Genomic DNA, 72,089 nt, shown 5'->3' on the forward strand with positions numbered 1-72,089 from the left:
AAAGAGTCATTCGACGCCCAAAAGAGTCGCCATCCACAGGTTGAAAACCACTGTCTTAGATGGTTAGAGTGCCTTCAAACAAGAAAAAGGTCCAATCAGAACAGTGGCTTCTGAGGGGATTTGCTGAGGGATTTGCTGGGTTAAATTTGCTAGTTAGTTCAGGGCTGACTGCTTCTTTGCAATTCGGTTTGGAAGGTTAAGGCAACTGTTTTTAGGATCCCAAAGAAGTCATCTGGAGAGATTTTTTTGAAGGACACAGACAATCACAGGATTTATTAAGAAGTTTAAAGAAAATAAAAAAACTGCGTTGGTAAGAAAAAGAGCAAGGAATTTGCACTGAGGAATGTTTTTCTCCCCATCATGACAAATGCACCTACTTACTCTTTATGGGTAGGAAGGGCTGTCCTAGGACTTTCACTGGGAGACCTTGTCTCATTCACACTATATCCCTAACCTTTCCCCTCAGATTTCTTTTTGTTCCCTAAAGTCCAAGAATATTTTTAAAGAATGCAATTTGAGAACCTTGAGGTCACCAAAACTACGGATGTGGAGTAAATCAAAGCTCTCAGAATCCTTCAGGGCAGGTTAAAGAGATGGAAATACTTTCAGAAGTGTACAGGGGTAGATGAGGAGCATGTTAACACAGTTGCTTCACAATCTAATATTTTTATTTAATAAAGGTTTTCATTCTTTTGTAGCAATGCTTTTTTCCTTAAGAGAGTATATGTGTGTGTCTCCTACCCTAAGCAGTGCTGGAGCCCCTGGGTGGTGCACATAATTAAATACTCAGACAACCAAAAAGTGGCCCTTTTTAGTCCACCCAGGAGCCCCTTGGAATAGAAGCCAGAAAAATAATCTAGAAAACCCTATGAGGGGACTTCCAGGAAGATGGTGACAGAGTAACACAGACCAGAGGGACTCCGCAGAAATCAGCCCAGGAGAGTTGCAGAAGGAGCATCACAAAGATAAGCAGGCACAGACCCACAAGTTTTTGAGGGGATGGGGGATTTTGGTTTACCAAAGTGGAGGCCGGCTAAGGCTTGATTTTAGCCCTGCCATTGTCTCGGGTGGGGCTGGGACCACTTGGAGCCCTCACAGGGACTTAATCTCAACACAGCCACAGGTTGCCCCAGCCTGTCTCAGGACAGAGACTAAACCCTTGCAGCCCCATGAGCTGTGATTGGGGCTCAGCTACATTGTTACTTTTATTTCCCTCTCTTCTCTCTATACCCCCACAGTCTCAGCTGGCTTACTTTTTCTTTTTTTTTCCCCTCTGCATTGTCTCTTTCCTGTTCTCTAACACTCCACTTTCTACCTCCAAACCACCCCACTTAGCCTAGGGCATTTATGTCTGCACCACACCCAGCTAGGTGAGCTCCACTCTGTGCAGAGCCGGAGGCTGAGGAAAGTCCTGCTGACCTCCACTAGGGAATAATCTGCCCAATTTCTTACTGGGGAATTACTGCATGTGTTTCTGGGGGAGTTCTTATTTTTCCTCTATTGTCCCACTGATTGATGGAACTTCCTCCTACCTACCTTAGTGCCGTACAAGGTCTAAGGCAGTTTGGCTAACACTCGCCAATGTTTCAAGCTGCTGCAGAAACCTCTGCCCAACCTCCGCAACACCAATGTAGGCAACCCACCAGCCTTCTGGGGGACTCCCTGAGAGGGAAGCCACAGGAGGATAAAGTGGTAGGTTAATTCAATAGTGAAATTAGCTGGGGGCAATTTGAAGAAGTATTCCTACCAGTCTCCCAGAGAGAGCCAGTGCTCTTCAACTCCCTGGAAAATGGCACCTGGCTCCTCTAAAACAACGCAATGCAAACAGCCAGCAGCCCCAACGACCTCAATGAAAAACAGGAAAAACAAAAGGCAATGCAGAATATGTCCTGAACATAATGAAATGCATAGAAGAAGCAGATATTGAGCTGCCAGACAAAGAAATTTTAAGAATGCTGCTTGGAGTCATACAAGATTTGAAGGAAACAATACAGAAAAAGGATGAAATGATAGAGGAGATAAAGTCCATACACCAAAGGGAAATACAAGAGCTTAGGGAGGAAATAACAAAAACCAGTTGCAGACACACAGACCTTGAGAATAGACTGGAGGAAGCAGAGAACCGCACCAGTGACTTGGAGGACAGCCAAGCAGACTTTAACAAACACGAACAAAAATCTAATAAGACCATCAGAGAAATTGAAGAAAACCTAAGAGCTATGTCTGATGCTATGAAGAGGCACAACATTAGAATTATTGGCTTACTGGAGGAAGACACAACAAAGAAGTCATCTGCAACAAAGTGAGAGAATTCATGGAGGAAAACTTTCCCAGCTTAATTAATGAAAACCAGGAAACCATTCAGGAGGCTGAAAGAACACCAGCTATACTGAATCCCAAGAAGAAGTCACCAAGGAACATAATAGTTAAACTATTCAACTTTGAGGAAAAGGAGAAAATCATGAGAGCAGCTAGGGAAAAACAAGCAGTCACATATAAAGGTTCCCAAATAAGAAAATGCTTAGACCTATCAGCAGACATTGACATGAAAATCTGAATGAACCACATGATATTATCAATAGATGCAGAAAAAGCATCCGACAACATCCAACACCAATTCTTATTTAAGACACTAGAGAAGATAGGAATAGAAGGTAAATTTCTCAAGACCACACAAGCTATATATGAAAAACCAACAGCCAACATGGTAGTCAATGGAGAAAAGACTAACACAATCCCACTGAAAAGCAGACCAGACAAGGATGCCCCTTGTCCCAAATTTTATTTAATATCCTGCTGGAGGTTTTAGCTAACAGCATAAGGGAAAGAAAAGACATCAAATGCATTCGTCTGGGGAAGGAAGAGTTGAAGCTATTGCAATTTGCAGATGATATGATTTTATATATGGAAAATCCCAAAAGTTACATAAGGGGAGTACTGGAAGCAATAGTGGAGTTTGGCAGAGTGGCAGGATTCAAGATCAACAAACAGAAGTCCATTGGACTGCTATACACATCAGATAAGACCACAGAAGAGGAGATCAAGAAGGTGGTACCCTTCACAATAGCCAAAAACTAATAGAAATATCAAGGGATATATCAGACTAAAAGAACAAAAGATCTCTATGGGGAAAACTACAGAACACTATTACAAGAAACTGAGAGCGACCTCAACAAATGGAAGAATATCTCATGCTTGTAGATTGGAAGACTCAATAAAGTAAAGATGTCAGTTCTGCCAAAAGCACTATATAAATTTAACGCAATCCCAGTACAAGTACCCTCATCTTTCTTGAAAAATATGGAAAAACTGACTACCAACTTCATATGGAGAGGGAAGAAGCGCAGAATTAGCAGAGAACTCCTCAAGAAGAAGGACACGGTGTGAGGGCTTGCTTTACCTGACTTTAGCGTGTACTATACAGTCACTGTTGTCAAAACCACATGGTATTGGTACAATGACAGACCAATGGAAAAGAACTGAAACCACAGAAATAAAATTATCAGCATACAGACAACTGATTTTTGATAAGGGCCCCAAATATATCCAATGGGAAGCAGATGCCCTCTTAACAAGTGGTGCTGGAAAAAATATGTATCTACCTGCAGAAAAATGAAGTAAGACTCTTATCTAACTCCAGGCACAAGAATAAACTCCAGGTGGATCACAGACCTTGAAGTTAAACCCCAAAATATTAGGGACATCAATGAGGGAATTGGGACCAACTTGAGAATTTTGACACAGGGAATACACAGGCTATAAGAAATAGGGAAAGTCACAAACACAGGGGAGGTACAAATTGTCAAATGGAATATACTGAAGATAAAACACCTGTGTACATCGAAGGAATTTACCAAGAGGAGTAATAAGAGAATCCACAGACTGGGAAAACATCTTTAGCAAGGACACATCAGACCAAGGCCTTATTACTAAAATTCATAATACTCTGGTAGCTTCCAAAAAGAAAATAACTAATTGCCCACAGAGGAGGTGGGCAAAGGACTTGAACAGAAGTTTCACAGGGGCAGAAATAGGAATGGCCAACAAACATATGAGAAAATGTTCCCGATCTTTAGCCATAAGAGAAATGCAAATTAAAACAACAATGAGGTACCACATAACACCCTCAAAGAGCCCAATTCAAAAAATCAGAAAGCAACAAGTGTTGGATGGGCTGTGGGGCGACAGGAACTCTCATCCACTGCTGGTGGGACTGTAAGTATGTACAGCCACTATGGAAATCAATCTGGCGATACCTAAAACAGATAGAAATCTAGTTACCATACGACCCAGCAATCCCCCTATTGGGCATATACCCAGAAGAGGCAAGAAACAAACCAAGGCCAGACATCTGTGCTCCAATGTTCATTGCGGCACAGTTCACAATTGAAAGGATTTGGAAACAACACAAATTTCCATCAACTGATGACTGGATTAAAAAGCTGTGATACATACATACAATGGAGTACTACGCATCGCTAAAAGCAGTGATGAACGCATGAAGCACATCGCTACATGAGAAGAACTGGAGGAAATCATGCTAAGCCAAGTAAGCCAAGCACAAAAGGACAAGCACAACATGAGTCCACTGAGGTAAGCTTTAAAATAAATGCAAAAGGGGCACAAGGAAAAAGCTACGGTATACAAACATTCCTGGGATGAGGACCAGTAGTATGTCAGGGACCAGACCAAATCCAGGGACACATATGGTAGTCAACTAAAAAGGAGGTGGAGAAAGGAAAAATAAATAATAATAAAGAAATGGATAGCAGGGGGCACAGGGCACTAACCCACATAAGGGGAGGGTATTGTTTATATTTCCACAAGGAAATAGGGGCTAGACTTCAATCCAGTGCTCCAAGATGCGAATGCAACATACCGGCCTGGAGTAGGGAACCAGTGTAGAGTTCTGAGGGGCCAGTCCCAATCCCAATTACTAAGTGGACACCTGCCCCTCCCTCCAGAAGAATTTATTTCAAAGGATGGCACTGAATATGGAGCTCCGGGAGAGGGACGTTTTTGAGGGGAACACCTGGGAGTAGATGAGGGGGGAGGAGGAGAAAGTGGAACACATCCTGGCCCACTGAGCCTTGAGGATGATGTTCCCAATTAGAGCAGCCAGTCCACAGAGAGGACCACATGGCCGACCCCACTACGAGATATGACGTCCCTCACTGACCCATAGCCTTACAGGGGACAACATCAGAGACACAATGTGGGAATTGTGCCCAATCTGATCCTGCCACACGGAAGCAAAACAATAAGGGGGTACAACAAAACAGCAATGAAACAGAGCGGCGAGGTCCCCAGGGGATGCCAAAGGTGGGCGTTGGGGCCAGGGCATGGTGCCCCAACAGACTGAACTGGAAAACACTCCTAAAGGCAAACAAACAGTCCTCGAACTAACTACAAGCTTTTCTTTCTTGTTGTGTTGAGTTTTGTTGTTGCTTTTTGTCATTGTTTTGTTGTGTATTGTTGCTTGGTTTTGCTCTGTCTTGTTTTTGTGCATGTTATTATCTCCGCAGGTCTGTCTAAATAAGATAGGCTGGATGAACAATCTGGAGGAGAAAACAACAAGACCAACAGTTCCCGGGGGACATGGGAGAGGGGGAGGTGGGGGGAAAGGTACTGGTTTTGACAAACCCAGGGACAAGGGAACAACAAGTGATCCAAATTGGTTGTGAGGAGTATGTAGGAGGTGTGGTAGGGTGACCTCAAGGGTAATTTAACCAAGAGGAATTACTGAAACCCAAATGAAAACTGAGCATGATAGTGGGACAAGAGGAAAGTCAAAGGAAATAGAAGAAAGAGCTAGGAGGCAAAGGGCATTTATAGAGGTCTAAACAAAGGCATGTACATATGTAAATATATTTATATATGAGGATGGGGAAATAGATCTATGTGCCTTTATTTATAGGTTTAGTATTAAGGTAGCAGAGGGACATTGGGCCTCCATTCTAGTACTCCCTCAATGCAAGAATACTTTCTTCTATTAAATTGGCATTCTATGATGCTCACCTTCCTGACACAATTGCTAAAGATAAAGCAGGTGAATAAGCAAATGGGCTGAAGAAAGCTGATGGTGCCTGGCTATCAAAAGATATAGCATCTGGGGTCTTCAAGGCTTGAAGGTAAACAAGGGTACATCTAGCTCAGAAGAAACAAAGCCCACATGGAAGAAGCACACCTGCCTTTGTGATCATGAGGTGCGGAAGGGATCAGGTATCAGGCATCATCAGAACAAAAAATCATATCATTGTGAATGAGGGGGGAGTGCAGAGTGGAAACCCGAAGTCCATTTGTAGACCACTGGACAGGAGATGAGCCAGTCAAGGTGTGATATAGCAATGATGAATCATAAAACTTTTCTCTAGTTCCTAAATGCTTTCTCACCTCACCCCATCCCACCCCCACTATCATGATCCCAGTTCTACCTTACAAATCTGGCTAGACCAGAGGATGGATGTATACTGGTACATATAGGAACTGGAAACACAGGGAGTCCAGGGCAGATGATTCCTTCAGGACCAGTGGTGTCAGTGGCGATACTGTGAGGGTGGGTTGGAAAGGAGGAACCGATTACAAGGATCTACATATAACTTTCTCCCTGGGGGACGGACAACAGAAAAGCAGGTGAAAGATTACGTCGGACAGGGCAAGATATGACAAAATAATAATTTATAAATTATCAAGGGTTCATGAGGGAGGGAGCGGGATGGGAGGGGAAAAATGAAGAGCTGATGCTAGGGACTTAGGTGGAGAGCAAATGTTTTGAGAATGATGAGGACAATGACGGCACAAATGTGCTTTACACAATTGATGTATGTATATGTATGGATTGTGATAAGAGTTGTATGAGCCCCTAATAAAATGATAAAAAACAAACAAACAAACACAAAGAAACGCCTATGAGACAACAGTTCTACATGGGGTCACCAGGGTCCTAGAATGACTTAATGGTAGTTTTGTTTTAAGTACTAGTGCTACAATTATTTCTTACATGAGTTTTATTTTTCTACTTTAGCACATATGCATATGCAAAGTGCTGTAATCGTCAGGGCGGGTGCAGCCCTCCAGGTGCCTCATCTCTCAAACGTAAATAGTAGTTTGAGTAGCTTAAAGAACATAGTAAGAGGAAGACAAGTAACATTGAAATTAACTTGGAGTCTTTAGTGACCATGAAGTTTATGTAAAAAAAAAAAGAACACATATTTTGTATATTATATGTATTATATACTGCACCCATGTAAAAGTTTCATTTTTCAACAGAGATAAAAAGATATTTTTTTAAAAGTACAAAACTTTCATGACTACTGATCCAGCTGCAGAAGTGATATATATGTATTAAAGACATTTTAATAAATATACTTTAACAGTGTACTCCTTTATCTTAAAATGGTGGGTGCCTGCAGCTGCAGACCTCAACCTGTGGTGTACATCGAGCAAGGTGACGGTCGTTTCTGTGTCAGCCATGCCCTTTCTCAGCCTGTCTGGAGCGCTTCCCTCCTCACTACTAGCAGTAGGTATAGATCACAGAAGGTAATTCAAGCTTGATGGCTTTACACTGAACACAATGGCAATTATGCAAGAATCACAAAGGCTCACTCTTTATTGTGGTAGGCAATGCATTGTAATGACAAAGTGCTCATGGAGAGATGTTATAAAATCTTAGGGTAAATGGACTTTGTGTTGTTCAAGGGTCAAGCGTACTTTTCTGCTTGTTTCATTTTCCTCTCCACTCAAAACATCTAATCATACTAGACTTTTAAAAATATTATTAGTATCCTGCCTAATGGTGCTGCAGCACAAAACCAATGATACTTGTTTTAACAATTGACTTAATTGACCTAACTCCAGGCCTCTTTGTCTATAGTCCCTTACCTTCTCTCTCTATACTCAGTTGATGTAGCTTGTGGTGTTGTGAAAATGATCACCTGCTTTGAACCTTGAAGATGAAACAGTGCTCTATGGTAGGATTAAATTATGCTCATCTGCTGAAAATTCACAGAAACGTCTTGGCAGACTTTTAAAAATATGAAATTATAAGACATTCAGAACTTGGCTTGCTTCCAGTTTTGCCATTTACATGGCAGTGTGTGCTCCTGAATACAGTCCTTAAACTTGAGCCACCAGGGATTTCCACAAAGTAGAGGGAGAAATATGTTAATTTCAGGACTGTGTGAAGGCTTATGTAGCATAGTAAATGATCATTCCATATTGATACTGTAAATAGACTGTGTTGCTGCTCAGAAGTGGTTTTGGCATACACAGAACATTTAAACAAATCGAATGAATAGTAGAGGACTTAACTGAGATAAGACCTTAGTGGACGTCAGGACTAATTGCATCTTAGTACTGCAACTTATTTGCTGACATTTTCTCTGTGCTCCTGTTTGTATGGTAAATGACCCAGCAGTTAGTTTAATGCACCATACCTAAGCTTCTCATTGCTGCACACAACACACCCTGTCTTCAGTTCTACTGAGGGTGAATTGATATATGAGGGATCCCCCCCCCCAATCAGATTTTTTTCAAAGCTATGCATGTATTTAAAATTTTTTTCACACAACGAACTTATTACCTTCAAAGTCCTCTCCATTACACTGAATACATTTGTTAAATCTGTGATTCCACTCCCGGAAACATCTTTCAAACACGTCTGTTTGGATGGCTGACTGCACCTGCCTCATTTTTTTTTCTTTAACCTCTTCTATGTTGTTAAGTCACTGTCCTTTCATGTCCCTCTGTATTCACGGAAAGAAAAAGAAGTCCCAGAGAGAGAGGTCAGGTGAGAAAGGTATATGGGGCAAGAGAGACTTGCTGTTTTTTGCCAAAAAGTGTCACATTGAGATGGCTGTGTAAACAGATGTATTATTGTGGTGGCAAAACCTGTCCCCTGTCTGCCACAAATCAGGCTTTTTTTGATTACACACTGTTACACAATGTCTTCAGAACCTCTAAATAGAAAGCTTATGAACAGTCTGACCTGGTGGAAAGAACTCAGGATGCACCGTGAGTTGACACTTTCATCTTTTGGGAAGTTGATGGATGTCTAGAATGAGGTTTGTTATCAATCGACATTTCACTTTTTTGGAAAGGAGAAAACCACTCATTCACTTGAGTTTTTCCCACAGCACTGTTCTTGTAAGCTGTGTTTAATTAACATCACAACAGTTTCTGCAGCATTTTCCCTAAGCAGGCAACAAAAATTTTACAGCCACATGCTGTTCTGTTAAACTGGCCACCACAAAACCAGGTTCAAATCAAACTACCTTTACAAAAAATAATTCACTGTGACGAGAGAACATTCTCAGGTGATGCCAATGGGTACACTAACTCAGAGCTAGTTGCTTGATGCTCACCTAGCAGGAAAAATGTGTACTGTGAAAACTCTGCCCAGTAGAGCTTTCTTCAATTTTTTTTGGGGGGGGGGGGTAGGAGTACCTCCTCATATACCAGTATAATCCAGAAATTATTGCTTGTAGCATTCCAGTTCATAAGTGTGCAGATATATTTATTACAAAAAGGGCATTTAAGCATGTCTCTGTGATCAGTGGATGAGTGCAGACAATTTCTCTCGGCAATACAGTTGTCTTAGACTGTGCCTTCAAAGGAAAACCTCCAACAGGAAGTTTGCACTGAGGAATTTCCCCCCATCCCAATACTGTAACTGCGCATCATTGGAGAAGAGCAAGAACTGCCCGATGAGAATTTTGTTGGGAAAGCTTTTCTCACCCACACGACAGCCCCCGGGTGTTGCCCCTTCAAGATTTCTCTTTGCTCCCCAAGCTGCAAGGACACTTAAAAGGAATATGACTCAGGTCCTAGGGGGATTCCCAAACTATCCTTATGGTACAAATAAAAAGTGCTCAGAAATCTTTGGGAGCAAAGGTTAGAGAGAGGGAAACACTGCCTTCAGACGTTTATATATTTAAATGGAAAATTTGTAAAGAAACAATCGCCCCATATTTTGATAAATTTGTTTAATTCAGGCATCAGTGATTTTGCAGATTTTTTAAACTTATCCTCATAGATGGGACACTTTTCCTTAACAGAGGAAGAAACTCGGTTCTGCACATGCTTTCTGTCCAAGCAGAAACATTTAGAGCACACTTTTCTTGTCCTCCAAGCAGCATGGTAGCTATTTTCTGATTTAATCTGATCGATGTTTGTTGGAGTGAGGCAGGAGACTTTGGCGCTGAAGAGCACAAGGCATGATTTCCTGCTTTGCCTTCCACAGGGTAGGAGGCAGGATTGATTTTCTAATCCCACAGAGAGATATGATGGAATAAACTGAAACTTCAAGAAAGGAATTAGGTGGCTTAAAGTGTGAAATGGTCAGCACAGTACATTGGCAGCGAACTTCCAGACGTTCAGTCTGGCCTCAGAAGAGGACATGGAACAAGGGATATCGTTGCTCATGTCAGATGGATCTTGGCTCCAAGCAGAGAATACCAGAAAGATCTTTAATTGTGTTTCACTGCCTGTGCAAAGGCATCGGGCTGTGTGGACCATAACAAACTGTAGACAACCTCGAGAGGAATGGAAATTCCAGAACCTTCATTGTGTGGACATGGACTAAGAGGCAGTTGTGGGAGCAGAACAAGGGCATTCTTCATTATTTAAAGCAGCGGTTCTCAACCTGTGGGCTGAACGACCCTTTCACATGGGTTGCCCTATTCATAACAGTAGAAAAATTACAGTGATGAAGTAGCAAAGAAAACAATTTTATGGTTGAGGGGGGTCACCACACCATGAGGAACTGTATTAGAGGCTTGTGGGATTAGGCAGTTTGAGGACCACTGGTGTGTATTGGGTTGTATCCTCTCACCACACTTGGTCAATCTGTATGCTGCGCAAATTGTCAGAAGCTGGTTTATATGAAGAAGAGTGTGACATCAGGATTTATTAACAACCTGTGGAATGTTTTATACCCTAAAGGGATGGTTGGCGATGTTTTTCTTTTTTTTCTTTCGTTTTCTGTTTTTTAAAAAAATTTTGTTATTGTTGATCTTGTTGGTTCTGTTGTTTTTTTGGTCATAATATGACTGCTAAAGTAAACCAGAGTCATCCATAACCCAGAGACAAGCAGATGGATTTTGTGCTCCCATATAATTTTAGCCCTAATGTTATAAGAACAGTAAGTTATTGTAACATGTCCCTCTCGATTCTTGCCTTAATGAAGCGATCACTGAAGATAACAGTGCTACAGCAGAGTGAGGTGAGGAGAGCAAATAATGCCTGGCTACCAATTGGAATCGTGTCTGAGACTTTAAAGGCTTATATTCAAACAAGCAGTCATCTAAATGAGGCATCAACTAAGTCCACAAGGAAGAAGCACATCAGCATGTGTGATCTAAAAATGACAATAACAAAGTCCAAATACTAAGTAGGAGGTTAAATTGAGAGCACCCAATTTGCAGAAGGCTATGGAGGATGGTGGGAAACCCAAATCCATTCCTCAGAGTCTAGTTGGATTGGGCTTCTGACAGATCTTCTCTAGTCACATGTGCGGGACTTGAACAGTTTTACTATCGGGCAGAGATCACAGTAAACTTGATGGTAAATTGATCCATGGTATAAGATGATACTTGATCAGTTGACCTTTCTCTTGACCCCACCTGAATTTTCCCTGTGCTCAAATATTTCCTGACTCTTCCAAGAAAAATATTTCTTTTCTGGCTTTTTCAAATATAGTTGGTGTTTTTTCTTTCTTACTCTTTATTTTTATATTATTGTTTTCTTCTTTCTGTCTTGTTTCATTTTTTTTAATAGTTTGTGTCTGGTAGCTCTTTCAGTTTAGGAAGCACAGAAGGAGTGGATGCATAGCGACCATAACCGATGTAATACTTTATGGTGAAGTAGGAGGTGGGGTTGGGCGAGGGGAATGGGGGAATGATCAGTGGACCACTGCAGGAAGGGGAAGGGATCATCAGAGCTGATTGTGATGGTGTAGATATAATGCTTTTTAGAAGTGGTTTAACTATGGAAGTGATATGTGAATATTGTATTAAGAAAACAACTTACAAAAAGAAAAAAATATTAAACTTGACCTATGGTAAGCATGGGTGAAGGGGGAGGAGTTTTTGCATGGGGAACGTTGAGTTCATTTTAATGGAGGTGGAACAATTTGGAGAGGAATAACAATAATGGTTGTCCAACATGAAGAGTATCATCAAAGGCGCTGAATAATACATGTAGAATTTGTTGAATTAGTGAAGGTTTTGTTCTGCATATTTTTGCCACAATGGGAAAAAAAATTACATGAATACCAATGAGTACAGGGAAAAACAAACTGTTCTAAAATTGATCATGGTAAAGATTGTACAACTCTTCTTGTTGTGGTTGAACTATTGAATTATATGATATGTGGATGAAGTGACAATAAAACTGTTTGAAAAAATAAAACAAACCAACCTGCAGTATGCAGATAATAACCCTGTTGGCTTGAAGCACTTGCTGATGAAGATCAGGGATTGTAGCCTTCAGTACAGATGACAGCTCACGGTAAGGAAGGTCCAAATCCTCACAACCGAACCAACAATGGAGCAAAGGCTGAAGTTGTCAAGGATTTTATTGTCTTACTTGAATCCACAATGAGTGCTCATGGAAGCAGCAGTAAATAGATGAAAAGACGCATTGCATTAGGTAAATCTGCTGTACAAGAGCTCCTTAGAGTTTTGATGAGCAAGGATGTTACTCTGAGGACTAAGGTGCGCCTGACCCAAACCATGGAAGTCTATATCTCTTCATATGCATGTGAAAGTGGGGTATTAAATAAGGAAGACTATAGAGAAATCAGTGCATTTGAATTGTGATGCTGGAGAAGAATACCGAAAGTGCCATGGATGGCAAAAATGGTAAACCGATCTGTTTTATAAGACATAAGGCCATCTTGTTTGCCATCCTGTTTGACAAATGGAGGAGCAGCGCAAAGAGGAAGGCACTTGACAAAATTGACACAGTGGCTGCATCAATGGGCTCGGGTATAGGAATACATGTGAGGATGGTGCAGGACCGTGCAGTGCTTCGTTCTGTTGTGTTGAGGGGACTCAATGGCACCTGAAAAAAACCAAGGTGTGAAACTACAAATCAGGTCCAAGTCAGATTGGCAGTGCCCCTGGGGCATTGTGGATGAATGTTAGGCTGCCAACTGCAAGGTTGGTAAACATGCCAGCCACTCCATCAGAGAAGATGAGGCTTTCCCCTCCAGTACATATGGAGTCTCAGAAACCTAATATAGGGGACCTGTGACTCAGAATTGACTCAATCACACTAGGTTTGGTTTGGATTAGACTCAAAGTTAGGAACCACTCTTTGTATTTGAATTATAATTATGCCAGAACTATTTTGGTAATTACTTCCAGGGTGCATATTTGTATATAAGATCATAAATGAATATAAAGCTCCATAATGTGATTACTAGATAACTCTTTATCCTCTGTTCTGCACCAGTCCCTGAAGAATACACATCCCAGAATGGTGGCTAAAGAAGTCCCTTACATTAGAAAAGTAACTGCTGGCAGTTTTTACCATCTGGACTGATTGCACAGCTGGATAACGCCACCACTGATTGAAAAGGCCAGAGGGACTTGAAAAAGAACAACAAAAAAAGGCATGCATAATTATTTTAGGGGAAAGGTATCTGATAGTAATGTCGGCTGACTGGCAGGACGATTCTACATATCTGCGGCTTCAGATACAATAATTAGTCCCAGTTTAGCTTTTAAACAAGAAGTTTTAATAAACAGAGGCAAGCTTGTCTTATTGCACCATGAAGTTACAAGCTGAGGTTTTAGAAGTTCATTCAATCCATTCATTATTTATTGAGCACTGACTTTTTCCTGGCCAATACTATATCCTGGTCATGCCAAAATGGACTCACAGCTAGTCCTAGCGGCACTCACAAAGGTGGCCTGGGAAGGAGGTCAGGCAAGTACTCTGAGAGTTATGCAGATGTTACCAGAGAAGAAAGAGCAGATTATGTGTTATTTTTTTTTCTCCAGTGGCCAGAAGTGACCTCATTGTTGAAGAATTGTTTGAATTGGACTATTGGAAAGTTGAGTTGAGGTTTTTCAAAGGTAAAAGTGGGGAAGGCATTCTAGTTGGGGAAGAGATCTCTCACTGCAAAGAATTGTAAGAGATTATGTGCAGCAGACAGAAAGCAGTTAATTCTGGGCAGAATTCAGGAGCACACAGGGAGGCTGGTGAAGCTCTGAGATTTGTTCTGGAGATTTAACATCATCCAAAAATGAGTCGAGCTTTTTTCATTCCCGAAATGCAGAGTTCATTAAAAACCAACTCATGACTTGAGAATTATTTCCTAAGCAAAATAATTGGAAAGTACAGACATTATACTAATTGTGTTTTAGCTAGAAGGGAGATTTTTTTCTGCTTGTTCCTAATTCATTATAATTGAATCCAATTATAATTTTTGGTGCATCTGCAATGAATTATGAAAAATTCCTAACTGGGGAGGCAAAATAAAAAAGGAGAAAATTTTTTGATGCTCTGAATCTACTTAATCATCTAGTTGTTAGGTGCTACCAAGTTGTTTCCAACTCATGTGTAACAGAAAAAAATAGCACCTGGGTGCTCTTATGTTTGAACCCATTGTTGTCACTATGCTGTCACTCCATTCTGCTGAAGGTCTTCCTCTTTTCCACTGACCCTCTACTTGATCAGCCATGATGTTCTTCTTCCGGGACTTGTCCCTCCTGATAACACATCCAAAGTACATGAGATGAAGTCTCACCATCTTCGCTTCTAAAGGAACTTTATGGTTGTACTTCTTCCCAAACAGATTTGTTTGTCTCTGGCAGTCAGTGGTGTATGTAATGTTCTCTGCCAACAGCCTAATTAGAATATATAACTTCTTCAAACTTTCACATGCAGATGAGGTGATTGAAACTACCATGCGAGTTGCAAATACATGGGTCAGGCGGAGTGTAGAGGAATTGGTGCCTTTGAGTTAAAGTGCAGTTGAGAAGATTGAAAGCACCGAGCACTGACATAAGAACAAACTGTCGAAGGGGCCAGAAAGCTCCTTAGAAGCAAGGATGGGGAGACTTTGTCTCGTGTACTTTGGGCATATTATTTGGTGTGACCAATCTCTGGGAAAGAACATCATCATTGCTAAAGTGTAAGTCAAAATTAACTTGATGTCAGTGAGAGAAACTTCTGTGGACATTGACTATGGATCTAAGTGTAATAACACAGAAACTTCAAAGTTTATCATGGTGTTGCTTATTGATTTAGTTGTGAGGTGTGTTAGTATGGGTTGACTAGAGAAACAAATCCAGAGACACTCATATGTGTATAAAAAAGAGCTGTGATGTTCACCTTTCCTGACACGATCGCTGAAGACAAAATGGGTGCATAAGCAACTGTGGCGAAGAAAGCTGGCGGTGCCCAGCTATCAAAAGATATAGTGTCTGGAGTCTTAAAGCCTTGAAGATAAACAAGCAGCCATCTAGCTTAAAAGCAACAAAGCCCACATGATAGAAGCACCTCAGCCTATGTGATCATGAGGTGTCGATAGGATCAGGTATCAGGCATCAAAGACCCAAAACAAAACCAAAATCATATCAGTGTGAATGAGTGGGTGGGCAGAGTGGAGCTCCAAAGCCCATCAGTAGTCAATTGGACATCCCGTTACAGAAGGGCCACAAGGAAGAGATGAGCCAGTCAGGGTGCAGTATAGCATGGATGAAACACACAACTTCCTCTAGTCCATAATTCTTCCCACCTCCAACATAACCCCAATTCTACCTTCCAAATCTGACTAGACCAGAACATGTACACTGGTACGGATAAGAGCTTGCAACACAGGGAAGCCAGGACAGATAAACCTCTCAGGACCAATAATGAGAGTAGTGATACTAGGAGGGTAAGGGAAGGGGTGGGGGAGGAATAAGGGGGAACCAATCACAATGATTGACTTATGGCCCCCTCCCAGGGGGACAGACAATAGAAAAGTGGGTGAAGGGAGATGGCAGTTGGTGTAAGACATGAAAAAAAATTATCAAGGGTTCTTGGGGGAGTGGGGTGGTGGAGGAGGGAGGGGAAAGAAATGAGGAACTGATACTAAGGGCTCAAGTAGAAAGAAAATGTTTTGAAAATTATGATGGCAACATATGTACAGATGTGCTTGACACAATAGATATATGTATAGGTTGTGATAAGAGCTCTACAAACCCCCAATAAAATGAATTTTTTAAAAAAAGAAAGAGCTGTATATAAAGAGTAATTTTATATTGAGAAAATATCCCAGGCCAGTTCAGATCAAGTCTATAAGTCCATTATTATCCCATATGTCTGATGCCAGTCCATAAGTTCCTCTTTAGACTCACACACACATGTAATTATGCCAAATTCAGGAAGATCCCAGGTGAGTGGGTGGAAAGTCTTGTGGATCCAATGGCAGTAGAAGCATCTCAGTGTGGTGGAGTGGGTCTCCACGTGGCTCCTCCAGCTCCAGGACTCTGGCTCCATCAGCGTAGCTCCATATGGCTTGTCAACAGAAGGTCTTACAGGGAGAGAGTAGGTCCTGCCTCCCAGGGATCTATTTATCTCCTTCATACCTCCAAATGAGGTCATCAAGGTGCAACCCGATTGAAAGGCTAGACTCCATCCTTCACAGGTTGACATGAGATTATGTAACTGCCACATGAGGATATATGTTATTCATACTGAAGGAAAGAAAATACTAGAATAGTACATTGTGCTCATAAGGACCTGCTCTTAGGCAGAGGAGTGGTACTTTGAATACAAAAGGGTTGAAAATCAGTAAAGGTGTGTGTTAAAGTTGGAGCCTTTCACCACACTTTTAAAATATGAATGATTAGCAAACATTTCAAGAAGCTAGATGATATGAAGAAAAACATAACATCAGGATTGGAGGAAGACTCCTTAACAATTTAAAATATGTATACGACACACCTTTCTTGTTGAAAACAAGGAGGATTTGAAGATCTTACTGTTAAAGATAAAATTTCAACATAAAACAAAATCCTCACTACTGGACCAATAATTACTTAGAGGCTGAGGGAGGCTCTGAGAAGTGCTATTTCAAATGCAACTGGAGCATGGAGCAGGAGGCACATAGGTGGAGATGAAATGAGATGACACTCCTTCTTAGAGGCTATGAATTGTTGCATGGGCTTTAGACTATGGGACCTTCAATGGGTGATGAAGGTGGAAGGAAATATGAACGTAGAGGTCTTCATTAGCAAGGCAAACATGGATGTGGAGAAATGCATGGCAGAGTCAGAAATTGGAAATGTACAGTCATATGGTGTGGTGTATGTTAGGCTGGGTTCACTGGAAGCCAAAACCAGTGGTTGTGCGTCTATCTATCAATCTATCTATCTATCTATCTATCTATCTATCTATCTATCTACCAAAGACTAGAATTCGATTTATTTTTGTTACCAAGAGAAATATATATTTTTGGAAGACATAGGACAATGCTGGAGAAGTTCCTTAGAAGCTCTTAGAAGGAAGGAAACATCATCTAGTCAGTGTCCCTTGCATGATGGTTCCTTGCTCCAATGCATGTTTGCCAAACTTTTTATTGGTTCCTAGGCATGCAGGAATTTCTGTTCCTGCTGGATGCTGTCGAGTGCAAGGGATTCCGGGGAAAACAGTTCCAAGGGTGAGATGTCATGTTGCAGCAAGTTTGGTGACTCTGGGGGCTTCTACTGAGTTCTTGCCTCCAGAAGGAACCCCTCTCATCTCATCTTGGCCTCTGGTCCAGGTCTCCACTCTTGTTCCACTGTAAAAAAAACAAAACCCCAAACCAAACCAAAACAGTGTTTAGGGGATGTGGGTGCAGAGAGAGAGAAAGAGAGGGAGAGAGAGAGAGTGAGAGAGAGAGAGAGAGAGTGAGAGAGAGAGAGAGAGATTCGTGTATGTATGCATGAAGACAGAAATTTATATTGAGAAAATGTCTCACACTACAGAAGCAGGTAAGTCTGGTCTGATTTTAAGTGCGTGGGTCAGATGTTATACTAGAGGCTTCTACCGACTCATGTAGTTTTTGGAATGGTGCTGCAGAGGCACATGAATATAAGACTGGAAAGTCAGATGGTAGGCCATGAAGGCTCCCAGGATTGGTAGGCAATATGACAGCCCATTGACTCACATCCAAAGAACTGAAGGTTGATGAGTCAGATGCAGAATGCAGAGCAAGCACAAAAAGCAAGCAAGCTTTCCCACAGCATCCTAATATAGGAAGTAGGCCACATCCCAAGGAAACGTCCTTTCAGTTGCAACAGGTTTGTGACTGGAGTACAGGGTTGTGCTCCACTCTAGACTTACAACTGCTTGCCTACTCACTGTAGATTCCATTATGGAATCGATCATGTTGTGTTTGGTCAGATGATGTGGGATTAGTAGGTCTCTTTTGTCAAACCACTGAGAAGCCTGCTTCAGCTAAATTGACACAAAACTAACACAGGGCTGGAGAGCAGGTATGGGGCTGTGGGAAATGATCACAAAAATATTCACCAGCACATTGCTTAACAATATGAACATTATTGGATAGTTCATTTATTCCACTAATTAAGTGTTTCAAAAACACTTAGTGAGAACCCAGATTATCTATCACATTTGAAGCTTAATTACAAGGAAAACAAGGCATGGTCTGTGACCTTAAGAAGCATTAACAAGGGGAGGCTACACGTTTGTGATCGGGAGAGGGTCATCTTACAATCCCTTTAGTTATCCTCCTAGCTGAGTTGTTCATTGTCTTCTCCCCTTTCTCCGCCACCCTGCTCAGACAGGTATTACAAACCCTTCAAGCTCTGCCAATATATGCCCCATTCCTCCAGCTATCTCGGCCTGAGCACTCAGGTTTCTTGCTCTGTAAACCAGACTCTTCTCTATTACATGGCCATTCTGGTGCCTCTGATAAGACCACCTCTCTGCTACCACGTACCTGCCTCTGCTACCATGTCTACATCTCTGCTTCCCTGTCTCCTGGATCAAGGAGGTTCAGTTCAAGATCTCAGGTCTAAGCAATGTGCTCCACTCCTGGCTCTTCTTTCTCAGTGGCAGTGAGATTCTCCCCTTTCCATCCCCAGAATAGTTCATTTTAAAATGAGTAAGATGGCATGAGTGACCTATGGTTTTGTTACACCAAACTATCCAAACCCTTTGGACAGCCACAAGCATCTCACATTTGCATGGACATACTCAGGCCTTTGGTGAGAATTACGAAGATGATGGAGAGATGGACCATATTAAATAATTCACAGCGCTGCAGTATTAATGCATGAAAAATTTCCCAACTGGTTTGCCTCAACAAACAAAAGGCTTAAAATGTTGCTAAAATACTGGTCACTTAAGCTTTAGGGGTAGTTGGCTGGGGTCTGGGTGACAGGCCACCGATAATCACAGGCAACTTTAACCTCATCTAATTGGAACACATCAATTTTTGACTTGGACCAAGATGTGAAAAACCTTGGGGAATTCTAGTGTAGAGCAAGAGTATGAACATTTTCTTCAAATCTTAAAGAAAAGGTGAAAATATAGGTGAAGGAGTCCGTGGATACATATCCAGATCTTTGGGGGAACAAAGGACCAATTATTGTACTCCTGTCTTCCACTCTCCTTCCCACTACAGATTATTGATGGCCTGTTTGCTATCTGCTTCTCTGTATACTAGTCCCTAGAGCGTCATCCCTCAGAACACACCTCAGGCCTGACCTCGTAGAGCCCATCTCTGAACATCTCCGGCTAGCTTTGAGGCCTGTCCCTGCTCTACCGTGCTCTGCTTAGATGTCCATCATCGTTTCCCCTCGTTGTGTTCAAATGACCTGTTAGCGTTGTCACCCCCTTTGTTTGTTCACAGTGCACAGACTCTGACACTGCGTAGCTGCTCCTTAAAGAGTGGAGGACACTGTGCAAGGTGACGAAGATACCATTTACCCCATCAAGTTGCCCACTGGTCATCTGGGGTGTCCGATGTATAGATGTCTAAATGAACTATTTTACAATGTGATAAGAGCAAGTCGAGTGGCAGACACACTGGTGAAAGACTCAGGCAATTTACTTTTCTCCTTATATATTGGGCAGAAAGGTATATTCATTTAGGAAAGGATGGCTATTGACTATAGAAACAGAAGATTTCTAAGGTACATAGCTCTTCACCCCTCTAATTGGAAGCTGTTGTGACAGCAAACAGTGGCTAACAAGAGCAGGTGTCATGCACCTTTGGCATGTCATCGAACCTGCTGATGCCTACAAAATTCCCTCCATATGAAAAGGGAAATCTTATCAAGATTAGTCTCTCTATCAACAAAGTTCCTGCAAAGTGTACTTTTCTAAGTAGTAAAGGTCAGATTGATTAAACAAGCCCACTGATGGGTCTAATAACAATTAAAATGGACAACCTCTTCACCCCACTGGTGCTTAGGGAAGTTAATATATATTGTTTGTTTGAACTACTGAAAATTTTTAAGTGCTTCATGATAATTTAAGTTGATCTTTCCTCACACTAGACATGTTAATTCATCTGGAATGACATGGTTCCTTGTATATATTTTGGTTCGATGAAGAGACATGAATCTAGAAGTTGGATCAGCCTATGTTACAATCTATCTCAAATAAACCGAGCAGTCTTATGAAAGTTAAATAAAGTCTCTGGTTTATCTTCTTTGTGGTAGAAACATTTAATGTTCTGGTGGAACATTTAATATGCAAGGTTGTTTTTAGAATGAAATAAGGTAACATCTAAGGGGATATTAAAATAATATGTGTTTCACAAATTTTCCTCTCAAAAATCTACTGTATAAAAGTTTCCAATTCCTTTAACAATAGCACTTAGGAATTTAATCCTTTATCTGAATTATCCCATATTTCTATAATGATGATTCTACAAGAGTTAATATTTATTTATCTATCATGTGAGTGGTTGATCTGAACAATCTTATTGACTTTTTACTTACTTCAGTGTCGTTTTGAAGCTGAAGGAAATCATATTTGGGGAGTGTAAGTACAATTTCCCAAGGTAAAGCTAGTAAAGGGTAGGGTCAGGATTCACACCCTCAGAGACTGACCTCAAAACTGTTGCTATGACTGCCTCCTGAGTCACTTACTCACATTCACTGACTATCGCTTTGCAGGGGTAGAAGACGCTCCTTTCCCTTTCTTTGTAGCTCAAAGCTAAAGCCACGGAGAAAGGATATCACCGCAACAATTACATTGATTTTAGTGCCCAGTGGGGATGAAAGGACCCTGAGAAATCGGTTATATCCTTGGAGTCAGTCTAAGCTCAAAGTATCTCATGATAAAATAGTTGGGCTGGTGGCTGGCCATAGGTCCCGGGATTTAAGCCTCTCACGATGTACTAATCACTGAGCATTAATTGTTTCTCTAAAATTAATTTACTGAGTTTGGGTATAAGGGTTCATTTCCATCTACTTCAGTTGGAATCTGGGGTCTAGGTTAGAGGGATGTTCTCTTTATACCTAGTCCCTTGACAAAGGCTTTGGGCCTAAGGATATACAAACTAAAAGGTCTTATTCTGCTGTTACTCAATTAAAAAAAAGTAAATAAAAGTTCAGAGAGGAGAAATAAATATTATCCACACTTGTTTATAATAGGAACACTTCTAGGTACGTGGTGGTTCTGTGGTCACCAGCAGCCACCTTCCAACTTGTGCAGCACAGGTGGGTGTGATGATTGATGCCGTGTAGCTTAGTCTTGATACTCCTTATATCAGAGCACATGGGCTAAAGGGCATTCAAGCACACTGCTCTACACTTTGAAACCTATATGAGGAATAGATCCCTTCTGTTGATCTGAGTTTACATATTCATAGCTAAGGAGTCCTAGTAGCACTCTGGGATGGGCCTTGGGTTGCTAACTTAAACTATTGGTAGCATGAACCCACAAGCCGCTTTGTGGGGGGAATGAGGCTATCTGCTCTTGTAAAGATCCAGTCTTGGAAGCCTTATACAGAGTCACTAGAAATTGGGGTGACTCGATGATAGTGGGTTTGAGGGGTTGTTGGGTATTTTTTTTTGATGTGTGTGTGTATCTATAGCTGAAAGAGTCCCGGCGGATTGTGCGATAACGTGTTGGACTGCTAACCACAAGGTTGGTGGATCAAACTCACCCCTCTAATGCGGAAAGATGAGGCTATGTGTGCATGTAGAGCGCTTGTAGAAATGAACAGCTTTGGGAACCCGGCATAGAGGCACTGGGAGTAAGAATCCACTTGCTGTCAGTGGGTTTGATGGGCATCTCTGTATCTAAAATTCACTCCCATCAAGCCGATTCTGACTCCTAGTGACCTTCTATAGGGTTATCAAGATTTTAAATCCTTATGGGAGCAGAGAGCCACATCTTTCTTCTGCAGAGTAGCTGTTGGGTGTGAAGTGCCGACTTTGTGATTAGCAGCCAAATCCCTGACCCGCAGTATTTGTATATATGTTTGAAAACGAAACCATAGACTTCTTGTGATGATGCCGCTTCAGAAGAAACCAGAATAGTATTAGCCAGATTTGTTGCTCAGTTTTTAATTTTTGCTCCTTTCTTTTCTTTTTTGGGGTCTCCTCCATCATTTGATGATTGATGTGATTTTGTCAAGCGACCTTTCTTTCTTATTTCTTATAACAGGTATCCTTTTCTGAGGCCATTGGAGAAACAAAAGAACACTCCGGCTTTCCAATCAGACAAAGCCCATTCTGGCTGACTCCTTTACTGTCGCATGGCTTACTGCTAGTCTAGACCTATGAGTAGTTGAAAGGGCCCACTTTAGCTTTGTCTCTAATCTTATGGGAATCTTAACATTTTGTAGATTTTGTTTACTAGTTTGAGGAATATTTTGTGTATTCCTAGTTTGCACAGGGTTTTAATATCTATTTATTGTTGTGGGACTTTCCTAAGTAAAAGTGTTTGTTAGTCTGGGTAGACAAGAAACAAATTCATAGACACTCATATGTGTACAGGAAAGAGCTTTATATACAAGAGATTGGAATATTGAGAAAATATCCAGCCAAGTCTAGATCAAGTCCATAAGTCTGATATTAGCCCATATGCCTGATATCAATCTATAAATTCCTCTTCAGACTCAGGAAACACATGCAATGATGCTGAATGCAGGAAGATCACAGGCCAGTGGGGGGAGAGTCTTGTGAATCTAAAGGTGTAAGCATCTCTGTGCTGGCAGGGGTTTCCTTGTAGCTCCTCCAGCTCCCAGGACTCTGGCTGCATCTGGGTAGCTTTATGTGGCTTCTCATTAGAAATGTCTCGCAGGAAGTGAGCGAGTGCCTACCTCCAGCAAGCTATTTATCTCCTTAGTGCCTCCAAATGAAGTCATCAAGCTGTGACCTGATTGACAGGTAATTCCCACCCCTTCACTCGTAGGTGTCAAATTGACAACAGATTATGTAACTACCCAAAGTGCTAACCACAAGTCCTGTGTCCATAGTCAGACCATGCTGGTGAAGAAGGCAGGTGGAGGACAGGAAGGGGAAATGTTCTGAGTCCAACCAATAAAAAGCAAATGTTGACCATGACACAACCAAGAAACGCCCCCTAAAATGCTAACCATAACTAGTTAGCATTTTGGGTAGATTAGATTTGTAATAGGTAGGTTTAGTGTGCTAACCTGGCCAATGAACACTTGTGGGATTAATTGAAGGGCAGAGAGATGAATGGCTTGGCAAGCCTTGTCTTTCTTGTCTCTAGCTCTTTGACGATCGGACCAGTGTGTGGCTGCCTTAGCTTGTTCTCTGCCTCAATTTGCAAGTTACACTAACTGTGGGACATCTAACCCATGGACTGTGTTGCTGTAGTCTGAGGTTCCTTCAAGGTCTGCGTCACTATGCTACTGGAGTATACATCACTTGAGTTGGGGACTGTAGGAGCCTGTCATCTGTTGATGGTTGGTGACCTGCCTTGCTGTTTGCTGTCTGTGGCCGGATAGCCTGGATTGCTCTACAGAGGACTCAGCTATCTGCTTTCTCGACCTGCACCCAGTGGCCCTGTAGACTTGAAGACTGCTGGTGGATTAGCTGCCCCACGGAAGTGAGTTGTACTGAGACATTTGGACTGCTCTACAGATTAATTAGCTGTTTATTTCTTATGTTATCTCTCTCTATATATATATATATATAAATATATGTAAAATCATTAGTGTCTTGGTTTTGTTTCTCTAGAGAACGCTGTCTAACATAACATTATTTTTAAAAGATTGTTTCTCTGGCTACTTGATGGCCAATATACCATCTCTCTCTATGTACATTTACATTGTAGCTTGAATTTTGCATCTGAACAGAATGGATGAGTCAAAACTATACATTTGAAGTTTAGACCTTATGAATGGGATGCATGAAAAATATTTTTAAAAACCCAACTAACAAATCTATCTTCTTTTAGCAGCTAGTCCTATTTGTGTAACTTTTGGGTACATTGTTAGAGAAACTTTGAATTGATTGAAATAGACACTAGATTTTTTTAAAGCCTAATTCCAAGAGGTAAGAATATAATTTACAGTTATGGATTAAAGGATTTGCTCAAAGTCTCAAGGGTAGTAAGAGTTGAACCTGTAATCCTAACCTACATCTCTACAGAACTCTTAATCAGCTCAGTTTTTCTAAAGTTTTGGCAACATAAACATTTTGCTGCTATAGGTGTTTTTATAAACAAATAAATAACTCTTGGAAAAATAATACTTTATTCATCCTACCAGAAAATGAATTCCAAATATCAGTGAATAAGTGTCTCTCAGACTAATGATGAAAACAACACAATTAAATTTTTATGCTGTTTACTGAGCAAGTACCCATCTTCATGAATCAAAGCAACTTTTTTCCATACAGTCATATTTTTCCTTAATTCTATCTCATATACATAAATTATTGTGAAGTATTGCAGCTCATTAGTAGAATTGAGTGGACAATTTGACATGCTAGGTATGATTAATTGACAAAAGTCAGTGCAAATATGTTTCTTTTGCGTGTGTGAATGCGTTCCTATGGCTGTGTTTCATCCTTCTCATTTAAATGATGCTTAAGTGGAAATATGTCTAAATTATTATTATTTTTAACCACTGATTGAGCAATAGCTGCTATTTGTTTCACGAGTTACTCAACTTTCCCTTTTGAAGCAAGACTGGGAATACATAACATAATGGGATGGAGACATTTTCTAGAAATTTCAGTTTTCACTTCATTATTTGTTCCATATCTAAGACAGAAAGTCCTAAAGTGGAAGATATAGAAAATAGGGGCGGCAGTTTGAGTGAAATGAGATAAATTTATTTAACATAACTAGTATTTCTATAAACTGGATTTCATGAGCTAGCATCTTTGCTGGCAATAATTCACAATAATAAAAAGAATCCTAGCAGGAGACTTATGTAGAGTATAAGAAAATATATATACGAAGTCAGGTACATCATCAAATGAGATAAATGGGATTAGATTGAGCCTGTGTCTTCAGTGCTGACTCAGGGCTTATGTTTGCTTTTGGAACTGTACAGCATTTTGGCTGTTATGACAAAGCCTCTCACAGTCAGAGGAATGAATAATAAGTTAGCTTTAGCAACTAAATCAACGTTATAAAAAACTCAAAGGATCAATTGGTATATGCTCCCTATATTCAGTAACTCAGTTGAGGCCGGAGTTTTCTGACGTCTCAGCCATTGTTTCTTTAGAGTGATTCACTTTTTGCACTAGAGGTCCTTCATGCTAATCTGAAGAAACAAAGGTCTGATTTAATCCAGTTTAATTAGGATCATCTACATTGAAAAGATAGCTATATGATAAGCCTGTTTTTTTCTCTATTATACAATATGAAAAAGTAGGATATTGAAAACATATACTATGATTTTCATGTTCCTAAAATCAAATGTTGGCTTCATATCTCGGAACAATTATGATTTTATTTTCATTCTTAGGTTAGAAATAATTAATTAGAAAAGAAAGAAATCACCATGGATGTGGCAAGCCATATACACCAAATTGATGAGACTATTTGTTCAGCATTCGATTGAGAGAGGAGCAATACAACAATAACCCAAAATATGTGCATGTTTACACAAATATGTGCATAGGCACATATATTTATGAGTATGATTACATGTACATATTATACACAGGTAGATATATTTATAGGCAAATCTACATGCAAGTATTGTGTAGATGCATGTATATATCTATATAATATATCATATCAGGAAAAAAGTTATACTTTTCAGACATAACCAAATCTAGTGGGATTGATTTTCTAAGTTTGAAGGCTTAATACCATAGTCTCATGGGACAACTCGGTTATTGGCAGAATACGGATTACAGAGCATTTGTGTTATATCCCCATGCACTAGTAATTGCAGTGTTTGGATTTTGAGAGTTGGCAAGTGGCTATCTAAGACACAACTCCTGATTTCTATCTCTTTGGAGCAATAAAAAAAGGAACCCCACAATTCAGAGAAGAAAGTATTCTATAAGTCTAATAGTCTATATGAATCACTGTCTCATCTTCCTTGAGACCAGAAGAAGAAGATAGTGGCCAACAGATACCACTACTGACTAATTGTTCAGGAGCAAACCATAATAGATAGATCCTGACTGAATAGGAGAAAAATGGGGAAATCCTAAATCCTAAAAAGACTAGACTCAATGGAACACTTGTGTGTTAGTCTGGGTAGACTAGAGAAACAAATTCATAAACATGAATACGTATATAAGGGAAAGGTTTATATACAAGAGGAATTGAACATTGAGAAAACATCCCAACCCAGTCCAGTCCAAGGCTATCAGTCTGATATTAGCCCATATGTCCAATATCAATCTGTAAAGTCCTCTTCAGACTCACAAAACACATGCAATGAAGCCAGATGCAGGATGATCACAAGCCAGTGGGTAGAAAGTCATTGGGTCCAGTGGTGTTGTAAGCATCTCAGTGCTGGCAGGGGTCTCTGTGGCTTCTCCGGCTTCAAAGGTCTGGTTGCATCCATGTGACTTATCTTCTGCAATGTCTCCCAGGGAGTGGCAGAGAGAGAGAAGTGTCTTTCGCTTCCAAGAAGGAAGTATCAGATTACCCATAATTCACAGGAGAAAGCCATGCCCACACAGAAGTCTCATTGGCTATCTCCAGGTTGGCAGCCTAGACTCCACCCCTAAAATTTGCGACTAGAACACTCCCTAAGAATATTGTTTTGAGATACCCTTTAAACCTGAAATTAAAATGATCCCTTAAGGTCTTTCCTTTTAACTAATAACAGATTGGCTCATAAAATAAAGCCAATCACCTGTGAGTAATGAGCAAATGATTAAAAATTACTCTGAAGCAAAGATGAGAAGATAAAGGGGCAGGGAAATTAGAATACTGGAAATATTACAACCAGGACCAAGCAAATGAGATTGATGATGCATTGTAAAAAAAAATCAATATCACTGAATTTTTTTTCGTAGAAATTGTTAAATGGAGTTTTCCTCAACCATGTGAACACATGCCATTATTATTTAGGAGGAGAAGGGGAAAGAAGGGGCGGGAGGAGAATGAGGTGAAGGAGGAGGAGGAGGAGAGGGAGAAAGGAAGAAGGGGAGGGGCAAGAAGTGGAGGTAGAGGGAGGAGCAGGAACAACCCCTTCATTTCCTATAGGACCTTTTGCCTTTCAAAATCATCAAAGAAAAATGGCAAAAGCCTCAAGTTCTTGTTTTCTAGTCATGTTTAATTCTTTTGTTTCTCCATCATACAGGGTTGCTACCAGATGCTAATTAAAAATCTAGATGTAAAAGTTCTTTGAAGACTATAAAACATGATACAATTTTGTTTAATATAGAAAAAAAAAACCCTGAAGTGCGACTATAGAAACACATTCTGACAACCATGAGAGCAATGTATTTCCAGATGCTTGAATTAGAAAATGTTTTTGTAGTTTCAAATGCTTGCGAGCAATTACTAATTACCAATATTTTATAAGGCATAACATACGACAAAGGGGTGACATTGGTGGAGAGTAGATTTAGACTCTTATGCCAACTTCTATCAATTGAAGGCTGTGAGGAGGCTGAGTCCAGCTACAGGCAGATGAGATACTTTTATTAGTAATTAATTAGTAATATCAGCAAAAGGTTGAGTGGAGTGTGAATCTTCAGAATACAGATCTTGGCACCGTTTCCATGGAATAGTTAATGAGAGTGTCTCTGACTCAGTGGAACTGCTCAAGATCGCCTATGGTCTGACTCAGCAGATTATGTTCTTCGTCGTCGATACCTTATAACAACCAACCTGCGGTTGCCATGGAGTTGATGCTGACTCACGGCAGTTCCACGGAGGTCACAGCAGAATTGTGCTCTGCATTGCTGTCAAGGGCTGATCTCCTGAAAACAGATCATCAGGACTTGCTCCCAAGACGCCTCTGGGTGAACTCAAGTGGCCACCAATCTCCTGGTGAGCAGCCCAGTGATTATCGTTCCACCGCCGATGGAAATCACCATTGTTACTGAGCCCTGAAGAAGCCCTCATTCCTAACAAGCTGCCCTCCTGAGCTAATGTCTTCTCGCCAAGCAGTCTTATAGCATGTCGCTCCTGCTGGCCGGATGCAACACAGGAGGGCCCGTGTCTAGAACACCCAGGTGTCTAACTTTTTCTTATTGTTCTTATGGAACAGAGTCCCAGACACTTGTAAGCAAAATTATCTTGATATAAATTTAATAAAAATTGGAATTGAAATACACTAAGTATTAGGTCAGCATTTCCCAAGGGTAATATAGCTCTTTTGGTCCACAAAAATCTGACATTGTAGATATCTTTCTTTTCAACCAGATACCTGGAAAGTTGTATACCTTCTTCCGAAGAGCTCTTTAGCTAAGGACGAGAACACTGGTTGATTCAGTACTCACTAGAAACATCGATGATAAGAGGGACTAGGCTCCATGCTTGTCAGCCTGGGCTATTTGCAAATCTGCTGACACTCAGCCTAGTGAAGAAGAAGCCGTGGTTATGACCACGTGGATGGCGTCTTCTTTTCCTGGGCCCTTGTCATCTTCCTTCTTCTCTGGCTCCGTAGCTCTCACCTGTCCCAGAGTCACTGAGCATCTTTTTGCTCAGTCAGCTCTTTGTTGGGATTCTCCTCTTTTTATCTTTTAACCCTTTCTCTCCATAGTATACTCCCCCCTGGAACACATACACACATTTCTGTAAAACTATTTAGCACAATGGTAAACATCAGTTCAAACCAGAATAAATGATATTAAAAATGAATAGATCTCTCAGTAGTAACATTTTAAAGAAAAAATGCTGCCAGTCATTTATTCGGGCTTATTCCTTATGTGGGAAGCTTTAGTCAACTGCTATTGTAGATTCCTTTGTTCCAAATGCCAAATGACTTTTTAAATTGTTCACGGAATGCAAATAAAGTGTGGATCCTTTACTCCCAGATGTGCTGGATAGGCATGAGGGCACAATCATTTTCCTAGCCAATATTTTCATCAAGAACTTATTCATGTTCTTAGACTTGCTTCCTACTGCCAGAGTAAGGGAACTGCAAAACATGGCCAGGGGCAAGTTTTCGTCCTCAACTGCTCTTCGAGGCCTGGAAACTAAAATGTTAGGGATATGACAAAGAACGTTACACTATGGCTTCATCTTGTATTGAGAGGGAAAAACTGCGTGCATGATTTTTTATAGAAGACTTCAAGAATGAGACACTTGAATAAGAATCAAGATGCATGTGCTGCTAAAAAACCAATGGGGTGCATTCTGCCGGGCACCGAAAAACCCCACTATTTTGTATACGTTTTTAAGTGAAATATCCTACACATAGTATCCACTCTCACAGCTATCAAGTCCATGCTTATTTGGAGTGAATCAATACAGGGGTTCTGCGGCTGTGAATCTTTAGGAGAGCTGGTAGCCACCTCTTTCTTCCGTGGAGCACAGTTGGTGGCTTGGAACTGCCAGCATTGCAGTTCACAGTGCAGTGCTCACCCAGCAACATCCAAAGCTAAACCCACTGCCAGCTCTCTAGTCTAACCCAGAGCAACCTCCTAGAACAGTCTAGAATTGCTCTTTAGCATTCCTGAGAATATAAAGCTTTACAGAACAGATACCTCACCTCTCTCCTGCAGAATGGGTTGCCAAAACCCAAACAGATTTGCTAGGAAGGTTTTAGAAAAATAGTTTCTCAACATTAAAGCAAAACAAAACAAAACCCAAAGCAAAATAAAACAAACTTTGCTAGCCTCTTCTGTTTTCTTGTGGATGAGAGCAAGGTGGATTTGACCTCCAGTTCTATGGGAGGTTGTTATGCAGCCTCAGGGGAATCCATTTTACATGAAGGTAAAAAGATGTTTGATTTTTCATTTCCTTTATCAGCCAAATAAAAGCTTTTTCTTTCTTTTTTACTGTGAGGATCCTTCTTAAGTAAGCCAACATATTTTCTTGTTTTTGCGTCTGAAAACATCTCATCTGTGACTGGATTGAAGGGTCAGGGTTTTGGACAGGGAGATGGGACTGCCTGGAGACTATATACCATTGTAAAAATTTTGAACACGCAGTAAAAATAGCAGAGAGTTACTTAGTGGGGAATTATAAGTAAGGCAGCGCAACCTCTAGTTTGGACTCTGGAGGACAAATAAAAGGAAGTGTTATCCCCCCCCCCCCAGATACTGCTAATTTTCAAGGTTAGAGGCAGCTTTTTTAAAAAAAATTTTTTTTAACTTGGATTTATCGCTTGCAGGCCTTGGTTAAATTTTTGCCAAGGAAATGCCTTCCCCAGGCTGTTTTAGGGAGAGGAGGTAGCTATTTCATTCTTCTAACTATGCCTTGTTTGTCTGAACTCCAGTGAGAGCACACATAGGGAACATAATGGAATGACGTCATTTGGAAAATTTCCACTCTGGAACAGGCATTGTCTCTTAGCTGAGAGCACAGTTCACCACGCAGCAGCCTGTATGTTAATGGCCACTCTTACTTTACATTGAGGTTGTAAACTCTTAGTTGATTCCCTAGTTAACTGGATCAAACATCACCGATGGCTCACAGATGCTTAACAAGCTCTTCGGATAATCCCCTTGTAACACAGAATACCACAGATACAAATGGTTAACACACAGGGCTGTTAACTCAATGGGTGGTGATCCCAGGCCACTCACAGGCACTTTGGATGAGAGACCTGGTGATCTACTTTGTCCCAACTCAACAGTTGAAGACTCTCTAGAGCCCAGTTCTCCTCTGATACACTGAGGGTCACAACAAGTCACTGTCAACTTGATAGAACCGGTGGTGGTGGTGGTGGTGGTGGTGGTGGTGGTGGTGGTGGTGGTGGTGGTGGTGGTGGTGGTGGTGGTGGTGGAGGTGGTGGTGGAGGTGGTGGTGGTGGTGGTGGTGGTGGAGGTGCTGGTGGTGGTGGTGGTGGTAGTGGTGGTGGAGGTGCTGGTGGTGGTGGTGCTGGTGGTGGTGGTGGTGGAGGTGCTGGTGGTGGTGGTGGTGGTGGAGGTGGTGGTGGAGGTGGTGGTGGTGGTGGTGGTGGTGGAGGTGCTGGTGGTGGTGGTGGTGGTGGTGGAGGTGCTGGTGGTGGTGGTGCTGGTGGTGGTGGTGGTGGTGGTGGTGGTGGTGGTGGTGGTGGTGGTGGTGGTGGTGGAGGTGGTGGTGGTGGTGGTTGTGGTGGTGGTGGTGGTGGTGGTGGTGGTGGTGGTGGTGGTGGTGGAGGTGGTGGTGGAGGTGGTGGTGGTGGTGGTGGTGGTGGTGGTGGAGGTGCTGGTGGTGGTGGTGGTGGTGGTGGTGGTGGAGGTTCTGGTGGTGGTGGTGCTGGTGGTGGTGGTGGTGGAGGTGCTGGTGGTGGTGGTGGTGGTGGTGGTGGTGGTGGAGGTGGTGGTGGAGGTGGTGGTGGTGGTGGTGGTGGTGGAGGTGCTGGTGGTGGTGGTGGTGGTGGTGGAGGTGCTGGTGGTGGTGGTGCTGGTGGTGGTGGTGGTGGAGGTGGTGGTGGTGGTGGTGGTGGTGGTGGTGGTGGTGGAGGTGGTGGTGGTGGTGGTGGTGGTGGTGGTGGTGGTGGTGGAGGTGGTGGTGGAGGTGGTGGTGGTGGTGGTGGTGGTGGAGGTTCTGGTGGTGGTGGTGGTGCTGGTGGTGGTGGTGGTGGAGGTGCTGGTGGTGGTGGTGGTGGTGGTGGTGGTGGTGGAGGTGGTGGTGGAGGTGGTGGTGGTGGTGGTGGTGGAGGTGCTGGTGGTGGTGGTGGTGGTGGTGGAGGTGGTGGTGGTGGTGGTGGTGGTGGTGGTGGAGGTGCTGGTGGTGGTGGTGGTGGTGGTGGTGGAGGTGCTGGTGGTGGTGGTGCTGGTGGTGGTGGTGGTGGAGGTGGTGGTGGTGCTGGTGGTGGAGGTGGTGGTGGTGGTGGTGGTGGTGCGACTGTCCCAGTGATGCTGGATACACACTTGCTGGCCCGTGGAAGGCTAATACCAGAAATGTCTGTTTCTGATACTGCTATCCAGAGCCCAAATACATATATTTTAAGAAGAAGATGTGATGTCAATCTTCAAGCCTTATTTCCCCTGATTATGTCTCTCCATCTTTTTATCTTTTGTGTTTACATTTTTCAATAATCAAGGTCATTGAAAGTACACAACAGGAAATAAATTCTTTTCTTGTCCTCATTCCATTTACCTTATAATAAATTATAAAAATGGTAGGTGAAATACTAATAGGTAATATAACATTTTATAAATTTGTAGTACATATTTTATATTATTATATAAGTTTATATATTATATAAATTTCAGGTAAAAGAAACAACTTGGTGAACTGTGTCTTCAGGTCTGGGATCATATCTGTTTTTGCTTAGTCTGTCTGACTGGTTGCTTTGAAAAAAACTAGTTTGTTTATTTTGAACAATTTCACTGACATACTATTTATATATCATACATTTAAATAGTTCATTCACACTCATAAGAGTTGTTCAACCATCACATCAACCAATTCCAGGACATTTATTCTGCCTCGTCTCATTGTTGCTAGCTCACCATTTCCTGCTAGCCTCCTCTGCCATGTCCCTTTGACACCATTGATCCAGTTGTTGTCTCTATAGGCTTACCTAATCAGGGTTTCATATACAGAAAATCATATAAAATCAAGATAGAAGCAAACAAACAGCCCAACATCAGCGAAAAATGAAACAATGAAAAACCTCAATTGATAACAAAAGAGATAATATTAAAAACTAGAGCAGTTCTACATTGGGTCAAGAGGGAGACCAATGACAAGTTGTCATATTTTGACCTAACTATAATTGTAGTCATCCACCCTACAATGTACTCTGTCTGGTTACAAGATCTTTCCCATCTCTGGTCCATAGTCAGAGGGGATTTACCAGAAGCTTACTCAATCTGGGGGACCCTATAAATGGGGTTTGGGGTTTCACTGTCATCAACAGCCTTCTACAAACTGGATGGTCAGAATTTAAGCTCTAATACCATTCCCTCTTCCAGGTTTGGATCTTATTTCTTACGATTCTTGGATCACACAAGTTAATGTGCTCCTTCAGTGTGGATACCTCATTTAGATGGCTACTTGTTCTAAGACACGTCTTTAAGATCCCAGACTATTCCTTTTGATAGCTGAACACCATCTTCTTTCTTCACCACACTTTGCTACAACACTCATATCTTCAGTGATCACTCCATGGAGTAGGTATTGCTCAAAGCCATGTCATAAGAATTGTTTTTAGATTGGGGGGGGGGGGTGACTTTGCATTGCTTCCATTACTGATCTGTTATGTTCCCTTCTTTGTTTGCCCTGCTGCAGGGGGTTCAGACTGCACTTCCTCCCTGCTGTGTGTCCCCAGTATTGTCCTCTGTTGCAGAATGCTCCAGTAAGGGGACCTGTCATCAGCTCTTGTCGGCCCTACAGTCCTCTCTGTGCCTTAGAAGTTCCATTCAGGGATGTCATCCTCAGGGCTTGGGGTGCTGATATAGGGTCTAAACATCTTTTCCTTCTTGGTTTGCCTCCGTGTGGGTGTGCAGTGCCAGTCCCTCAACCCAACCTGTAGGTTTGGTGTTGTTCTCTGGCACACGTGCTTCTAGGGAGTGGGTCGGTTTGGCTCTGGTTGGGGCCAGCCCTATCACCAAATCTTTTCGTGCATTCCTCCCTGTGGTTATGCTGACCTCGTGGTTTGGTGTGCTGTGGTGGGGTCTATGTGCACCCTCCTGATTCTGTGGAGACATAACCAATACTCTCCCCCTGGGTGGGTTAGTGCCCGGCTCCCCCAGTGCCATCTCCTCATTCTCACCCACCTTTCTTTTTTCCCCCTCTCCCTTCTCCCTTCCTCCCTCTCCCCTTACTTGTGTTGGATTAGCATGTACCTCCTTGAGTTTGGCCTGACCTCCATACGACTGCCTGTACCTCAATCTGTACATTGCAAGATAAGTGACGTTTCTTCTATACCTACTGTGCTGATCATACTTACCTCAGGGCACTCATGTTATACTTGGCCTTTTGTCATTGACTGATTTCACTTAGCATAATTTCCTCCAACTCTTCCCAGGAAACGATATGTTTCATGTGGTCATTAGTGCTTTTAAAGTGATGTATAATACTCCATTGTGTGCATGTGCCAGAGTTTACTAATCCACTCATCTACCGATGGAAATTTAGGTTGTTTCAAACTCTTTGTGATTGTGAATTGTGCTGCAATAAACATTGGAGCGCAAACAACTGGTTGTGTTGTGGTCTATTTCTTACCTCTTCTGAGTATATGCTCAGTAGAGGGATAGGTGGGTCATAAGGTAGATCAATTTCCATTTCTTTTAGATATTGCCAGATCACTTTCCACAGAGGCTGTGCATATCTACATGACCACCAACAGTGGAGAGAGTTCCTGTCTCTCCACATCCCCTCCAACATTTGTTGCTCCCTGGTCTGATTTTGGCTAACTTCAAGGGTGTTAGATGGTATCTCATGGTTGTTTTAATTTGCATCTCTCTGACAACTAATGATCAGGAGCATTTTCTCATATGCTTATTGGCTGTATGGGTCTCCTCTCTAGTGAAGCTTCTTTTCAGGTATTTTGTTCAATTCCTTGGGGGGTTAACTGATTTCCTCCTCTTTCAGACCATGAGGATATTGTAGATTTTAGAAATAAGTCCTTTGTCTGACATGTCATTGCTAAAAATCCTCTCCCAGTTTGTGGGTTGCCTTGCTACACTCTTGGTGAAATGGTTCAACGAACACAGGTGTTTTATCCTTAGTAGATCCCACCTGTCAATTTCAGGCTCACCTGTGTGTATTCCTTCCCTATTGCAGTCAGTCTATGTAAGAAATTATTTTATACATACTGCATATGTTGGAGGAGCACTTGTGGCATTGTGAGTTCAACACCGGACTGCTAAGCACAAAATCTGTGGCTCAAATATCACTAGCCACTCTAAAGGAGATAGATGAGGAAGTCTGCTCTGTAAAGATTTACAATCCCAGAATCCTAAAGAGCAGTTCTGTGAGGTTTATTTGAGTTGGGATGGAGAGATGGCAGTGGGTGTTTATTGGGAGTATTGTTTGGTAGCTGTGAAGTTGGCAGTTCAAACCCACCAGCTGTGCTCCATGGAAGAAAGATTTACAGCCCAAGAAACCTGTATCGATTGACTACAAATAAACATGACCTTGATAGCAGTGGGAGTGGATTCTATATGTAGGATATTTCACTTAAATTTTATAGTAAATTGTGGGGTACCAGCCTCCACAATCGAATGGGTCCAAGGGGTGGTTGTGTAATTAATGGGAAAATCAAAATGACATTAGACAAGATAAAGCATTCAAGTGCTCACCTTCACCGTCATGATTCCAAGAGCTAGATCCATGCAGAGAGAGAGAATATATTTCCAACAGAGGTTTATATACTCTCGGGGGGGGGGGGGCAGGGAGGTTGCAAGCCCCCCCCCCAATAACAGGTAACCACATAGGTAATATAGTGGTCTGTACTTTAACCCTAAAGGTCCCTAAGTTGAGGGGTAATCTAACACCAGGGCCCGGGGCAGGTAAGGGGAGTGGGTATCTTCAGAGCCTAGAGAGCAGTAGCTGCAGGCTAGCTGACAATCAGCCATGTGCTTGTAAAAGGTAACCTGAAGGTGGTGCTGTTATGGGAGAATGTAGTGGGGAATCCAAGCTATGAGAAATGCTCTGAATCCAGGCCTGTGCATGAAGTCCCTCCAAATTATCTACCAAGAGTTTAATTATATTGGAGGTAGGGAATCACTTCAAGTCCCTCCAAATTATCTACCAAGAGTTTAATTATATTGGAGGTAGGGAATCACTTCAAGTCCCTCCAAATTATCTACCAAGAGTTTAATTATATTGGAGGTAGGGAATACTCTAACCTGTCTTAAATGTATTGAGATTTTCCCTTTTTAGCCGAATCACATCAAGAGAAGAGTTCTCTTTAAACTCCTGAAAATACTTTCTAGGCAAAGCCCAATTAAGTAAGGTTACATTGTGCAAAAAAGGGGTTACACAAAAATTTGCAACGTTCTAGCCCATAACAACATCAATTAATGTAAGTCCATCATCTTGATCTTTTGGCAAAAGAACAGTCTTGTACTAGCCCAGTCACTTTTGCATAAAACGTTCAGTTAGGATAGAGCCCTAGAGTGTCTCTGAGACAGCCTCCGCAATGGTAGAAACATCTCAGCAGGCAGAAACTGAATCTCAGGGGTCTTCTTGATGTTTTGGAGAACTTCAGGAACAGAACAGAGGTTTCTGGGCCGTTGTCTCAACTCTCAGTTCACACCATCAGCTGTCTTATCTTTTCTGGACCTTGGTGGCTGAAGAGAAATGGACTTAGCTCCTTTGTGAAAATATTAACAAATAGCCCCTCCTTTTGGGCTGTTAGCAACCTGGAAACAGAATCATTGTTACTATTGGGCGGTTTCTTCACCTGTCTTTGTCCATCTTTTCCAAACGTGGTTGCATCCTCCTCAGGGGACTCCATCTTCTTTCTTTTGCAAAAACAGAAGTGACTTCTTACAGTTGATTAGAGGACCCGGATCCTCCTGGGTCTTCTCAGGAGATCAGCTTTTTCTGTAGAAGTGAAAATGTGTTCATCTGCTCCAATTTTGTTGCAAGGTCTTAGTAGGGAAAGAAAATTTTTACTTGAAAAGACTAAATGATGTTTTCCATACATAAAATTTCTCGTCATCTCCCCCTTCTGTTTCAATAATGGAGATTTTAAAGTACTATCAGCAATCTTAGGCAATTTTCCTGATTTTAAACTTGTCCAACTAGTTAGATAAACTTCATTCTTATGATAAATTTTAGCTCCCTGCTCTCAGAGAATCAAGACGGGGAGGAGCTTACAAGAGACAGATACCAGATGGGACAACTGTATGTTGCTAACACAAAAGATATTTTGAAAGTTTTTTTCAAAAAATGTGTTCAGCCACTTCTGAATTAACTTATAAAACAAATCTTTTCCCAATAAGTTTATAAGTATGGCTACAGGTTCAATTAAGCTATATTGCCCTTCAGACCTTTTACATGATAAGATTTTACCATTTTGTGATATTCTCTCTTATTTCCTTCAGGATGGATTTAAGAGAAACTAGTGGGCAGCCTCAGGCCCTTGTGGATGTCTTATGGGCGTGACTTCAGATAGAGAATTTTAAAACTTTTTTCTTTCAATTTCTAATTCCATGGGGCCATGCTGTCTCCACAACAGCATCCCCCAAACCCCTTGATTCATAGGCTTGTCAGACTTCTCAGGAGGTCTTTCCTGAGAGGTATAAACTTTGACTCTAGGAATGGAAGGAAGCAAAAAATGATAGACTTATGCGATCTTTCCTCTCTATAAACCACGATACTTTAGATTTAACCACTGCCCTAATTTCTACTTCATAATCCTAATCAATAACTCCAGTAACAACCTGAACACCTTGAGAATTCAGGTGGGACCTTCCTAATAAAAGCTCCATAGTTTCATTAGTGAGTGGCCCCGACATACCAGTTTTAATAATTTCTGGTTTAATTATAACTTTGAGCTTTTCTTCATAACTTTGGAGAATAACTCCAGTATCAATTTGAGAGCCTTGAGTATTTAGCTTAAACTTCTCTGATAAAAGCTGTATTGCTCTTTCAAGCAGAGGCTCCTGCTTATTGGTAGTAGCCGATTGCAGGGGGGCTCTGAGCCTTTTCTTGGTTACCTAAACTTAACTGCAGTGAGAACCAAGACCGACCTTTGGCAAGTTTAGGGACTAGGTGTGACCAGGGGTTCCGGATTCCTGTGCTGTTGTTACTCAGAAGTGGGGCCTCATGGAGCTGCCGTGCGTTTGGAGCACACTCCATTCTGTTTCCGGCCCGGCAGCACTCATGAGCGGAATGGCCTCGCTGCTGAGTTTGGAGTGGCACTGGCTTGCCCAGTGAGTCCCCTTCCTGCAGCAGGGGCAAAGTCCAGGTTCTTTTGGACACCCCGTCAGTGGTCCTGGCCCATGCTCTGGTGCAGGCTGCTGCGCTCTTCTCCCCATAGGCTGATGATCAATCTTTCTGAAGCTAAAACATTTCCCTTTAGGCTTAGTGTAATTGGCTAGAGCGTCTATTAAAAGGTCTGCCTTGTACATCTTGGATCCTCCTCCCCTGCAAATCTTATGATAGTCTAAAAGCATGCCCTGTTCCTTGCATGGCATAAGGCAGATTGGTGGTTGTGGCTAAGGTTATCAAAGGCTAAAGTCCTTATTGGGCGATCCCTGCTCGCATGTCCTGTAATCAGGACACAACGTCTAGAGAGGACTCATCGTTCTGCTGTCGTTTAGCCGTGTAGCTGGCCCGTTTCTCTCCTGGTGTTATTATCTTTTCCCAAGGCTGCCCATGGACATCATGTTTCTGAGAGAATGCTTGTTCAGTAATCTGCGGTGACTCGTCCACGGCGATGAAATTAGAAGTCCCCAATAACTCACCTATCCCTGTGGGGAGCTTCTGCGCTGCATCCACATCACCTTTGTCTGTGTCAGTAATGTTGGGTAGTTTGTTTCAGGCTTTTCTTACACTGATGTCTCTCTCCTCTCCTGCTCTGTCTGTAGAAGTTCGAAATCCGTCTTAACCTGAGCCCCCAGAGACCTGGTCTCCGCAGGGATACACTGCCCCTCTCTGGGTGCTTTTTAAAAATTCATACCAACTTCCTCCCAAGTTCCTAGATCGAATGCTCCCTCTCAGGGAACCATGGATTATACTTTTTTACTACTTGTAGAAAACCTTGCATCTTTTTATTTGTTACTGTGACCTTCTGTTTTTGTTTTTCCAGTGAGAGGGTGACAGAAGTTTTAGGTTTACTTCTGTCATGACCCATTGTCCCCTTGAAAATATTATATTACTACTACTACTACTACTACTACTACTACTACTACTACTACTACTACTACTACTATTTATCTGCTAATCCCCCAACTGGATCCTCACTTTAAATAATTCCCCCAATCACTATACCTTCTGATGGGGTTACACAACTGTTGCACAGGGTAATTGTCCTCAGGGGAGACCTTCCTTTGGTCGCTGTTCAGGCATCAAATTGATTCTATATGTAGGCTATTAAAATTTATACTAAATTGTGGGGTATCAGTCCCCACAATCAAATGGGTCCAAAGGGGTGGTTGTGTAATGAGTGGGAAAATCAAAGAAACATCAGACAAAATAAAGCACCAAGTGCTCACCTTCACAGTCATACTCCAGGAGCCAGATCCACACACAGAGAATATATTTCCAACAGACGGTTACATACTCTCAGGGGGCTGTAAGCCCCCCTAATGACAGGTAATCACATACATACCACAGTGGGCTCTACCTTAACCCTAAAGGTCCTTGAGTACATTGGAGGGTAAGCTGACACCAGTGCCCAGGGCAGGTAAGGGGGATTAGAGAGCAATAACAGCTCGTCTGCCTCTCCAGTTAAAGCTGCCGGCTAGATGACAATCAGTCACATGCTTCTAAAAGGTAACCTGAAGGTGGCACTATTATGGGAGAATGTAGTGGGGAACAATATTAATGATGAGAATATGGTTGGGACTTATCTCCAACTCACAAGGATGAAGGCCTCTGTCCACCCCAGAAACACAGCCTGCCAGGCTTCTTAAAAATGAGAATAAAGGATTCATCCCTCCCAGGCCAAATACCGGAGCTGTCCAGGTGAGGATGCAGAGGTCTGAGCAGTGCTTGCCTAGGCTCCTGCAGTAGGGTACCGATCACAGCCACGGCCATTGTCTTTGTTTACAAAGTTCACTGCGCCCATATTCCCATCAGGCTCAGTGATGTCGGCCCCTCCGATGTGAACGCCCGTCCTGTGGAACCAAAGGATCGAACCAGAAAGACACGTGGGACTCATCTGTCTAAGAGATTAATAGAAGCCCTGAAGACATAATAACCCTGACATTTTCTTTGTTTGCTCTCTCAGCCCTCTCCTCTCCCTGAAATACCTGCGGCTCTCTGTGAGCTTCTTTCCCGCTCTTTCCTCTCTCCCCTGGTTTCCTCCCACAACAGCAGCTCAGCTGTGACCTGCTGTTAGGACTATTACCTCTTTTTTCACCAAACTCTGTTGTGGTGTAGGAGTAGGTCTGTATTAAAACCTGTTCTTCTCGTATTTCTCTGTTCTGACAACCCTCGTCGTCTGTTTATCTTTCCAGTCAGCAAATTCTCAGACTTCAGACAGTGGGTTCACTCTATCATCTGTGTGACTGACTTAAATTTCTTTGACTCTATCCCCTTTGGACTCTATCCCCTTTGATCTCCCGTTTTCTATACATTTCATTTCCCTGAATAAAATCTATTAATTAATAAATCTCTTTCAATCTCTTGTATCTGAAAGACCTTATAGTTTGTTTAGTTGTGCACAGGGTCGTAAGAGTTGGGAATAACAGCGATAACAGCAACAATGAAAATATTTGTACTCAAAATGCACATTTCTTCTTTTTAAAAAATGGTTTTATTGGGGGTTCTCACAGCTCTTAGCACAATCCATACATCCATCAATTGTGTCAAGCACATTTGTACATATGTTGCTATCATCATTCTCAAAACATTCGCTTTCTACTTGAGCCCTTGGTATCAGCTCATTTCCCCCTCCCTCTCTCCCTCTCGATCCCTTGATAATTTATAAATTTTTATATTTTTCATGCCTTACACCAACAACTGTCTCCCTTTACCCACCTTTCTGTTGTCTGTCCTCTTGGGCTGGGATATTTGTCTATCTTTGTGATCGGTTCCCCATTTCCCCTCCAACCTTCCCTTTCCCCTCCTGGTTTTGCTATTCTCATTATAGGTCCTGAGGGGGTTTATCTGTCCTGGATTCCCTGTGTTTCGAGCTCTTGTCTGTACCTGTGTACATGCTCTGATCTAGCTAGATTTGTAAGGTAGAATTGGGGTCGACAGTGGTGTTGGTAGGGAGGAAGCATTAAAGAACTAGAGGAAAGTTGAGTATTTTGATGGTGTTATACTGCACCCTGACTTGCTTGTCTCTTCCTGTGGCCCTTCTGTAAGGGGATGTCCAATTGTCTATAGATGAGCACTGGGTCCCCACTCCTTCCTCCTAATTCACATCATTATGATTTTTTGTTTTGGGTCTTTGATGCCTGATGCCTGATCCCTTCGACACCTTATGATCATGCAGCCTGGTGTGCTTCATTCTTGTGAGAATTTTTGCCTCTCAGCTAGATGGCCACTTGTTTGTCTTTAAGCCTTTAAGACCCTAGAATCTGTATCTATTGATAGCCGGGCACCATCAGCTTTTTTCACCACACTTGCTTACGTACCCTTTTGTCTTTAGCAATACGTGTCTGAGAAAGTGAGCATCACAGAATGCAGGGTTATTAGAACAAAGTGTTGTTGCATCGAGGGAATACTTGAGTGGAGACCCAGTGTCTGTCTGCTGCCTTACTACTTAACAAATAAATATATATGCATAGATCTATTTCCCTATCATTACATATAAATATATTTACCTATGTACATGCCTGTATTTGGGCCACTATAAATGTCCTTTGCCTCCTAGTTATTTCCTCCATGTCCTTTTACTTTCCTCTTGTCCCATTATAATTGTTCTGCCTTTATTTGGGTTTCAGTAATTCCTCTCATCTACATTGCCCTTGATCAAACTCTACCAGGCATCCTTTGCCCTCCTTGCCATCAATTTTAGATCATAGTTTTTCCCTTGTCCCTGGGCTTATTGGCATCCTCCTTCTTCCCCCCACCCATGGTTTCTCAGAACTGTTGATCCTGTTGTTTTCTTCCCCAGATTATTTATCACACCTATCTAATCTAGGTAGATACACAGTGATAATAATAAGCACAAAACAAGAAAATAAAAAACAAAACAGCAACAATAACAATATAAAACCCCCACAAAAACACAGCAAAAAAATGAAAAGCCTACAAATAGTTCCAGGTCTGTCTGTGGACCTTGTTGAGTGTTTTCCAGTTGAGTCTTATGGAGTGCTATCCTGAGATAGTTAAGATTTATTGTGCCAACCTGGTCAATAAACACATGCGGGATTAATTGAAGGGCGGAGAGCTAAATAGCTCGGTGAGCTTTGCCTTTCTAATTCTCGGGTCTCTTGCTTTCTGATGGCTGGGCCAGGGTGCAGCTGCCTTAGCCAGTTCCCTGCTTCAGCTAGCAAGGCTCACCTGCTGCAAAACACCACTGGTGAGAAGCCACATGGACATACCCTGATGCAGCCCTGGCTGCTGGAGCAGCTGTGTGGAGACCCCTGCCAGCACTGAGATGCTTACATGCTCACAGATTTGGCTTTCCCCCTGTAATTCAGCGTCATTGCATGTATTTTGTGAGATTGAGGAGAACTTTGTAGATTGGTGTTGGGCATATGGGCTAATGATGGACTTATGGGCTTATGGGCAGCAATGGGTTGGGATGCGTTCTTAATGTACACTTACCCTTTATATAGAGCTCTCTCTTATATACATATGAGTTTCTGTTGATTTGTTTCTCTAGTCTAACACACATGCCCTGGCCCCAAAGTCTATTTTTATTCCTCAGAGACCTCATTGCTTTGTTCCCCTTGCTGATCTGTTGCATGCCCTCAGTGTTTTGACCAGGTGTGGTGGGGTCACATCGGGTACAATTTCCAGACTGTGTCTCCAGTGTTGTCCCCTACAGCTCTATGGGTCAGTGAGGGACACTGTATCTTGCGGGGGTGGGGCTGGCCCTATGGTCCTCTCTGTGTATTCACTGCTCCGAGGTAGAATATTATCCTTGGGGCTTGTTGGGCCAGGAAGTGTTCCACTCTCTCTCCTTCCCTTTTCATTTGCTCCTGATCAGAAGCTCCTCTACCTGAGCTACAGCTTCAGTGCTGTCCTCTGAAGTTCAGAAAATGAATTTCATTTAACTTCCAGGGCCTCTGAATTGTCATTTATTGGGACCCTTTTTCCTTTGAGGAGCCCTGGTGGTGGAGTGGGTAAAGCCTTGGGCTGCTGACAAACTGCTAACAATTTGGAACTATTGGTTGCTCCGTGGGGACAAGGTGGCTTTCTATTGCCATAGATTTACAGTCTCAGATAGCCCATGGGGCAAGTCTATGCAATGAAAAACCTCATTTGAAAACAATTGTAAGATCCTGTCTTCCAGGGTCTAAACGAATCAGCATCGACTAGATGGCTGTGAAGTGTTTTTTTATTTTTAACCCTTGGAAAAGAGAACTTTGGGGGCCATGTTTGTAAGTTTAAAATCAAATAATTCATTTTAAGCCTGATGCATATTCTTTTGTACCATATTAATCAAGAGTTATGGAGGATATGTTACATACTTGATTTCAATTAAATTCTTTCCAAATGTGCTTTCCTCCGTTACATCTGCCTTTCTTGGATTCATCCTGTTTTATGGAACTATAAAGGTGGTTTACAGTAAAATGCTCAATTTAATCACCTGATTTTCTTTTCATCAGAATCATCCTCTCTTCATTGTTTTTCTTTCTTCTTTGTATGGAAAATAATATCTCTTTTTTGCTCTAACCCAGTCCATCACATTTTCAACCCCTTGGGCATGTGAGCGTTTTCTCCCATCAAAGAAGACCCCATTATCATATGTTACAGGTTTACCCTGATTTTTTTTAAAGTTGTCTTTATAGCATGTTGCTTTTTCAAAAGACCCATGTTAGTACCGTTTTTGATTACTGAGAGACATCTGAAGAGGATTCCCACCTTTATGAAAAAGGTAAAAAGCAACACTTTGTTCAGTGTTTGCTTTGTAGTCATCCGTTAAAGAGGCAGCCCATATGCTCGGCAGCGACAGTGGTGGCACCAAGCTCATTCCCTGGGGTCTGTATGCAGCATCTCTGCAGCAAGTGCTCCTAACTATAAACTGTGAACACTCTACAAAAATGCTGTTTTAGGTATCATGTGTTATTTGGTTAAATTTAGTAGGTTAGTTTGGGGGCCTGGAACATTAAAACTATTCCTCCCAGAGTATTGGTTATGTCTCCACAGAATTGGCAGTGTACACGCAGACCCCATGTGGCAGTTACATAATCTGTCATTTAAGGAAGGGGTGGAGTCTGACCTATCAATCAGGTCACAGCTTGGTGACTTAATTTGGAGATATAACAGAGATAAATAGTTCTCTGGAGACCAGATACAAAGGGACTCTGCTTCATCTTTCCTGCTGACAAGACACATGGAGCTACCATTCAGCCCTGGAGCTGGAAAAGCCACATGAGACCCACGCCAGCACTAATATGGATCACAAGCCATGCCAGTGCTAATATGGATCACCACAGGATCCACAAGGCTTTCTACCCACTGGCCTGTAATCGTCTCACACTCAGAATCATTGCTTGTGTTTCATGAGTCTGAAGAAGAATTTATAGACTGGTATCAGACATATGGGCAATTATCAGACTTATGAACTTGATTTGGACTGGGCTGAGATGTTTTCTTAATGTGTAATTGCTCTTTGACATAAAGTTCTTTCTTATACACATATGAGTGTCAATGAATTTGTGTCTCTAGTCTACCCAGACTAACACACTCCACCAAGGCGCACCAAACCTTGAGGGCTATGTAACCACAAGGAACAATGCTTGAACAGAGTGGGCTCCAGGGCCAGCCCCAGTCAGAGCCAAACTGCTTCCCTCCCTAGAAGTATGTGCTGCAGAGGCCAGCACTAAGCCTACAGGTTGGGGAGAGGGGCCAGCCTGCCACACCTACACGGAATTAAACCAAAAAGGAGAAAAAGAATGAGGTTCTAAACCCATATAGGCACACCAACCCCCAAGGATGACGTCCTTGCATGGAGCTGCTCAGGCACAGAGGGGACTGTAGGGCCAGCAACCTGGAGAAATGATGACCCCTTGCTGGAACATACCACAACAGAGACAATACTAGGGGCACCTGGCAGGGAACGAGTCCCGTCTGAACCCCCTGCAGTGGGGCAAACCAAGTAGGGAATATAACAGATCAGCAGCAGGAGCAAAGCATGCCACAAAGCCCCTGATGAACTCACAAAATAAACTTCAGGCTAGGAAGGGCATTTCCCAGAATCCCCCAGGACCAGTGGGCAGATAGTCATAAAGGTCAGTGGACAGACCTGGAATTATCTATGCTTTTTTTTTTTTGCTAGTCATTATTATTTTTCTTTATATATTTTTTCCATTTCTTTTTTATCCTTTTTATTCAATTTTTGTTTTCGTTTTGTTTGCCTACGTCACTGTTGGTTTGCGTACCTTTATAAGATAGGCATGGGAAGCTAGCCTGAGGAGAAAGCAATGAGACCAATATTTCTGGAGGGACTTAGTGATAGGAGGAGGTGGGGGAAGGGAGCGGTGAGCAAAAAATGCCTAAGGGGAACAAGTTGGGAATTAAAATCAATAATGAGCAGGATGTAGAGATCCTGGGGACCTGTTGGAGCAACAGCAATCTAGCTGAGAGGAATTACTATGAGGCAGAAGGAGTGTGAGTGTTATGGTGGTAAAGAAGGAAGGTAAAAGGAAACAGGAAAGATTGAAATACAGGTGTGCACTTTGTAAACATATTAATTCATAAAAATAGTTATTGGAATAGTGACATATATTTATATGGCAATAAGTTGAGGAAGTGGATGGACTTTGGGCCTCTGCTCAAATCCTCTCTCAACACAAGAACAATTTGTTTTAGCAACTTAGCATTACATGATGCTCACCCTCCCAGCATGATCTCTGAAGAAAAAAATGGGTGCACAAGCAAATGTGGTGAAGAAAACTGATGGTTCCTAGCTATCAAAAGATATAGTGCCTGGGGAGTTAAAGGCTTAAAGTTAAACAAGCAGCCATCTAGCAGAGAAGCAACAAACCCACACAGTAAAAGCACACCAGCCAGTGTGATCATGAGGTGTAGACGCGATTAGGTAACAGGCATCAAAAGACCCAAAGCAAGCAAGCAAATAAACAAATAACCAAACAAACAAAAAACCTATATTGTTGAGGACAAGGGGTGGGGTGGTCAGAGCAGAGACCCAAAACACATCTATAGACAATGGTACATCCTGTCACAGAAGGGTCACAAGGAAGGGATGAATCAACCAGGGTGAAGTATAGCACCAATGAAACATACAATACTCCTCTGGTTCCTTGAGGCTTCATCAACCTCCCCCCCCCCCCACTATCATGACCCAATCCTGCCTTTCACTGTGGGATTGACTGGAGCATGTACAGAGGTTCAGATAAGAGCTCGGTACACATGGAATCCAGGTCAGATAAACTCCTCAGGAACAGTAATGGGAGTAGTGATACCAGGAGTTTAGGGGGAAGGTGGGGAGAGAAGGGGGAAAGAATCTGCGAGTCAAGGGAAACAGCAGTAGGTGTAAGATGTGAAATTAATAATAATTTATAATTTATCAAGGGGTCACAAGGGTGGGAGTGGGGAGGCAGTGTAAAAAGAGGAGCTGATACTAAGCTCTAATAAAATGTAAATGTTTAGAAAATAATGATGGCAACATTTGTGGAAATATGCTTGATACAAATGGATGGATTGTCATAGAGCTGTAAGATCCCCAATAAAATGATCTTTAAAAAAAAAGGAGAACTCACATGATCTAAAAAAAAAGAAAAGAAAAATCTTTTTCCCAGGCATGAGTGTCAATTGCTTCTTTATTTTACACCGTTTCAGTTTACAAAAAGTTTTCACAGCAACAGTATACTTTTATTTTTTGAAATCAATCAGTAATTTATTCATTTGTATTGGGAGTTAATACATATATCAGTCCACAGTTCAATCATATAGAGCAGTTGCGCAATTGGAAACACCCAGTTTCCAAAGATTCTTTTCCTTGACATTGGCATCATTTTACACCCTGACCTCCACCCCGCCAGTGTAAATCCCCCTTGATAGGTTCATTAATCCTGGGGTTCATATACTGAAAACAGAAAAATATGTAGCAGCAATTCAAGAGGGTGACCCCTGATGACATGACACATCTGAGATAAACTGAAATATGAACAAACAAAAACCAAAAATAGTAGTTTAGGAAACATATATAATAAAAACACGCATCTCTACATTTTAGAGTTCCTGTAAAAGAACAGTTATTGATAGTGGAGATGTTTCCACAACATGATGAATAAAATTCACATCACCAATGTATACACAGAAAAATACTGAAATAGCAACTTTTGGTTATATGTTTGCCACAATAAAAACCAAACAAAGGAAACATGTGATTTTTTTTAAAGAGCAGTACAAGGAATGGATTGAAAATTTAAGGAGACAGGTGTGATTTGAGTAAGGGTTAGGAAAAAAAATCACTGATGCATTGACTGGAGGTAGAGAAGCGTGGACGCAGGGCAGTCAGTTTATCCCTGTGTAACATGCTGGTGGCCTTAATGAGAATGAGCCAGAGAAGACTGAAGAACTGGAAGGGCTTGGGAGGTGTTCAGAGGAAGACAAAGAGAACCAGTTGTTCAGCTGGGCAATGGTGAGGGAAATGAGAAATGAAAAAATCATGTAAATGACTTTCTCGCAAGACCCTCATAAAGTATTATTATTACACATCTCTTATAGATAAGAAAAGTGAGGCACTGAGAACAGAAAAGCCCAGGAAGTGGGGACATGAGTGTTGAGCTCAGGCAGGTTGTTGTGGAAGACATAATGACCACCATGCCATACAGAATAGTGTACGTCGGGCATCTTTTTGAGTGTGAAACTTGGTTTTAAACTCGCTACTTCATCCTATTCTCATTTATTTTGAATTCAAGCTCTAGAATAACTATAAATTGAACTTTCCACCCACCCGCCTAATTCTGATACGTTAAAAATGATTTATTGAAACATCAAGCTTCCAGGATAGTTTTTAGAGTCCTTGCAGATTCAGTCTGATATGTACTTTATGTATCTACTGTATTATCTACTTAAAATATTAATAAAAATAAACCTAAAATACTATACTGAAGTTCTTGATGATAGCCAATGAGGGTTCTGTTTGATTCAGGAATATTTTATTTACTAATATTACTATTATTTGTTCTAGGACCTTGAAAATTGATAATCATTGGTATAGGCATTAGGAACATACATTTCTATTGACACCTTTCAACTACTCTGACCTGAAAAACCAAAAATCAAATCCACTGCCATCAAGTTGATTCTGACTCAGAAACCTTATAGGACAGAGTAGAATTGCTCCTTAGCAGTTCTCCCTGGTTCATAAACTCAACTCAAAAGTCACTGCCATGGAGTCAGTTTGAACTTATAATGACCCTATTGGAGAGAGAATTACCCCGTGGGTGTCTACAGCTGTAATTTTTAGAGGAACAGAAAGACTCATTTTTCTTCCACAGAGGGGCTGGTGGGTTTGAAGTGTTGACCTTGTAAGGAGCAACCCAACATGAAACCCACTACACCACTACAGCACAGACTCCAATTTGTAAAACTCAAATGTACTATAATGATAACTGGAATGGGAAAATTATGGCTTGATGCTAAAAAAGGAATCTTCCTCTTAGAAAACAAAGACAGCATGTACATTGTGTTATCAACTACATTTCTTAACCAGATGAATGCGAACAATGGTGACCCAGACATTGTCTTAGTTCACCCATATTTTATAATCTTTTAAAAACTGGTTTGAAACCCTGATATTTTGTTTAGCTTCATCCAGTGACCCATTCTGCTTCCTTCATTTCTTCTCTTATTAAATTAGCTCTTGAACCAGAATCCCTGTCTGAACTCTGTTTCCAGAGAACCTAGCTCAGGGCAGGAGTTGAGTGACTGGCTAGTCTTCTTGATTTGTTGAACCTTATTCCTTCTATTCATACTATATTAAGTTATAGATCATTTCGAAGAAAAGGAAGACTTTTCCTATTTTTCCTAGGGCATTCCCGCTCTTTTGAAACTGATAAGAGATGGACAGTGATCATGTTAGTTTTATCTGTTGGTCTGGTGTCAGCACAATTTGGTTGTTCCTTTTCTTTTTTTGAATAACACTGTTGTTCTTTGTCTTGAGAGACTAAGTGATTAGTTAGAAATGATTTTTTTCAATTATAACTTTCTCCTTTCAAATTGTCCTTTCATAATATTGAGGTTTTTATATTGGAAGTGTAGAGCATCAGATACTCTCTAGGACTGCCCTATTCTAATATAACCACACATTAGTAGATAGTAGGGGACTGGACATTGCTGCTCCAAACACATCTGAGAATTTCACACACCTGCCTCCTGCTGAAAAAGAAAACTGATCCCTGCAGCCATTCCTTCTTCTAAAATTTTTGCCTATTTTTTGGTTAGAGTACTGAGAATAGTACTGGAATTACAGAAATGCTGTTCCTAGGCTTCCATCCTCTGTGATACAGAGAAAGACCTATAAAAGGATGGGGAATATAGGTGCTTGATATTTGACCTAAACACTTAATATTCTGCAAATGTCTCTCATTGCACTGATAAGAACATATAACCCAGGCTGAATACATTTGCTTTGGTGAACTAGAAATAGACTTGCTGAATCTGCTTCATTTAGGTTGGCTTTAATATTTGAGAGGAGTCTTTAAGTGACTCTACTACTAGCCAAAAGGTTGCCAGTTCAAACCCACTCATAGACACTTAAGAAGACAGGCCTTGTGATATGAAAAATCAAAGCCTTGATATTCTATTTGGCACACATGGATTCATCATGAGTCATGAGCTGAAGTTACTAACAGTAACTATCAAGAAACAAAAAACCAAATTCACTGCAATCAAGTTGATGCTGACTCACAGCATACCTATAGGACAGGTAGAACTTCCCCTAAAGTTCCAGAAGCTGTAACTATTTCTTGGAGTAGAATGACCCAACTTTCTTCTAGAGATGCTGGTGATTTTGAACCGAAGACTTTTGGATCACAGCTCAATGTGTAACCATTAATCCACAATTGCTCCAAAATTTAAAAATAAATTAAGGGCATGGAGTTGAGACTTATTTTGAATTTGGTTCACAGGAAGAAATTTGTGATAAGAAACATAAAGTTGGACTTCTGGCAAGATGGCAACTGAGTAACACATACCAGAGGGACTCTGCAGGAATCAGCACAGGAGACTCACTAAGAGGGAATTTCCACTGCCAGGGCACAGGAGGAGCATCATAAAGATAAGTGAGCACAGAGCCACTAGGTTTTGAGGAGCTGCCTTTTGGTTTACCATTGTAAAGGCCCCACCACTGTCTTGGCCAGAGCCGGGATCCTTTGACCAGACCAAAGGCTTCATCTCAACACAGCCATAACTTGCTGCTACCTCAGGGCAGGTTTAAACCCCTCCAGCCCCATGGTCAAGAATCAGGGCGCAGCTGTAATGTTACTTTGGTTTCCCTCTCTACTCTCTTTCCCCCAGTCTCCATGGGCTCACTTTTTCTCTCTCTTCCCTTTTCTCTCACATGCTACTGCCGACCCCCAGACCACTCTCCATGACCTAGGGTATTTACACCTGTGCTCCACCCAACTGGGGGAGTTTCACTCTGAAATATAACAGGAGGCATAGGAAAGTCCACCCAGCTTACTCTGGGAGAAATCCCACCCACCCTCCTCCAGGAGAAATCCTACCCACCAGCCTGCCCTCGTCAGTGATTAACACATGGCTAGGGAAATCCCGCCCACCTTCATTTAGGGGAAGTCTGACCTGCGTGGCTGGTGGAGCTCCTGCTCAGCCTCTGCGGTCTCACATGACTATGGAAACTTCCTCCCACCTGCTGTGGTGCCTCATGAGGTCTAAGGAAGCTCAGAAAACACTCTCCAGTGCTCCACACTGCTGCGGGAACCTCTACCCAACCTCCACGGTGATCTAGGTGAGCAGGGCAGTACCACCCACCATCTGTGGTGCTTCAAACCAAAGCAGGCACACCCACCTGCCTTCTGTGACGCTCCCATTGCACCAGGGACCCACAAATGAACTTTAAGCACCCCAAGCTGCCATGGGTCACACCATCATGGCTTCTTGTGAGATCATCCAGTGCAGCTCCATCCTTGCGGGTCCACAACCACCCAACCAGCATCCTCTGTGAGGACCATCCAACTTAACCTCCAAATAATAGACTAAAGGTTGACTATGGAAAGAGTGAAACTACATGAAGATGAAGCAGTACGTCAATCTTATAGTACAATTAGCTGCAGGCAGTTTGAAGAAACATTCCTACAGATCTCCAGAGAGATCCTAATGTTCTTAGACATACTGAAAAATAGCACCAGACTCCTCTAAAACAATGCAATGCAAACAGCAGTCAGCACCAACAAACTCAACTAAAAACAGGAGAAACAAAAGGCGATGTCAGAAGATTTCCTGAACCTAATAATGTGCATAGAAGAAACAGACATTGATCTCCCACAGAAAGAAATTATCAAAAATGCTTCTTGGAGTCATACAGGATATGAGGAAAACAATACAGAAAAGGGATGAAATGATAGTGAAGATAAAGACCACAAATGAAAGGGAAACACAAGAGCTTAGGGACAAGATAACAAAAACCAGTAGCAAACTTATGGACTTCTCCAATAGATGGGAGGAGGCAGAGAGTCACAACAGTAACCAACCTTGTTCCCCTGAAAATAAGACAATGTCATATTAATTTTTGCTCCCAAAGATGCGCTAGGTCTTATTTTCAGGGGATGTCTGATTTTTCCATGAAGAAGAATATATTACACATTTATGGTTTATTGTTTTATTAAAAGAGATCTCACATTTCCTGCTTGCTCTGGCTGCACTGCGGCCAACAGTGAGCTGCGTGGCAGCTCCTGCTGCTACAGTCCAGAGTCAAGCATTTCTGTAGCTTCAGAGGGACTTATTTTGGGGGGGATGCCTTATATTTCAGCGAGATGCAAAACTGTAAGTAGGTCTTATTTTCAGGGGAGGTCTTACGTTCTGGAAAACAGGGTAGAGGACAGTCAAGCAGATTTTAACTAATGTGAACAAAAGGCTAATAAGATCCTCATAGAAGCTGAAGAAAACCTAAGAGCTGTTTGATGTTATGAAGAGGAACAACATCACAATAATGGGATTACTGGAGGAAGACACAACAAAGAAGTCAACTGCAAGACTGAATCCCAAGAAGAAGTCACCAAGGCACATAATAGTTAAACTATCCAACTTTGAGGAAAAGGAGAAAATCATGAGAGCAGCTAGGGAAAAACAAGCAGTCACATATAAAGGTTCCCAAATAAGAAAATGCTTAGACCTATTAGCAGACATTATGAAGAACAGGAGACAGTGGAGTAACATATTCCAAAACTTGATGAGAATGATGAGTGCAACGAATGTACAAGGGTGCTTTGCTCAATTGATGCATGTACAGACTGTGATAAGAGCCTTATGAGCCCCAAAGGAAAAAAAAAGACAGGAAAAAATAATAATAACTTATAAACTATCAAGCGTTCATGAGGGAAAGAGGGGAAAATTAGACACTGATATCAAGGACTTAAGTACATAGAAAATGTTTTCAAAATGATGAACCCAACAAATATACAAATGTGCTTGACATAATGGATGGATGTGTGGATTGTGATTACTTGTACGAGACCCCCCTGCCAAAAAAATGATTAAAAAGAAGTAAAGAAACCAAAGACTAAGCAAAAAAGAAAAGAAAAATAAAATTTTATTTTTGGAACCATTTGAATGTGAATGCGGTTCAGGTAGTACTGCTAGAAAACATAAATACAAAAAGAAGAAAAAAAGAAAAATAGAGATAGAAGCAAAAAAATAAACTAAGAACTCATGTTTTTTTATTCGTCAAAGATGTGCATATTATACACTTAATGTAGGATTTAGCAAAAATGAAAATTAAAATTTTCTTTTTCTATTTTACCAAGTGTTCACTGAGGAATAAATTTACAATCTGTGTATACACTTAACAATATCACTAAAAGTAGTGGCCTATATAAACATTCTTTTTAATGTCAGCTTCAACTGTGTTTGGTGTCTTTCATTTCTTTAGTCTCAGTATGCTCAATTATGTGAGTGCATGTTTGTGGTGTAGTGAATTACTTGTATGATTATTCTAGTCATAATAATCCCCTTAAATCCTAATATGCCAACTGGATATATTTCTTCTTTTCCTGGATAAGAGATGGGGAAGAAACTGAGAAGATTCTAATTCAATTGTGACTAATTTTTATTATAGTTAATTATTATTATTAAAAACTTGGACCTCTAATATGAGGATTGGTCATCATTGCCATCCTGCTGGGTATAAAAATAACCATCTCAGAAGCAAGGAAGTGGATTGCACCACCATCAAGAAAGGAGCTCCAGGAATGGAGCATGCCCTTTGGATCCCAAGATTCCAGTGTGCTGAATTGCCTCACTCCAGGTACAGTAAACTATGACACCCCCAAAGCAGCAAAGAAATGGCAAGGAGTCTCATCAGCAGAACAAGTAACCAAAGCAGGAGACAGGATGGGGGCTTACTGGCTCATAGAACAAGTAAAATTGAGTGCTTTCACACAGGAGGCTTGCTTGGTGATCAGGGTACTTTCAGGCACTTAATTGGGAGCTAGATATGCTGACCCTTGAACTTGAGCTGAGTACCCTCAGATGAGGCTAATGGCAGAGTGGCTGCATTATGGACATTTTTTTGGGAGCCCTAAAAGATCTTTGAAACATTGCTTGAGCAGGGTAGAAGCCAAGGGTTGCATGGCTAAGAGGTTAAGGACCCAAGAGAGGCCTGCTTGCTGGCCTGGTAGGGAATAGGCTGTCCTACCAAAGAACTGTGCCTGGACCATTTAATTCATATCAGGCTTTTTATTCCAAAACAAAGATAATGCAAATTGGACAGACCTAGAGGATGATGAGAGGAAGCACCTCATACATACAGACAAATATAGTCTCTTTGAAAAAATTAAAGTGAACATAGTTGGCCATATTCTATTTTGGTCGTGGTGTGTGTGTGTGTGTGTGTGTGTGTGTGTGCACTGATTGAAATAGTTGGGAGTCTGAGAGCAGAGAGACTTGTGAACCAAGCCTGCCAGAGTCAGCATCACAAGATATTATGTTCAGGGCCTGGAAACTACAGTTTCTGAGGCTGCTGTCCACATTTTCTTCTATGTAAAAAGCACCTCCAAGGGCATGGTGTTTTGTGGTCCTAGGCTTGTGACCTGTCAAGGGGTCCCAAACTGCCATGGACTCAGAGAGATGCTGGGCAGTTGAGTGAAATGAAAGACCTGGGAGAAGAACTGAGTAGAGCAGCCTAGCCAGTCTTGGAGTTACTAGGCAAGATGACAAAAGAATACTCACCGTACTAGAGGCAACTTTAGGATGGGATCAAGAGTTGACCTAGGGCTACCTCATTATAGTAAGACTAGACAATTGTTGGTAATAGAATGGTAGTGAGCACTTATGATAAAAACAAAACTCTACCTCTTCCATCCCATATGCTTCAGGACTGCACACAATTACAATTTAACATCAAACTTTAAGAAAGATTTGGGTAAGGAAAATATAACCCCGTTGATCGAGATTTCTGATATTTGATGCATTGGAAGACCTAAATAGAAATTAACTTTAGTTATAAAAAAGAGAGAAAATCACAATTCTTAGATATCTGATTTTGAAAACTCACATTTGTAGCATTGTGTTCATCTGCTATGGTAACAATTTTTAAAATCATTTATTGGGGATGCTTAAAAATCTTATAACAATCCATCAATCAATTGTATTAAACATATTTGTACATATGTTGTCATCAACATTTCCAAAACATTTACTTTCTACTTGAGTCCTTGGTATCAGCTCCTATTGTCCTCGTCACTCTCATGAATTCTTGATCAGTTATATATTATTGTTGTCATTTCATGTCTTACACCGTCTGTTGTTTCCCTTCACTAACATTTCTGTTATTTGTCTCCCTGGGAGGTGGGCTATATATCCAACCTTGTGATGGTTTCCATCTTTCTCCTCTCCCCTCCATTCTCACCATCTCCCTACCCTCATGATAATGGCTACTCTCACAACTGTTCATAAGGGTTTGATCTGTCATGAATTCCATGTGTCCAAAGGTCTTATCTGTACCAATATGTATATTCTAGTCTAGTCTGATTTGTAAGGTAGAACTGGGTCATGGTAGTGGGGGTATGGTTTTTTGGGGGGTGGGGGTGGGGGAAGCATTCAGGAACTAGAAGAATGATGTGTTTCCTCAGTGCTGTACTGTACCCTGGTGAATCATCCCTTTCTTGTAACCCTTCCGTGGGGAGATGTCCAACCCCTCTTTTTCACATTGATATAATTGCTTGTTTTGGATCTTTTGATATTTGATACCTGATCCTGTTGACATCTCATGATCACACAGGCTGGTGTGCTTTCTTCCATGTGCGCTTATTTGCTTCCCTGCTGGATGGATGCTTGTTTAACTTCAAGCCTTTAAGACCCCAGGCTTTTGATAGCTGGGCACCATCCACTTTCACCACATATATACTTATTATGCTCACTGATTCTTAGTCTACTCTTCTCTTTAGCATTATATAGTGCCCTCCTTATGTCTTATGAGTTTCACCTTGAGATCAGTTTTGTCAGAGATTAGGATTGCAACCCCTGTTTTCTAGAAATGCTGTTTACTTGGCATATTTTTCTCCAGCCTTTAATTCTCAGCCTATTTTTGTCTGTGAGCTTGAGATGTGTTCCTTGTAGACAACAGATCAACCATTGTGTTTTTAAGCCACTCTGCTAGTCTCTGTCTCTATTTTTTAATGTGTGAGTTTAGTCCATTGACTTTTAGAATTATATCCATCTGTGGACTCTGTGATGTCATCTCATCCTTTTTATGTTGGGTATTTACTTACCTCTCTTCTTATTGCTGCGCTATGTGTGTGTCTTCATTCCTTCCTTCTTTTCATCATTGAGCCAATGTTATGTTGGGGGCTGTTTTTGATGTATTGACCATTGGGTGGAGTTGCCCTATGTGATGGTCTCCTATTTCTGCTTGGTGCATATTGGTCTTCTGACCACAGTGGGTATGCAAGATTTTTTTTGTAGAGTTGAATGTCTTTTAACATATTCTTTCAGATTTTTCTTATCTGGGAAAACTCTTACTTCTTTTGGCAGAGTAGAGGATTCTTGGGTTGTCATTGTTCTCTTTTAGTTTTTGGAAGATGTTACTCTACTTTCTTGCTGATAGGTCTGGCATATTCTTATCTGAGCACTTTTATAGCTGACTGCCTTTTTTCCCTTCACTGTTCTTATGATTTTTTCCCTCCTTTTCCTCAAAGTTGGATAATTTAACTACTATGTGCCTTGGTAACTTCTTCCTGGGATTCAGTCTACCTGGTGTTTTCTCTGCTTCCTGAATGGTTGCCTGATTCTCATTCAAGTTGGGGAAATTTTCTTCTAGGAATTCCCTCACTATTTTTACTTAGTTGTATCTTGTCCTGGTAATCCAATTATTTGAATGTTGTTCCTATTCATGGCATCAGATATTGTTCTTAAGTTTTCTTCAGCTTCTTTGATTAACTTGTTTGACTGTCTTTCCCATTTGTTGGAGTCTGTTTGGTTGTCCTCGAGTTCACTGGTATGAATCTCTGCTTCTTCTAGTCTGTTAGTGATATCTGTTAACTGGTTATCTCTTCCCTTAACCCTTGTATTTTCCTTGGTGCATGGTCTTTATCTCCTCCATCATTTCATCTTTTTTCTGTGTTGCTTCCCTCATATCCTGTATGATTCCAACAGCATTCTGAATATCTCTTTCTGTGGCACATGGTTAGGTTCAGGATTTCTTCCAACATTGCATGCTGTCTGCATGTCATTTTAGAGAAGCTTGGGCCCATTTTCCAGGGTCAAAGAGCACTGGTCTCTCTCTTTGGTAAATTTATAGAAATGCTTCTGTGGACTGTATGCAGCTAACTGCTCTAGGGGCTTGTGCTACTACTTTTTCTCACTGGGGTTTCACTCTCTCCCTAGTCAACCAGCATTGTTATTTGGAGGGAAAGTTGGATGACCCTCCCAGGGGATGCTTGTCAGGCGTTTGTAGGCTGTGATGATGGAGCTGTACAGCACATAGAAAGCCATGTGGTGTGGCCCATGGTGACATGGAGAACCTTGGAGAGTGTGTGTGTGTGGGAGGGTGCATACTGCAGTTTGGAGCACGGTGGAGGTTGAACAGGATTGTCTTAGGTGGTGGGGAGTGCCCTGGAGGCAGAGTGAAGTTTCTTGCAGCCACCTGAAGTGCTTCAGAAGGCAAATAGGCTGTCTTAGGTGGCATGAAGCACTGCATAAGGTTGTAAGAAGTTCCACCAGCCACGTATAGGGCCATAGAGGGTGGTGAGAGTTTCCCCAGCCAATTGGAGGGCTGTGGATGGCAGGAAGGAGTTCCCCCAGCCACTTGGAGGTTGGTGGAACACGGGAAAGTGTTCCCCCAGCTGCATGGAGTGTGAGTGGAGTTCGAATAGGTGGAGGGGAACACCTTGGAGGCTGGCTCTGGTGGGAGAAAAGAAAGAAGAAAGAGGAAAAAACACCAGAAATAAATCCAGCCAGCAGTGACTGTGGCAGGAAAGAGAAAAGAGAGAGGAAATGGAAAGAGATAGAAGTAGTTTAAACCCTGACCCAGGGCAGTGGCAGTTGTGGCGGTGTTGAAGTAAAGCCCTTAGGCTGGCCAAGGAAGCCTGGCACTGGCTGCAACTGTGGCTGGGCTGAAGTTAAGCCCCAACTGGTCTCCACAGCAGTACACCAAAGCCACCGATCTTCAAAACCTAGTGTATCTGAGCTCATTTATTTTTATGATGCTTCTCCTGTGACTTGGAGAGTAGAGTTTCCCTCTCAGTGGCTCTCCTGTGTTGATTTCTCTGGACTCCCTCCAGTGTGTGTTACTTGGTCACCACCTTGCCCTCTTCCCCTCTCTTATGAACCTGGTTACAATTTATGTCCTAAACTATAAGGGGAAAAAAAGTTAATGTGGGAGAAAATTCTTCAGTCATGAGTAATTGTAATTCTTCTAGCTAAGATGTTCTTAAAAATGAAATGCAGCATCAGGATAAAATAGAAAATAAGGGTTCTTATTCATTTCTAAATATGTATGAATTGATAAGAAATCAGCAATCACCCTCTTTTGATGGGACCTTCATTGTGAGGCTAGCAGGCACAGAAATGGATTTAGAATTAATAAAAGATACTATTCACCATAAAAATCCTGGGTGATGCAATTTTTAAGTATGTAACCATTAACTGAGAGATTTGAGTATCAAATACACCCATTGACTGTGGGAGAGAAAGATGGTAATTTGCTCCTATAAAGATTGTAGCATAGAGTCCTGTGGGGGTGGTCTACTTTGTCACATGAGTCATTATGGATTAAATCGGACTCTGTGGCACCCAACAGCTTATCATGGTGGTTAGAGTCCTTTCTCTTCCTTTCAATGGGAAACACTAATATCCGTAAAACAGCTCAAGAATATCTATAATACTCTTAAACTTGCAAAGAGGAATAACTAACATAGTTGTTATGAGATATGAAAGAGTTAATAATCTGATTTGCAGTCAGCCTATGTGAAATTTTATAATAAAAATGCAGAACTTTTTATCTTACATATATACCAAAATTGTTACCGTAGAGATTAAAGGTTTATGAGGCAAAAAAAAACCCCATAAAAGAAATAGGAGAGAGCTGGGAGACATTGCAACTGACAAAACACACAGAACCACGCTAGTACCCAAAGTTGGAGAAGCAACATGGACCTACCCTGATGCAAACAGACCTCTGAAGTCGGAGAAGCCACATAGAGACCCCTGCCAACACTGGGATGCTTACAATGCCACTGGATCCAAAGACTTTCTACCCACTGGCCTGTGATCATCCTGCATTCAGCATCATTGCATGTGTTTCATGAGTCTGAAGAGGACTTTATAGATTGGTGTCGGACATGTGGGATAGTATTGGACTTATGGACATGAACTGGAAAAGGTTGGGATCCTTTCTCACTGTTCAATACCTCTTGTATATAAACCTCGCCCTTCTATAAAAAAAATAGGAGAGAATAAAAATGAATGTGTGTCTGACCTTGGTATGGGGCAATAAAGAAAAAAAAGAGTGAGAACAAGAGCTCTTCTCTCTATAAAATATATAGTGTATATATTAGCCATACAGTTATATTTAGTATAAATAGTATAGTAAAAGAGTTGACATCCTTTCTATATAATGTTTACATTCAATTTAACAATCCAGTAGAAAATGAGAAAATGAAAAAGAAATTCAAGGAACACAAAAATACAAGGAAAAAATTTAAAAGCCTCTGCTTTTGAGTTAATCCTAACTAGCTGTGACCCTGGAGGACAGAGTAGAACTACTCCACAGGATTTCCTAGGTTATAAATCTTTATGAAAGCAGAATGCCTCCTTTGTCTCTGACTGAGCAGCAGGTGAATTTGAACTGCAGACTTTTCAGTTAGCAGCCCATCACTTAACCCAATGCACCACCATGGATCCTGATTAAGAATTGACCAGCAAACTACTAAAATTATATACTTTTTTTGGAAAATAAAATCATCTTGATTTAAAACTGTATTGGCAAAAATACAGCACTCTCACCATGGCCATTGAGGATATGATCTGAGACAACATTTTTGTACATTCTAGAATGTATGCCTAGTAACCAGTACAGTGTTTGGTATAATTGATGCTCAATATAAATTTGTTGAGTAAATATATTTTTATAAATTTTTTGGAAAATTATAAATAGCCTTGAAATTTTGTATGGCCTTATAATAATTCCATTTTTAAGGAGTAGATCATGATAAATCAATTCTTGTGCATACTTTAGCAATGAAGCTGTTGAAATACTAAGCTGTTGAAATACTAATTACTTTTCATCAAACAAGGCCGTAGGATCAAATAAAGACAGAATATTTTAATTCTCAGTGAAATCAACCACTTGGTAAAGTTACAGAATAAAATTAGTGATGTCATTGATAGTAAGTTAGCTAATAATTAGTGTTTATATGTTATTACAACTCAGAGAAATAAACACAATTTTCTATAGCAAACATTTTAATAAATAAATGTTCTCTAGCTAATTTACAGTGAGTACATTTAAATTCTTATAATAAATGTAAAAAACCATATTTATAGTATTCATACACCTCAAGAACAATTTTTATACATCCCATAGGTGATAACCACCAACCTTTATACTTAAATCAAGGCATTACAGGAAATCGTTTTTTTTCCTATCTCAACAAATAAATAATTTATGCCAATATATGATGATTTTATTCCAAACCAAATTTTATGAAGAGAAAGTACAGAATATGTGTGGATCTAAAGTAAAATAGGACCTTCAATTCAAGCTACTGAGAGTCTCTTCTTTGCATCTTTATAAAATCTTCTTTATAAAATTCTCGATGCATTTACTATAACAAAGCCATTGTTTGAGAAGAGTGAACAAATTTGGATTAGTTAAGGATCAACTGCATATTGGGTCACTTATTAATAGGTAGGGAAGTCACAAAGATAAAAAATCAATTGAGTAGGAGAAGGAAAAAAGTTGAGACATACAATTTGAAAACAAGGCACTATTTGAGCAGAAAGTATATTATTTCTAGATCTTTCCCATAGTAGCCATTCCAATTGCTCTCATCATCATTTTGAATCATAAAATGCAAAGTTCATGAATAACCAAAATTTAGTAGGGGTCTGCTGATCTGTAGCTTATCTGGTTTTCATAGAATGATACCTCTAGCTGAGTATCATGCCAAACCTTGTGCTTTGTTGGTTTGGCATCAAGTTTATTCAGAGTAGCATTGTGGATGCTTTTAGCTTGTGGACAATACCTTTGAACAATGAAACTAATATTTTCCCCCTAAAATCTAGAGCTGTCTCTCAACCTGTCAAGGACCATTATTTTAAATTCATTTCTCTATAATATTCTGAAAGAAAATTGCTGCAGAAATCAAATTAAACTTTAAACCATCACTTTAAACTATATTTTTTCCTGAATTTCTGTTTGCTTTTTAAAAACAATTTTTATAGTTAATTAGGTGGGGATTTATATTCCAGATCTTCCATTTTGTATTTAACAGTTAGCCTCCCAATAGCTAACCCACCCCACTCCTTAGATTTCACTTTTCCTGTTTGGGGATTACAATCTTCTTCACCCAAGTTAATACCTGTCAATCCTCTAGCCTATTACTATATCTTCCCTCACTTGTCTTCTTCCCCTTGGAGACATCCCTGTTCCATTTGATATGGAAATGAAAGTCTTTTCTTGACATTTTCCCTTAAAACAGTGGTTTCATACAACATTTACCATTTTGTGATTGACTAATTTCATTTATCGTAAGGTTCTCCAGGTTGATACATGCCAGGAGATGCTTCATGTTGGCAACATTGTTTTTAGTGATGCATAATATTCCATTCTGTGTATGTACCAGCGTTTCAAAAGTAATTCATCTACTGGTGAGCATTTAGGTTGTTTCTCTTTTCTTTCGATTATAAATAATGCTGTGATAAACATGGGCGTACATATGTCTGTTTGTTTTGTGACTCTTACTTCTTTAGGGTCTACACCCAACAGAATGATTGCTGCATTGCACGGAAGTTCTGTTCCCAGTGGTTTGAAGTAGCACCTGATCACTTTCCATGGTGCTTGTCTGTATTTACAGTCCCCTCTGGGGTCTAGGAAGCTAGCACCCTACGTGTACTTCCTCTAGAAAATTCGTTGTTCTCTGTTTGTTAATGAGGCTATCAGTTTCAGTGTAAAGTGGGATCTCATCTTTGCTGGACTTGCATCTTCTGCATTATTGTGAGTATTCTTCACATGTTTATTAGCCATTTGGATATCATTTTTAACGAACTATCTATTCATATCCTCTGCCAATTTAAAACATTGGATTATTCCTTTTTTCTTATTGAGATGTTGCAGTTTCCTATAGATTTTAGAGATTAGTCCTTTGCCCATTGTGTTGTTGCTACTCTGTGAATTTTTCCTACTCTGTAACTTCTCTTTTAATGAAGTTTTTGGATGCACATGAGTCTTAATTTTAGTTGCTATCAGTCATCCATTTTGTCTTCAACTGTGCATGCTTCCTTTATTGTATTTGATGAAGTGTCTATGCCCTGCAATAAATTCTTTAAATTTCTCCCTATTTTCTCATTGGTCATCTTTGAGGATTTGGGGCTTAACTTTAGGTCTTTGATCTAACTTGAGCTCTCTATTCTTCTACAGGTGGAGATAAAATTGTGTTGAAGATCTCAGTCAGAGTTATTAGACAAGAAAGAGAAATCAAATAAGAATAAGTGAAACTGTCACTATTTTCAGATGATCTGATTTTATGCAAGGAAAGCCCCAAAGAGTAACAATAAAAGCATTTGGAAATAATCAAACGATTTGGCAGAATGGTGTGACTTGAGACTAGCATACAAAACCAATTGTATTTCTGTACACTAACCAAGAGAGTGCTGAAAAAGAAATAAAGAAAACAATATTTACAATAGCTACACAAAAGCTTAAATACTTGGGAATAAATCCAACCAGATCAATAACAGACTTGCACAAAGGAAACGACAGAACACTACTATAAGAACCCAAAGAGACCTATATAAATGGGAAAATATTCTGTGCTCATCAATTGTTGTTAGATGCTGTCACGTTCTTTCTGAATCATAGAGACACTATGTACAACAGAACAAAGTGCCATCAACCTATCTCATTGAGAGCTTTCCAATTTTTGCTCCCCCTTTAATTGACCAAGCATAATGTTCTCCAGGGACTGATCTTTCCTGATAACATGTCCAAAGTATGCGAGACCAAGTCTCACCCTCCTTGTTTTCTAAGGAGCATTCTGGCTATTAGATTTCTTCCAAGGCATGTTTCCTTGATCTTTTGGCAGTCAATGGCTCTTTTAGTATTCTGCACCAGCACCATAATTCAAGTACATCAATTCTTTGTTGGTCTTCCTTATTCAATGTCCAACGTTCAATGCATATGAGGCAATTGAAAATACTATGGCTTGGGTTAGGAACACTTTCATTCTCAAAGTAACATCTTTGCTTTTCAATATTCTAAAGAGGTCATGTGCAGAGAATTTACCCAATGTAATTCATTGTTTGATTTCTTTATTGCTGTTTCTATGAGAAAGCAGCAAGATCAAATCCTTGACAACTTCAATCTTTTCTCTGTTTATTATGATGTTACCTATTGGTTCATTTGTGAGGATTTGGGTCTTCTTTATATTGATTTTTAATCTCTACTGATCATTATCTACAAGTGCTTCAAGTGTATTCACTTTCAGCAAGCAAGGTTGTGCCATCTGCATATGGTAGGCTATTAATAAGCCTTCCTCTGATCTTAATGCCACATTCTTCGTCATATAATCTAGTTTCTCAGATTATTTTCTCATCACACATTTAAATAATTATGTTGAGAGGATACAACCCTAATTTATGCTTTTCTTGATTTTAAACCATGAAGTATTCCCTTGTTCATGGATAGGAAGGCTTGATATTGTGAAAATGTCAACATAACTAAAAAAAATCTATAAATAAAATGAAATTATGTTCCATTCCTCAATTTACTTCTGTAAAGAAATGGAAAATTAATCCCTAACTTTATATGGAGAGAGAAGAGACCCAGGGTAAGCAAAAACTTCTTAAGAATAACACATTAGGATGCCTCTCACTTTCCAACCTCAAGATCACAGTAGTGAAAACAGAGCCACACACAGTAGTTAAGACAGTCTAGCAATAATAGGTTTAAAAAGGAACAGAATAGAGAATCCAGAAATGGTTCAGACCAGAGCAGAAGAGAGAACCCAGAACAGAACAGAATAGAGGACCCAGAAATGAATTAATCCACATAGAGACAGCTTGAAAAGGGCCCCAAAGCCATTAAATGGAAAGAGATAGTCTCTTTAACAAATGGTTATCTGAATTTCTTGTTATATTCTAGCTTCCAAAGTCTTGTTCCTGGGGAAAACAGAAATAATGCTGATTTGCTTCATTTCTCTGTACTGTGCTATGCGGTTTAATGAATGTACTTGATATAGCTCCTCTAGTCATGACCTTTGTATTTTCCACCAAATGACTGGATGAGACCTGCAAATAGTGTGCATGAAACTCACTGAGGGGATTGTTCAGTTTTACCATCCTGACAGGTTTAAAATTTCAGAGGCGGTAACAAGGGATCTCACAACCATCAAGAGAGAAGAACCCAAGGTGAAGTACATCCCCTGGACTCTGACATTCCTGAAACGTTTGGATCCAGGAGACAGAGCAACGGGAACCATAGACACACTTGTATGTAAAGGCAGCAAAAGCAGGAGAACCGAGAACAAGAGCATGACAATCTTCAGGCAGGAGGTTAGCTTCTGGAGTGAGGTGCCCATGAGAGAGCTAGGTTTGCTGACCCACAGAGCTAGAGCCAAACACTCTCGGGCTGAGGCTCATGATGTGGTGGTGTGCTCTTTGGCGAACTAAATGAACTGTCACCTTGTCCTATCAGGGCAAGGCCAAGGGGCCTCATGACTGAGAGGCTGAGGACAATAGAGAGAAGACTATCTGTGAGAATGGCTGAGAGAAGGTGCGTTTGACTGGAAAAACTATATCCTGAGCATTATAATCTTCAATTGTACTCTGTTAACTTTTCTCAGAAACCCTCTAAGAGTGAGTATTGCCTATGAGGTTTGTGGGACCATTGCAAAGAATTACCCGACCCAGTAGAGAAGCAGAATGGTGTGAGCGGCACAGTTAATGTCTTTAACTAATTCTTTAATAGATTCTGCTTCATTGGACTTGACCTTGAGCTGGTTCTGAGGATGGTTCTTTTTCTTCTTGTGAAGTCACAGGTGGTCAGACACCACCCCTGCCTCATTGTTTCTTGCTAACACAGATGGCATGTAATGTTGTGTGCCTTTCTGATTCGGTCATTGATTTCTGCTGCTTAGATTCTTCCGATCTCTCTCAAGGTTAGTGATATGATCTCTGTTAACGTTTTCTTTATCAATAATCTTTTTGATTTCCCAAATACAAATTCCTTGTAGCTTCCAAACTAAAATTCTATTTTATAGAAATCTTGATTTCTATTTTCCTGAGATGGCAATATCTATACATTCTGCATGGTAAATTTCTGTACATCCTTCAAAGGCTGCTTCAAATATCCTCTTTTTTTGGTATTTCTTAAAAAAAGTTCTAACCTCCATCTGCTCTAACTAAAGTTCATGTTTCTCTACTTTACTCTAGTACAGCTCATTTTCTATGTCCTAGTTTAACTCTTCTTTATTGCACTATAGTTATTTGCTTAATATTTGAATTCTCAAAAACCAGTGAACCCCTTAAGGGAAAAGGTAATATTTTACGCGTACTTGAATCTCTAATGTTTAGGAGTTAAAGGACACTCTATTGTTCTGCCTTTTAATGAATAAATGCTTTGGTATTCCCTTAGGCAAGTTTTACAGAATTACATCTTTAAGTTATTCAATGAAGGAATGATTCTCTACTCTTTAGTAGATTGTATGACAAGATTCCCAGAACTATCTTGGTTGTTTATAATATCAAAATAAAAGTTCTTATGTAAACGTTTAATTTTACTTAATGCATTGCTTTCCTCAAATTTTGTTCAGGTCATTCCCATTGATATCCCAGCAAACCAGAACAGGAGTTGGCAAATTTCCTTTTTTTTTAACTAAACGGTCAGAGAGGGAATATTTTAGGATTTCTACGACTCTCAGCTTTGCTGTTATCTCTAACTTGTTTACAGAAAACAGTCATAGACATTATATATGTCAATGAGTGCCATGTTGCCCCCCCCCCCCAAATACATTCATGAAAACAAGCAGATGCTCGATTTGGCTGACAAGTTGTAGTTTGCTGATCCCTGCGCTAGAATGTCAAGGAGCACACTTTAGAGAGGACTGTTTCAACTTTAAAGCAAAAGACAAAGGCATTCTCCAGAGACTAGTCACACTGCAGATCTTGTGTTGGCAGCTCAATTCTTAACCACTCAGCAGCCATGAGGGCACCTTTGAACTGGAAACAGTGCTTGAGGGTTCTGAAAAGGTCCTTCCTTATGAATGCTGCCCTTCCACCCGCATCTATTCTCTGAGCACACCCTTGAACTTGCTACACATTGCTGTTGTACAGTCAGGTAAGCGTTTATTGGAGCTAAGCATAGATCTATTTTCAGTGAAATGAATTTCTTCAGAAAACTTATGCTGGAGGCTGTGTTAACATGCTTTCTAAGGTAAAAAACTGAAAAACAAGTAAACCTCCCCACCAGGAACCAAACCCAAAACCTCTATGAACAAAGTTGGATTGCTATTCCAGAGACCCCAGGACACTTCTCTTTCTTCCAGAGAATATGCTCACACCTTTTAGGAGGAACTTTAAGGAGAATGCTTTAGATGAGGCTCTCACAAGTGCTGGAGAGATTTCAATTTTTGGTGAAGCAAGATGCAATGCTAGGCTGTGCATCCAGGAAATGATTTTTGGGTAGGTGAAGCAGCCTTGTCAAAGCAAAGCACACAGTAAGTGAGATGTTTAAAGCGGTGAAGCACTGGTCCATCCCAAAGAATAGAAGATCTTAAGTTAGAGTATATATTAAATTAACATGTCAAAATCAAGTTGAATTCAATTGTATTAATCAATTTGTGCTCTTGATTTCAGCTGAATGAATTTTCTTTCTTTGTTTTCTCGATATATATATCCTCTAAATATTCATAACAGTAGCAAAGTTACAGTTATGAAGTAGCAACAAAAATAACTTTATGGTGGCAGGGTCACCACACCATGAAGAATGGCATTAAAGGGTCGTGGGCTGAGGAAGGTTGGGAATCACTGAGCTAGAGGGTAAGTTGTTATTTAGGTGAGGTGTGCAAACTTAGTGCCTTTAATCTGTAAATCTGCGGGTATCAGTCAATGCTTCTGTTTTTCTGAATCACCTTTTTCCAGCTCTCTTGGGGTTTTTCCATTTATTGTGATTTTTTTGTTCTACTGATAGTCTTGAAATTAAACATAAGATTCTAGGATCTTCCAAAGATAGGCTATTATTTAGTGACCTTGTGATCCGTGATTTATTTAGTTATTTGAATCCCAAATGACTATGGCTTTGGCTTCATTACCATCTTTCTAATTTGATGTCACAAATCACTGTTGAGTCTCTTCTACATGATTTATTTTCAGGCATTTCTTTGTTACCAAAAGTATTATATGTGTTACTGAAGGGAAATCCCAAAACACTTTGTTTGCAAGTTGTTGGATCCCACCTAATATTTGTATTTTTAAAACATTAACTGATTTCATCTACAAATTTAGTTAAAATGTCTCTCTCTGAGTTGGTCAGCATTGACTTGGAATTTGTGATAATCTGTTTCCATAATAAAAGTGGGTGTAGAGCAGGGGCTTCAAAATGTTTATGGAAAAAGAGAATGAAAAGAGAAAGGACATTTTCTTTCAAACAGTTTTATGAGAACAGAATTTTTCCATGAATGTTTTTGGACTGCATGCTTCAAGGTCTGCAGTTCAAAACCACCAAGCCTCTCCATATCAGAAAGATGGGCTTTCTACTCCCATACGCAGTTACGGTCTGTAAACTCACAGGGCCGCGATGAGTCAGCCTGGACTCCGTGGCTGTGAGTTTGGTTTGGTTGAATATCACTGTAGGCTTGCTATGAGTCAGAATTGACTTGACAGCCATGAGTTTGGTTTGGTTTGAATATTATAGACCCTATCCCTGTGGACTGACTATGCAGAGAATTAGAATGTGTGAATCATATCAAATTATGTATAATATTGAGAAAAATGGAAATTCCTGAACAATTTATTGTGTTCTTGTGGAACCTGAACACAGACCAAAAGACGATCTTTGGAAGAGAAGAAAGGGGAACTCCGGTTGAAAATCAGGGAAGGTGTCTGGGTTGTAGCATCTAACCATACTTATTCAATATGCACAACTGTTCTGAGAAAGTTATCTGAGGAGCTGGACTAAATGAAGAAGCGCACAGAGTCAGATCAGAGGAAGGCTCCTTAACAACCCAAAATATGCAGATGGGATAGCCTTCCTTGATGAAAGTAAAACAGACATGCAGTCCTTAATGATAAAGATCAAAGACTACAGCACTGAGTATGGAAAACACCTCAATATAAAGAAAATACAAACCTTCATAAGTGGACCAATAAGCAATCTCATGATGATCAGAGAAAAAATGGGAAATTTTCAAGGAGTTTCCTTTACTTGGGTTCACAATTGCCTCATAAAAACAGCAGCTAAGAAATGAGATGACTTCTTGACAAATCTACTGCATTTGGCAAATCTCGGCAAAAGGGCTCGTGATAATGGTATATACAGAGCAATAATATCACTTTGATGACTCTGGTGTGCGTGACTCTAGTCGTGTTATTTTCAATCACCTCGTGACTCATATGCATGCTAAAGCTGTAGTATGAATAAGGGAGATCGAAGAAGAATTGATGCTTTTGAATTATGGGGCTGGTTATAAATACTTAAATGCCCCATGGGCTGTCAGAAGAATAAATAAGAATGTTAAAAGAATACTAGGCAGAATGGTCCTTCGAAGTGAGGATGGTGAAACATCCTCTGTCACATATTCTGTCCTTGGAGATGGGCATCATACCTACAAAGTAAGGAGTCAGCAAGAAAGAGGAAGCCCCGCCAGCAGATGGACTGACAGAGTGGATGCAACAGTGGGCTCAAAGGTAACACCTGCTTGGAGGATGGCGCAGGATGGGACCTTATCTTGTTGTCTTGTTTCACTGAGTCAGAACTGAGTGGAACACGCTTTAACAAGAACATAACACTTAGCCATCATGCGTCCAAATGCATTTATGGAAGCAATGACATGTAGGATGTGTTTTCACTAATTACAATGAAAGGAATCACAGACTATCTTAATGGATTGTCTATTGCTTTTTTTTAGTTTAAAATGAATAAAGCAACCATAGGACTAAACATCATTTCTTAAGTTGGCCTCTTGTACAAAAGCAATTGTTTTTTCCTCTGTAAACTCGGTGTAGTACAGAAGGAAACCAGGAGCACTAGCTCAGAGACACTTGTTTCTTTCCATCTTGCCTCCACCACAGTATTTGTCCCTCAAGCTCGTACTTTGTGAGCACGCCATTTTGACGCTATGAATGACACTTGATTGGGAACCACCCACCAGAATAATGTTATCCTTCTGCAAAACCATAGAAAATTTCATTCCAAAACAAAACTCTTTGAAAAAATATCCCATTTCCTACCTTATTCCCAACAGACAGAAGCTAAAAATATAAAGGACAGGAGACAAAGACCTGCCTTCATGCAAATGCCTTGTATGCATATTCATTTACATTACTTTAAACTCCCATTTGTCTAAAGTAGAGCAAAGCTTTGAAAAGCTTGACTCTCTGTTCCCTTTGAAATATATTCTGTTTTTATTGGTCGTAGTGATAGAGTGTATTTTTCATGTAACATTAGTAGCAGATTCTGTGATTAAATCTGGGGTATTAGCATAATGTTTTGTGTTCTATGTATATCTTTACACACAAAAATTTTACAGGACCAGGTATTTAGGCTTGAAAATGCCATGTGGAATTAAGGAGCAATAGGTAAAAATGGAAACTGATGATGTTTCATTCATTCACTTAGCGCTCCATGTTTTCAGTGATTTCTTACTATGTGTGAAACATGCTTTAAGGATTGGAGAGAAAATGATGATATAAAGGTAAAGCCTTCCCAGTTGATTACATCCTAATGGAGATTAGAACAAGTGGAGTTGGGGTGAGAGAGCAACAAAAGAGAAAAGTTTGAATCTAACTATGTCTTCTACTATAAGTACAATCAGACCTCACTGCCAAACTGGTGATTGGGCTAATTATCTATTTTAGGAGGGCCTGTGGGGCCTAATACGGGACCCTGGCAGCACTGTGGGTGAGACTTGGGCTGCTAAGCATGTAGTCGGCAGGTAAAATCCACCGACTACTCAGCAAGAGAAAGATGATGCTGTCCATCCCTGTAAAGATTTACAGCATAACCCCCCTCCCCATTTACAGCATAAAACAAACAAACAAACAAACAAACAAACCATGAGACATGTAGCCTTGATGGTAGTGGGTTTTATTTAATTTTGTGTGGTGCCTTTGGGAAATGATTTCATTTTATTAGAAATCTAGCCTCAACAATGATACTTGTTAAGCAGCTAAAATAATGTCAAGGTGACAAATGATTCCTAGCTCAACACATGATGGATGCATGTCCCTAATCTGGGAAGGGCAGCCTGTGAAGGTAGGCACCAGGAACGCAAGCCCAAGAGCTAGCACAGGGATGGTCCGGAGCCCAAGTGCAATGCACAGTTTACAGAAGGTGCCATCTGGCACACAGGGACTGTCAGGCAGCTGACTTATCAAGACACCAAGTGGTTTCCGCTGGTGACTAGTGCAAAGCAGAGCAGCAGCAGGGAGAGAAAGGAAGAAAATGTCCTATCAGACCCAGTCAAGAGTTGTTTCTTGAAAGGTGCCTCAATTAGGGATATTCCCAAATAATTGGTGGTGATGAGAGTAGTTTTATAGAGAACTCCTTTTGGGGGTAGTTGTGTATTGGTAGGAAATTGTAGACACCCCAAAGAGTCATGGATAGAATGCAGTGAAGGTTCCCTGAATGGAAGTTTGTCAACTGGCTAGAAGGAGACATTTTTCAGGGAAAGGGAGTTTGAACACTGCATTAGGTCAGGCAAATCAATGGATGTGCTCAGGCATGTTGAGGGAGAATCAGCCAAGTTATTTCACATGTGAAGGCAAAGCAGTAGGAGAAAACGCCACAGAGTGAATCGAGGGAGAGGTTATGAAAAGAATTGTCCATGTGCTCAAATGTTCCAGAAAAAAAGAGCTAAAAGTCTAAGAGGGTATTATGTTTATTTTCATTAAGAGAAAAGAGCCTGGTGGGAACACTGGGAGACATTGCTCTATCACCAACCCCCACTGCTCGTGGCAGCCCCAAATCCATTTTCAGGGTCCCCACAAAGATTAATTCTCTAACCATAGTTGAAGGTTGTGAATAGCCTGTTAATAGACAGAGAGCATTGTAAAGTCAATTATGGCAGATGTACTTATGCTAAAATGCAATGCCTTTTCATTTGATATCCCTTTGACCTATTTTAAAAATTGGTCGTTTTAAATATTTTCTGCTTTCTTTTTGATTGAGGGTTTTCTTTGTTTTGCTAAGTCATGTGTTTGTTTTCCCATTTGTGTGTTGTATGGTTTTCTGTATATGTAATCAAGGCTAGGTAGATCTATAGAAAGTAACTGGATTGGTAATTGTCTAGGGGCATGGCAGGGGAGGATGGGAGGAAATGGAGAGCTAACGACAATGAGTAAGAGAAGAAAATGTTGAACTTGACTGTGGTGATGACAGCACAAATCTTAATATGATTGACTGATTAAATTGTATGATCTGTGATTGTATGATCTGTGATGTGTGGTATATATACTACTAAAATATTACATTCAAAAGTAATGCTTTATTAATTCTTGCCATTTAATAACCCAGGTCTTAGTGCATCCAAATAAGTAAGTCACATTTTAGACCCTACCAGAAAAAAAATAAAGATGAAGTTGTAAATTTAATGTTAACTGCTTTAAAAGTAGCCACTAGAGGGCATTAACCTTATTTAAATAGAGGAGGTCCCATGAGTTAGAATGAACTCCATGATAGTTGGGTTTGTTTTCTTGTCAACTATGCCATTTGTTGGAGGGGACAAAAGATCTTAAGTACAAAT

The sequence above is a fragment of the Tenrec ecaudatus genome, chromosome 7, assembly GCF_050624435.1.
Source record: "Tenrec ecaudatus isolate mTenEca1 chromosome 7, mTenEca1.hap1, whole genome shotgun sequence".
NCBI classification, from domain to species: Eukaryota; Metazoa; Chordata; class Mammalia; order Afrosoricida; family Tenrecidae; genus Tenrec; species Tenrec ecaudatus.